Source organism: Cottoperca gobio, chromosome 7, assembly GCF_900634415.1.
Source record: "Cottoperca gobio chromosome 7, fCotGob3.1, whole genome shotgun sequence".
NCBI lineage: Eukaryota > Metazoa > Chordata > Actinopteri > Perciformes > Bovichtidae > Cottoperca > Cottoperca gobio.
Genome location: NC_041361.1, coordinates 21,010,657 through 21,082,745, shown reverse-complemented (window position 1 = coordinate 21,082,745; position 72,089 = coordinate 21,010,657). Strand labels below are relative to the sequence as shown.

At 41.9% G+C, this 72,089-nt stretch overlaps 2 protein-coding genes across 2 annotated transcripts; one reads left to right on the top strand and one right to left on the bottom strand.

Moving 5' to 3' along the window:
• The first annotated feature begins 27,077 nt into the window (after positions 1 to 27,077).
• Positions 27,078 to 54,503, top strand: snphb (syntaphilin b). The gene is made up of 6 exons (XM_029435017.1): positions 27,078 to 27,230; positions 37,695 to 37,809; positions 44,704 to 44,883; positions 45,420 to 45,527; positions 46,363 to 46,512; positions 46,697 to 54,503. Exons 2-6 carry the CDS (start codon positions 37,760 to 37,762, stop codon positions 48,681 to 48,683), a joined length of 2,475 nt encoding a protein of 824 aa, XP_029290877.1. The 5' UTR covers positions 27,078 to 27,230; positions 37,695 to 37,759; the 3' UTR covers positions 48,684 to 54,503.
• Positions 54,504 to 54,509: 6 nt separating this feature from the next.
• On the bottom strand, positions 54,510 to 69,302 carry LOC115010463 (syntenin-1-like). The gene is given in 10 exon segments (XM_029435018.1): positions 54,510 to 56,173; positions 56,595 to 56,686; positions 57,183 to 57,354; positions 58,035 to 58,168; positions 58,170 to 58,211; positions 59,485 to 59,649; positions 60,604 to 60,704; positions 65,163 to 65,259; positions 65,576 to 65,627; positions 69,146 to 69,302. Coding segments are annotated over 9 exon segments (909 nt in total). The 5' UTR covers position 65,627; positions 69,146 to 69,302; the 3' UTR covers positions 54,510 to 56,118.
• Positions 69,303 to 72,089: the final 2,787 nt, after the last annotated feature.

Genomic DNA, 72,089 nt, shown 5'->3' with positions numbered 1-72,089 from the left:
ATGTTGTAGTACGGTTCTTAATTAGTTTGAATAAATGGAAGCCTGATTAATCAATGTTCTAATCAAACACTTAATTAAATCTAAAAACCGTAAAAAGTGGTGCACAGTAACTAGTAGTGCACTTAAGTGCACTACTAGTTACAATATAGTCACAATATTTTTTTTTTATTTCAACATTACAGACAAAGAAAGAAAACAAGCAAACAAGGAGAAAAGAAAAGAAATAACAATAAAAAAATACAGAAAAAACAAAACAAGTGGTAATCTAATACAAAATGGAGTACATTACTTATTTAGGAAAACATTCAGAAACAAAACATGTTCACAAGAGATACACAAGTCAATCTCGGAACTGCATTACCACCGCAACTAGTCGTCCACTTGATCATCAGTTAAATCCAAGTCTTTAACATATGTTTTCAAATATATGCTGCTTAGCCTTTAAAATGTAAGATATCCTCTCTGGCCTGATAACATTTGTCGTAACCACTGAGTAATGCTTGGACTGTGAACGTTTTTCTAAAACAATGCAATACATGTCTTAGCATGAAGCAAACTGAGGCTCGATCATTTTTACTATATTTATGTTTCTCCGGATATAAACCCAACAGAAAAAGCTTGGGGTTTTGAAATAATCTTCTCTATTGTACCTCGTACTTCTTCCCAGAACCTTTCAATCTTTCTGCACTGCCATATACAATGAAACAATGTTCCTCTAGTTTCTATGTACTTTGTGCATATATCTGGAACGTTTTTATGGTCTCTCCTCCCCTCCCTACCCTCTCTTCTTCTCCCTCTCTATCTGTATGCATTTATGTAAATGTATGTTACTAACTCATCATCTGGGGTATCATCCCCGGAGTGTCTGTCTCTCATGTGGCAGATTGCCACTGACAAAGTTTACGTCAGGATCATGAATCATGGCTGCGCCTGCTGCCCTTGTCCTGCTGGACACCGGGAAGCCTTTTTGACATTTTCCTGGATTCATCCATACTTTCTCTTTTTTTTTCCAACACAACATAATTTCTGTCAAATGTTGTATTTGTACTATGTTGTTTATCCTGTACACACGACATCTATTGCACGTCTGTCCGTCCTGGGAGAGGGATCCCTCCTCAGTTGCTCTCCCTGAGGTTTCTTCCATTTTTCCTCCTTTAATTTTGGGGTTTCTTTTAGGAAGTTTTTCCTTGTGCGATGCGAGGGTCTAAGGACAGAGGGTGTCGTAACCTGTACAGTCTGTAAAGCACACTGAGACAAATGTATAATTTGTGATATTGGGCTATACAAATAAATTTGATTTGATTTGATTTAAATCCACCGGAGTCACATATGTCCGCATCAACCACTTATACTGTATTAGTTTTAGTCGTGTATTGATAGACTTTGTATGAGCAGCAGTGCAAGCCGTTTTCCAATCCTCATATGAAATTTCAATTTCAATTTCAATGTAGGTTGTCCTTTTACAGATTACAGTTAATTTAGCTGATGCTTTTGTCCAAAAGCGACGTACAAAAAGTGTAAAAAATCATGGAGAACAGCAAGAATCTTGTAAGTACAATAGCTTCAAATAGGTACAATCGTATAAGTGAACACTGTCTTCAAATAAGCCAGTTTGAAGTGCAACAAAATAAGTGCAACATACAGAAACAATAGAATACAAATGAAACTATTAGCTATGAATAAGCCAAACCAATATAAGTGCAACATACAAAGAACAGTTATTTAGTTTTCTTCATTCGCAGAGGTGCAGTCGAAACAGGTGAGTTTTCAGTCTGCGACGGAAGGTGTGAAGACTGTCTCTGCTGTCCTCACATCAATGGGGAGGTTGTTCCACCATTTTGGAGCCAGGATAGCAAACAGGCGTGTTTTGTTTGAGGGAAATCTGGGTCCCACTCGTAGTGAGGGAGTGGCGAGCCGATTGGTCGACGCAGAGCGAAGTGAACGCGCTGGGGTGTATGGTTCGACCATGGCCTGGATGTAGGAAGGGGCTGATCCATTCACAGCACGATAAGCCAGAGTCTTGAAGCAGATTCGGGCCGCCACTGGTAGCCAGTAAAGGGAGCAGAGAAACGGTGTAGTGTGGGAGAACTTGGGTAGATTGAAGACCAGTCGGGCTGCTACATTCTGGATGAGTTGTAGAGGTCGAATGGCACATGCAGGCAGTCCAGCGAGGAGGGAGTTGCAGTAGTCAAGGCGGGAGATGACAAGAGCCTGAACAAGAACCTGCGTCGCCTTCTGAGTCAGTAGGGGACGTATCCTCTTGATGTTGTACAGAGTTTATCTGCAGGAGCGGGTTGTTGCAGCGATGTTGAGACCGAAGGACAGTTGGTTGTCCAGCGTCACACCCAGATTCCTTGCAGTCAAAGTCGGGGAAACAACAGAGGTGCCGATGTTAATGGTAAGGTCTTGGATGGGAGAGCCCTTACCTGAAAGGAAAAGGAGCTCGGTCTTGTCAAGGTTGAGTTTCAAGTGATGTGCGGCCATCCACCGAGAGATATCAGCCAGACAAGCCGAGATCCGTGCCTCCACCTGGGTTTCAGATCTGGGAAAAGACAGAATCAGTTGAGTGTCATCTGCGTAGCTGTGGTAGGAGAAGCCATGAGAGTGAATGACAGAGCCAATTGAGTTGGTGTACAGTGAGAAGAGGATAGGCCCCAGGACAGAGCCCTGAGGTACCTCGGTGGTGAGTTGACAGGGGTCCGACAGAGCCCCTCTCCAAGTTACCCTGTAGGTGCGATCCTTTAGGTAGGATGCGAGCAGGGAGAGAGCAGAGCCTGAGACTCCCAGTTCTTGGAGAGTGTGGAGGAGGATCTAGTGATTCACTGTGTCAAACGCAGCAGAAAGGTCCAGAAGGATGACAACAGAGGAGAGGGAGGCTGCTCTAGCAGCGTGGAGTTCCTCAGTGACAGCGAGGAGGGCAGTCTCAGTTGAGTGGCCCGCCTTGAAACCAGATTGGTGCGGATCAAGAAGGTTGTTCTGGTGAAGGTAAGACGAGAGTTGATTAAAGACTGCACGCTCAAGTGTTTTGGAAAGAAAAGAAAGAAGAGAGACAGGTCTGTAGTTGTTGACTTCAGAAGGATCGAGTGAGGGTTTCTTTAAGAGAGGGTTCACTCTTGCCTCCTTAAGATTGTTAGGAAAGCAACCAGATGTTAAGGAGGTGTTGATGAGATGGGTGAGAAAAGGAAGGAGGTCAGGAGCAATAGACTGGAGAAGGTGAGAGGGGATAGGGTCCAGAGGGCAGGTGGTAGGACGGGCAGAGGTAATGAGAGATAGAACTTCATTCGAAGAGAGAGTGGAGAAAGAAGTAAGAGTGGGGGGAAGTGAAGTGGATGGTGAATAAAGAGCGCATGTCATCTATCTTTTTTACAAAATAGTTGACAAAGTGGGACGGTAGGAAGGAGGTGTGGGACTGGGAGGGTTGAGGAGGGTAGAGAAGATAGAGAAAAGTCTTTTGGGATCGGAGAAAGAGGATTGAATTTTTTGTTGGAAGAAAGTGCTTTTCGCTTCTGAAATTGAAGAAGAGAAAGAGGAGAGAAGAGTTTGAAAGGTAAGCAGGTCGTGAGGGTGTTTTGATTTCAGCCATTTTCTTTCAGCTCCCCGTAGGATGGTTCTGTTAGCACGCACAGAGTCATCCAACCAGGGAGCTGGAGGGGTCTGGCGAACCTGCTGCAGAGTGAGAGGGACAGAGGGAGTCCTTCAAGGGATTCAACTTATACTGTGAGTTTTCAACTGAGTAAGAGGTAAGCATATTGTAAAACTCTGATATGATACCCTTTCTCAGATTGTCCTTTATCATAATTTTTTCTAAGGTGAGTGTAGGGGTCTTGATAATGCATTATTTTGATTCGCCTTAACAAAGCCTCTAAACTGAAGGTATTTGAAGAAATGTTTTCTATTGAGACTGAGCTTAGACCTCAGCTCCTCAAAGGACGTCATGGTGTTTGAGTCTGTCAAATAAAGGTCCAATATTTTAAATGTTGCATCTGCTCTACCCGGTACAAAAAAAGTGATTACCCCATATTGGACTATATGGTGATAGTGAATGCGGCTCTTTTAAATATTCTTTTACATCATACCATATCTTTATCATATGTTTTACAATTGGATTTTTTTGTTTGTTTACGTAGCTTTCGTACTGTATCTGAATATATGTATAAGGGAAGAGGTCATTTTAAACCATGGGATTCCATTTCAGTCCAATGAGGAGCATCATTCCTTGAAAAATAGAACATAATGGTTCTCAGCTGCACAGCCCAGTAATACCACATTATATTTGGACATTTTAAACCCCCTCGATCAAATGGTAAATACAATAAAGACAAATGAAGTCTTGCCCTCCTATTGTTCCATACAAATCTAACAATTTTCTTCTGAAGTCTTGAGAACAGATCCAATGGGAGTGGCAGAGGAATATTTTGAAATAAATAAAATAATTTTGGTAAAATATTCATTTTAAAAATATTGATTCTCCCAATTATAGATAAAGGTAGTGACATCCATCTATCAATTGACTGTTCCACAGCGTTAAATTTAATTACCTCATCAAGTGGGTTCCTTCTTTCATGTTTGTTAAGCAGTAAAATAGAGGATTTAGTATTATTCACTTTATACCCTGAAATATTTCCAAATGTTGTTATGATCTGTGACAAGGCCGGAATAGATTAATTTAATTTTGACATGAATAAAACTACATCATCAGCATAAAGCGATATTCTATGTTCTGTCGGCCCTACTGTTATTCCACTAAATTGAGGGTGTGAACGAACTGCTATTGCGAGAGGTTCGATTGCTAATGTAAACAAAAGGGGCGAGAGTGGGCAGCCTTGTCTGCAACCTTTGCTGATTCTTATCGGTTTTGAAATATTTCTATTTGTTAAGATTTCCGCTGTAGCATTTTTATATATTATCTGAACCCATCCAATGAAGTTATTTCCACATCCAAATATTTCCAGGACATTGAATAGATAGGGCCATTCGACTCTATCAAAGGCCTTTTTGTCGTCCAATGATAGAAGTCCTGTATCTGATTTTTCTTGATTAGCATCAATAATATTCAATACCCTCCTTACGTTGTGGAAACCTTGCCTTCCCATAATAAATCCGTTTTGATCTTTGTTAATAATATTTGGTAGCAATATTTGTAAACCTTTCGCTAGAAGCTTACATATTATCTTTAGGTCAGAGTTTAACAAACGTATGGGTCTCATGTTCTTGGTAGAGGGTTTACCTGGTTTTGGCAGCAAAAAGCACTGTTCATGGAGGGTGGAAGACTGCCATTCTTAAATGCCACTGAAAACATTTCCACAAGTGGTTCAAGCTATTTGTTTTTGAATTTTGTATATAGATCAATTGGAAGGCCATCTGATCCTGCCCTTTTCCCTGTTTTTATATTATCAATGGCATGCCCAATCTTGTCTTTGTTCATTTCTAGCTTGAGATCTTTTTTACGTTCATTTGGTATAGTTAGTGAGTCTAAGAACCTATTTTAGTTTTGTACATTAGTTTAAAAAATTTTTATCATATAGTTCTTTATAATAGTCCTTAAAGGCATCATTAATTTCTATAGGATCCACAACAACATGTCCGTTGGATAGAATGGTTGTTATTGATGTTCTAGTTTCTAGTTTTTTAATCTGCAATGCCAATAATTTAACTGCTTTATCACATTGTTCATAGAATGTTTGCTTAAGTCTTAAAAGACTAGAGGCAGCTCTAAAAGCAGACAACTTATTATATTCAGCTCTCAAAATTAGTAACTCGCTTTCAAGTTGAGGATTACTTTTCTCAAAAACTTTTTCCTAAAGTTTTTATTTTATATTCCAATTGTAACCTCTCTTCTCATGCCTTTTTTTACTTTGACCCTGTATAACTAATAATATGCTTTAAAAGCGTCCCATTTTGTACATGCAGATGTTTGTGTAGTATTGATTTCAAAGAACTCATCTATCTGTCCTCCTATATATTTGATAAATTCTTCATCTTTTAACCATTTGTGCTGGAAATACCATCTAGGAGGGTCCTTTGCCAGTTTTTTATCCACATAGATTAAACAACAGGGCGTGTATCTGAGACAGCAATATTATCATAATAGAAATTATGGATTTTGGACCGCAATTCTGAGGAAATCAAAAAGTAATCAATTCGTGAATAGGTCTTGAATGTGTTAGAGTAACAAGAATAGCCTTTTGCATGTGGTTTCAATTCTCTCCATATATCCAACAGCCTTAATTCTTTAATAAAACGATATATAACTGTTCTACACTAGTTATGTGACTGATCTAGTCCTGTGGATCTATCTATACTAGGGTTTGGCGTGGAGTTAAAATCCCCTGCTATCATGTGTTGTCCTGCAAGTGTTGAGAGAGTAAGGAACAGATCCTCAAAAAATGTAGGGTCATCTATGTTGGGGCCATACACATTAACTAGATTTAGATTTTCTAATAACAAAGAACCTTGGACTATCAAATATCTTCCTCTTCTATCTCTGATTATATTTTTCACTTGAAATGAGACTGATTTATGAATTAGAATCATAACTCCTCTGGCCTTGGATGAAAATGATGATGTGAATACATTACCCTGCCACTTTCTTCTGATCTTTTTATCGTCCTCATCTAAAAGATGAGTTTCTTGCAGGAATACAATTTTAGAATCTATTTCCTTTATTTTATTTATGACTTGTTTGACTTTTTTAGGCTTCTGCCGGCCTCTGCAGTTCCAAGAAAGAAAATTAAGTTTTACTCCTTGAGGCATTTTCAACCAAGAAGAATAGATTACCTTTCAACACAGAAAAAAAAAACACAGAATCATTTCAAACCTGGATGTTACAACCCACATCCGACAAACTGAACACAAACACCTCCCCTTTTCCTACTTTCGTGGGCCCCCCCACAATAACCTAATGACTCCTGTTATCACTAACGACAGTTCCACACTGTGTGAGGATCTGTCTGTCCACTCTTCAGATTCCGTTAATCAAACAAGCTCAACTGCTTTCTATTTTGTTACAACTATTAAGCTTCATTTGCAACAACATAACAACAATATGACTGTTTTAAGTATTTTGTCCCACATGATAAATGCAACATAAGCACAACTTGTGTTGTTTGTGGTGTGTTATTTTGCCTAAGTATGTCTGTCTGTGAATATAAGTGTGTGTTTAGTAGGCCATATTTGGCTCACATGTGGTTTGCAGTTAGTCTTATCCATCCATCCATCCATCCATCGTCTACCGCTTATCCGGGATCGGGTCGCGGGGGCAGCAGCTCCAGTAAGGAACCCCAATCTTCCCTTCTCCGGGCCACATCCTCCAGCTCCGACTGGGGGATCCCGAGGCGTTCCCAGGCCAGAGAGGAGATATAATCTCTCCACCGAGTCCTGGGTCTTCCCCGGGGTCTCCTCCCAGCTGGACGTGCCTGGAACACCTCCCTAGGGAGGCGCCCAGGTGGCATCCTTACTAGATGCCCGAACCACCTCAACTGGCTCCTTTCAACGTAAAGGAGCAGCGGCTCTACTCCGAGTCTCTCACGGATGGCTGAGCTTCTCACCCTATCTCTAAGGGAGACGCCAGCCACCCGTCTGAGAAAACCCATTTCGGCCGCTTGTACCCGTGATCTCGTTCTTTCGGTCATGACCCAGCCTTCATGACCATAGGTGAGGGTAGGAACGAAGATCGACCGGTAGATTGAGAGCTTTGCCTTCTGGCTCAGCTCTCTTTTCGTCACAACGGTGCGGTAAAGTGACTGTAATACCGCCCCCGCTGCTCCGATTCTCCGGCCAATCTCTCGCTCCATTGTCCCCTCACTCGCAAACAAGACCCCGAGGTACTTAAACTCCTTCACTTGGGGTAATGGCTCATTCCCTACCCGGAGTAGGCAATCCACCGGTTTCCTGCTGAGAGCCATGGCCTCAGATTTGGAGGTGCTGATCCTCATCCCAACCGCTTCACACTCGGCTGCGAACCGATCCAGTGACTGTTGAAGGTCACAGACCGATGATGCCATAAGGACCACATCATCTGCAAAGAGCAGCGATGAGATCCTCAGGTCACCGAACTGCAACCCCTCTCCTCCACGACTACGCCTCGATATCCTATCCATGAAAATCACGAACAGGATTGGTGATAAAGCGCAGCCCTGGCGGAGGCCAACATTCACTGGAAACGAGTCCGACTTACTGCCGAGTATTCGGACACAACTCTCGCTTTGGGCGTACAGGGATTGGATGGCCCTCAAAAGTGACCCCCTCACCCCATACTCCCGCAGCACCTCCCACAGTATCACCCGGGGGACCCGGTCATATGCCTTCTCCAGATCCACAAAACACATGTAGACCGGATGGGCGTACTCCCAGGCCCCCTCCAGGATCCTTGCGAGAGTGAAGAGTTGGTCCGTTGTTCCACGACCAGGACGGAATCCGCATTGTTCCTCTTCAATCAGAGGTTCGACTACCGGCCGAACCCTCCTTTCCAGTACCTTGGAGTAGACTTTACCAGGGAGGCTGAGAAGTGTGATACCCCTGTAGTTGGCACACACTCTCTGGTCCCCCTTTTTAAATAGGGGAACCACCACCCCGGTCTGCCAACCCCTAGGCACTGTCCCAGACTTCCACGCAATGTTGACGAGGCGTGTCAACCAAGACAGCCCCTCAACACCCAAAGCCTTCAGCATTTCTGGACGGATCTCATCAACCCCTGCGGCTTTGCCACTGTGGAGTTGTTTGACTACCTCAGTGACTTCCATCAGGGAAATTGACGATGATCCCCCATCAGCTTCCAGCTCTGCCTCAACCATAGAGGGCGTGTTAGTCGGATTCAGGAGTTCCTCAAAGTGCTCCTTCCACCGGCCGATAACCTTCTCAGTTGAAGTCAGCAGGGTCCCACCCTTGCTGTACACAGCTTGGATGGTTCCTCGCTTCCCCCTCCTGAGGTGCCGGATGGTTTTCCAGAAGCACCTTGGTGCCGACCGAAAGTCCTTCTCCATAGCTTCTCCGAACTTCTCCCACACCCGCTGCTTTGCCTCTGATACGGCAGAAGCTGCCGCCCTTCTAGTCCTTCGATACCCTGCAACTGTTTCCGGAGTCCTCCCGGATAACATAACCCGGAAGGACTCCTTCTTCAGTCGGACGGCTTCCCTGACCACCGGGGTCCACCACGGTGTTCGAGGGTTACCGCCCCTTGAGGCACCTAAGACCTTGAGACCACAGCTCATCACCGCAGCTTCAGCAATAGAGGTTTTGAACATCGCCCACTCAGGTTCAATGCCCCCAACCTCCACAGGGATGGCTGAAAAGCTCCGCCGGAGGTGTGAGTTAAAGATCCCCAGGACAGGGGCTTCCTCCAGACGTTCCCAGTTCACCCGCACTACCCGTTTGGGTTTACCAGGTCTGTCCAGAGTCTTCCCCCACCCCTTGATCCAACTCACCACCAGATGGTGATCAGTCGACAGCTCCGCCCCTCTCTTCACCCGAGTGTCCAAAACATGCGGCCTCAGGTCAGATGATACGATTACGAAATCGATCATTGACCTTTGGCCTAGGGTGCTCTGGTACCACGTGCACTTATGAGCATCCTTATGTTCGAACATGGTGTTTGTTATGGCCATTCCATGGCTAGCACAGAAGTCCAATAACAAACGACCGTTCGGGTTTAGATCAGGGAGGCCCTTCCTCCCAATCACGCCTCTCCAGGTGTCTCCATCGTTTCCCACGTGTGCGTTGAAGTCTCCTAGCAAGACTACGGAGTCCCCTACTGGAGCCCCCTGCAGGGCTCCATTCAGGGTCTCCAAGAAGGCCGAATACTCAGAACTGCGGTTTGGGGCATAGGCACAAACAATAGTCAGAGTTTTCCCCCCCATAACCCGAAGGCGTAGGGAGGCGACCCTCTCGTCCACCGGGATAAACTCCAACATAGCGGTGCTCAGCCGGGGGCTAGTGAGTATCCCCACCCCGGCCCGACGCCTCACACCTTGGGCAACTCCGGAGAAGAATAGAGTCCAACCCCTATCCAGGAGTACGGTTCCAGAGCCAAGACTGTGCGTGGAGGTAAGCCCCACCAGATCTAACTGGTAGCGCTCCACCTCCCGCACTAGTTCCGGCTCCTTCCCCCACAGAGAGGTGACGTTCCACGTCCCCAGAGCCAGCCTCTGCTGCCCGGGTCTGGTCCGTCGAGGTCCCTGACCATCACTGCCACCCATGTGACAGCGCACCCGACCCCAGCGGTTTTTCCCATGAGTGGTGGGCCCACAGGATGGATGGATGGGAGGCACCACGTAGCTTCTTCGGGCTGTACCCGACCGGGCTCCGTGGCAAACCCGGCCACCAGGCGCTCGCTGTCGGGCCCTCCCTCTGGGCCTGGCTCCAGACGGGGGCCCCGGGCTTCCTCCGGGCAGGGTCTCTCCTTTCCTTTTCCTTTCTTTCATGAAGTCGTTTTTGAACCATTCTTAGTCTGGCCCCTCACCTGAGACCAATTTGCCTTGGGAGACCCTACCAGGAGCACTAGGCTCCAGACAACACAGCTCTCAGGTTCATAGGGACACACAAACCTCTCCACCACGATAAGGTGATGGTTCCCAGAGAGGTCTTATGTCTATTTTAATTACTCAATGTGTATAGTAGTCGTGTGTTTCTTCATACGCTTGCAAGTCTGTCCGTCTATGAATGTGTGTGCATGTGAGAGTTTATTCACCACCAGCGTCCTTCTGAATCTTCTTGATAAACTCTTGTACCTCGGCAGGGCTGTTGAAGGTGTAGACTCGCTCCTTATGAGTTACCAACATTCTGGCCGGGTGAGTCACTCCATGTCGGTTGCGTAATTCCTGACGGACCGGGTCGAATTGTTTCCTCAGTTGGTGTATTCCTGTAGCCAAGTCCGAATAAAACCTGGCCTACCTGCTGGTCCTTGTACCGAATGTCTTTTTTAGCCCGTGTAGCAGCTATGACCGCCTGCTTGTCCTTGTAGTTGAGAAACTTCATTATTAGAGTCCTTGGAGGCGCCTTGATGTCCCTCATCGGTCCGATACGGTGCGTCCTTTCAATCACCACAGAGGCCTGTCGAGTTGTGTCATTCAGCACCTCCGGAATCCATTTTTCCAAAAAAGCACACGGCCCCCTCCGGCAGATTTACCAGTCTCAGGTTGTTTAGTCGAGATCTGGTTTCTAAGTCCAGAAGTTTATCCTCCAGAGTTTTACTTTTTGACTCCAGCGTGTGTACTTTAACACGATAAACAGAAGAGCTCAAATCCAGAAATCAGCACATTTCACAATACATGTCTAATGTTTTCGTGATGAAGACATTTCATTGCCTACTGATCTCTGTACTCTTGCCAGCTATAGCTCAAAATGCTGTTTTATTGTTCTGTGCAGATCAGAGTGCATCTGATTCTCTAAGTCATTTCACAAAATAAATAACTGAATGGTATTCTGACGGCATTTCATCAAACAATAAAGCTGGAAAATGTGCGAAAATGTTTGAAAGAAGTGAAACTAGACATTCCAGTTGTTTTGTTGCTTTCATGCTGCCACAGATCAATTCCCCAAGGGAGCCCTTAAGGCCCCTTCAGATAACCTAAGGATGTACAATGAGGAAGTTAATAGACACTCGGAGAACCTTTGTCTATCTTTTGTAAGGGCTTCGCTGTTTCCAATATGCCTTTGATAGCCCCCATTTACCGAGGTACGATCATAGAATTGTTGTTGGGTCTATTATCTAACACACATCAGCCATGAAATTGAATCCTGCCAATACATGGGGGGATGCATCTAAAAGGTTTGCAGCGATGAAAAGACAACTTTGGTGTTGTTGTCAGATGCTCCAGCTTGAATGTGCACGCCCTCACATTGATGCACAGATATCTTATCTTAACCCTAAACCAGGGGTGGCCAACCAGTCAGAGGTTAAGCGCCAAAAATGTTACTATGTTACTGCAAAGAGCCACATCATACACACAGTCACAGATGTGCACCCCCACCCCCCCTCTCATTCTTTCTTTTGTTCTCAGCCTTTCTCTGTGCTCCCTCACTCTCTTCCTCCCCTCTCTCTCACACAGATAAAAATTAAAATCTAAAACTTTACATACGCACACACACACACACACACACACACACACACACACACACACACACACACACACACACTCAAAGACTCTCCCTCCCAAAGACACACACACCCTCACACAGACAGACACACATAGCTCTGCTCAGACAGATTTATTGTAAATGTCACACTCCATAATATTGACAGAAATTGAATTAAACCTCTCCTACCAGTATTCAGAGGCCAGTTATTATCAACAACATCAAACATTGTGTGCACTCTCAAAAACAAACTCTCAGTAAAAAAAATTGAAAAAGTGTTTTATCTTCCTATGCATGTTGCTTCTTTGAATTAGTGGGACTTCTGACATTCCTTGCCTTGAACAATCCTCCTCAAATCTGTCTTGTATTCCGTTGTGGTCACTCGAAGCAATTCTTTCACATGTGTGTCAGTCAGAACAGACTTTGATTTCACATGTTTCAGGGTAGAAAACACCGACTCCGGATCATATTACTCCTGTATTAGCTGCTCTGCACTGGCTCCCGGTAAAATACAGAATAGAATTCAAAATCCTTCTCCTGACTTACAAAGCAATTAATGGTCAGGCTCCAGCATATCTTAAAGATCTCATAGTACCTTATAAACCAACTAGAGCATTACGCTCCCAGACTGCAGGGTTACTTGTGGTTCCTAGAGTCTCTAAGAGTACAATGGGAGCCAGAGCCTTCAACTATCAAGCTCCTCTCCAGTGGAACCAGCTTCCAGTTTGTGTTCGGGAGGCAGACACACTCTCCACATTTAAGAGTAGGCTAAAGACTTTCCTTCTTGATAAAGCTTATAGTTAGGGCTGGCTCAGGTTTGCCCTGGATCAGCCCCTCCCTGCTCTCTTCCTTCTCTTCCTCTCTCCTCCCCTCCCTCCCCTCTCTTCTTCTCCCTCTCTATCTGTATGCATTTATGTAAATGTATGTTACTAACTCATCATCCGGGGTATCATCCCCGGAGTGTCTGTCTCTCATGTGGCAGGTTGCCACTGATAAAGTTTACGTCAGGATCAGGAATTGTGGCTGCGCCTGCTGCCCTGGTCCTGCTGGACACCGGGAAGCCTTTTTGACATTTTCCTGGATTCATCCATACTTTCTCTTTTTTTTTCCAACACAACATAATTTCTGTCAAATGTTGTATTTGTACTATGTTGTTTATCCTGTACACACGACATCTATTGCACGTCTGTCCGTCCTGGGAGAGGGATCCCTCCTCAGTTGCTCTCCCTGAGGTTTCTTCCATTTTTCCCTCTTTAATTTTGGGGTTTCTTTTAGGAAGTTTTTCCTTGTGAGATGCGAGGGTCTAAGGACAGAGGGTGTCGTAACCTGTACAGTCTGTAAAGCACACTGAGACAAATGTATAATTTGTGATATTGGGCCACATCAAAATTAGATGCGCTGTCATGCTCTCATACTGACACCACACATGCACACACGTAGCCTACACACAAATAAAATTCGATATGAACTGAAGAGCCGCATGAAACTGGGCAAAGAGCCACACGAGGCTTGAGAGCCGCGGGTTGGCCACCCCTGCCCTAAACGGACTCAACGAGAAGGGAGAGGGTGCTGTAAATTAAATGTGTCGTAGTGAAGGATACTATTAATTTCCTCTTGTCCAACTAAATTCCTGTATGATTTAATATCATCTCAACTAATTCATACTCTAGACTACCACCAGACATACTCTCGGTTCTCTAGTGGACCCAAGCACAGAACACGGCTTAAAAGTTGTGTCATCTGACGCCATGTGTAAAGCCTCCGTTAACCCCTGTCCTCTACCTCCTGCAGTCCATTGCAATACATTTCGTGATGGAGTTGTTAATATGTCTCAGGTAGACCAACAGCGGCAGTGCTAGCTAGCTCCGAGCTAGCTGCTAAATGCTTTGCGTTGAGGTGATATTTCAGCTTGAAGTTCTCCGATGGTTCGAACATTCTTTGCTGCAGGAATCACACAGAACGGGACATCCGGGAGTTTAGTAAAAGTAAATTTTCCATTCACCGGGCCAAGTAACGTTTTCTCATCCGCTTCATCTGTGTCGGTGACGCAAAGGGTCAAAGGGCATCTAAGAGCGCGATTAATCTGCGTACATTTTTTTGTTGCGTACGAAGATGGTGTAAGAAGATGACATGATTAATAGACACCGGTCGGACCTCAAACGAGGAAAAACAATGTAGAAAACTCAATGTAAATATGACATTTATGTTTGTTTTTATGTATACACGTGATCAGTGAAGAGTGATGAGATGTTTCATCTCTTCAGCAGAAACTTCAGAAGAGTTAGTACAAGCATGCATTTCATCCTGCTCAACCAACAAAAGAGGAATGCAAGAAGTTGATCAACGTCCCTCCCCCCAACAAACATGTGATCTTACAAAGATTGATGTTTTTCGAAAGCATTTCGAAATTATAATTCTTACTATAATGAGCTTCATTGGTGAAATGTGTGCTCCCCTTTCTGTCTCAGCAATCCCTTTGGAACAGGCTCGTACATTTAATCCTCAAGCTCCACTCGACCTACACATTCCCACTGCACTACTGAAGTCTCCGGCTCCTGCACCACGGAATGTGTCTTTTGCTGGTCACAACCTTGTGACATCACCACAAATGAGAGAGAACGACGTGTAATGGGAAAAAACCTTGCAATGGAGAGCCGTCTCTCTCTCCTCTGCTTTAACTAGTCGCCTCCCACAAGGCACTGATTAGGTGTTCTGTTCCACACAGGTGAACAAAATGCAAGGGAAGTGTTTGGGGAGGGAATTTTGGGTTGGTTTTGTTTGGAGAGGATAGACGGAGGAGTAACAGACGGAGGAGTAACAGAGGAGCCTGGCAGCTTGCCAGGGATTGAAACAACGCATTTAGTGTATTTAGTCCAACAGAAGGATTAGGAAAACCAGTGTGAGTATTTTGTACCTGCTCTACTTGCAGTGAGTGTGATTCCTTTTTGGATGTTTTTCCTTTTTTGTAATGCATTGCTTTTTCCTCAATTGTTTTGTGTAATTTAATTTGTCTAATTGTCTTCTGATGCATGTCCTTTCCTTACACCTCTCTGCAAGACAAGGCTAACCAACCTTACAGGAAACAATGGTGAGTATCATAGTTATATCCAGTGATAAATCTGAGGGCAGAGTGATAGAGAGAGTCAAGCAGCATCAATTACTATATTATTATATACTCTGTCAATTACATCACCATAGGCCAGAACTGATTAGAAAATTGCTTCAACCATCCCCTTCCTACTAATCATAGGAAATATGCTTCTGTTTCTGTGCAATAACCCAATTTGCTGTCGTAATTTGCTCAAAGGAACAGTTATGTAAATACACACATTTCTCATCAAGACAGAAGCCAAGATATTTATACTCTGTAAAGCGTGTATTTTGCTTTCATTAAGTATCAATTTAAGTTGAATAAGTTCATCTTGTAGAGCAATAAACGACTTGTTGCAGGTTTTCAATGGCTAGTCAGCAATACAATATACAGTGTATAATGTGTCGGCCCCAAAAAGATGGGTTTGACAGACGATCATTAATGTAAATGGTAAAAGGACAAGACCCAACATTGAACCATGCAGAACACCTTTTGTTATCAGCAATAACCCTGACTTCACTCACTGTAGTAGTAAGTAATCATTCTGGAAACCATTATGATTATTATTATTATTATTATGAATACTGTTATTATTACTATTTCTACTAATGATTAACACTATTGCTGTTTTTTTATTTATTTTTTTCATCCTGAGTTTATTTATTTAATATTTGTTTCCCCACCCTCTCACCATCCACATGATAAATGTGGAGATCTCCCATGGATGTGCTCTCATGCCCAATGTCCACCTGGAACATCACCCCAATCTCAGCATCCACAGCCTCCGTGACCACGTCCACCTCCGTAAGGACATTGTGAGTGTCTTTTTCTAAGACGCTTAAGGATGAAGCTTCAGGACGAAGTCAGAGTGGAACCTCCGTGAGGGGCAGACGAGCCAGCCACCATGTGACCGGGACACCCCTCTCACCACTGGCGAGAGAGCATTGCAGCTTTCTACCTGGACCTTACCATCCTCCACCATCAGCACCTCAACAACAGAGCCACCAACCCAGAACCAGAGCAACACCAGCAAGACCTTCCCAACAAATACCAGGCCCGGCCCAGGATTATCAACCCTGCTTCAGAGTCACAAGGCATTATAATTTGTAACAAATCAGAACTATCAAAATATATAATACAATCTGAGCCTTCCCACATTTGAATCAAAATATGAAATACATCCCATATACAGAAAGAGATTTGTTTTTATGTGCAATATATACAGTATGTTCCTCCCGGTGACTCCCTGCTCTGAAATCTTCCCAATCTTCGACCCACCTTCTGCTCACCTCTTGGTGCCAGTACAGTAGATTACATGATAGCAGATTTAGACCCTTTCTCTCTCAGTTCATTTATATTCAAACCACTTACACCTCTGTCTGATCACAGCCAATTTACTGTGTTGATTAAAAGGACAGAAACTTCACAATCAGAGCCCAGCGACGTGTTTAACATCAGGAGAACATAGAGATGGGCTCCACACAGTGCACAAAGAGTTCCAGGAAGCAATTGGAAATCAACTAATTAAAACACTCAACTCTCTGGACACCACATATAATCACAGTAAGGAAGGTTTAGACCTGGCAGTTAGAAAAATTAACCCAACTGAAAAAATCAACAGCAACAAACCCCCAAAACAAAAAGAGATCAATTGGTTTGATAAAAGAATGCCAACAAAAAATGATTTGATGAAAAAATGATTACTGAGCAAGAACTGGGAGAAAAAAAGTGAATTAACTTAAAGCCAAAAAACAAGTGGGCTGGACAGCATCCTAAACAAGATGCTAAAACACACAAGTAAAAAAATCTGATTGGCTATGCTCCAATTTAATCTTGAATGTAAGTTACTTCCCTGACATCTGCAATCGTGGAACGTCAAAACAGAAATAAATCTGACCTTGATCATTACAGAGGCATTTGTGTGATTATAAATTCCCAGCTTATAGACTTCCTTATGAAACACAATGTCCTGAGCAAACGTGAAATTGGATTCGTACCAACTCACCGCATTAGACCACATTTACACCCTACACACCCCAGTGGACAAATATGTAAATCAAAATCAAAACTTCAAACTAAGCATTTGATTAAATTTGGCACATCGGTTTATTTTACAAACTACTTCAAGGTGGTGTAGGGGGTAAAACCTTTGACTTCATTCATCCTTCATCAACAACACTCAAGAACGTGGGGTGATACAAGGCTGCTGTTTATCAACTTCCCTGTTCAACATCTATATTAATGAATTGGCCACCATCTTGGAAGAAAAAAAAGTCAATTGTGAAATGTTCACTGTGCATTGCAACCTTGAAGCTGTGGAACGACTTTGTGATTCATATAAACGGTTTCATACTCACCAAGATGTACAGTACGTAGATGGAAATGTAGGTGCACTCTGGAGAACCCTGTATGCAGGCTGCATTCGATTTACAACAGTACACATAAGTACATAAGGCGTCCCGGAGCTCTTGCATTGACGACTTTGTCTTTGCTCAGGTTCTCAGTTTTACTCACAGAATACATAAAAGTACATTTAGCAAAGCAGCGCAAGACAATGGATACAGTCTGCAGGACTGGAAGCGCTTGACTCCGATGTGTCGTACTAGCAACATACTGCTCAAGACGAGAATCTGTATCTCTCATATGAAAAATGGCATGTATCTAAACACTCACTTTTCAAAGAGACCCTCTCATGAGCTCCATGGGATCTACAATGAATGGTGATGTCGTTTTCCAAGAGAATTGATGCATTGATCTGTTTCCGCCAACATAACCTGCTCTGGAGCGAACCTTCCCTGTGTTTGGGCATGATATTACCTGTCCTGCCTGGGGGAGACTCTCTAAAAGAGACGGGGGAGGCTGGTGAATGAATGTTTATTTACGGGGATCCTGTAATCCAGAGGTCACGAGCCGTGCATGCACTGGGGAGCACAAAGACTACAGAGCGGAGTCCTACAGACACGCATTCTTCACAAAAGTGATCCATAAAACCAGAGGAGAAGACAAGAGGAAAAAGTGAAAGCTTACACCACCTCATTGTCTTCATTGAACATGAAAACACTTCTGCTTCTGAGTTGTTATTGAATCGTTTTTTTAATGTATTTCGCCAATTACGGGATTTTCAGGAGACGTGTTTATGTTTGAAATAGATGCCTAAGTGACTTTCCAGGCAGAAAATGATTTACCATAAAAAATACATTTTAAAATGAGGTGTAAAACAGTGTTGATAAATGCCACATGACAGTGATAATATGGCAATCATGAAACCAATATAATCCCATAATTGTTTCATATTGCTGTTTTGCTTCAGATATAAAAAGCTGGTTCACTATAATGCATTTTAAAGCTGCCTTCACACCGCGCGCTCTCCTTAGGAAACACCAGCACGACCAGCGCAGAGCTGTTTTACGGCTGGTCAGGTGAAAGCAGCTTAAGAACTTGAATTTGTTTGTTTGCATACTTTTTAACATCATGTTGCAGAAATTGAATATATTTCAAGAATGCAAAATGTAACATGAAGCCTATGTGACCACTTCCTGAACGATCACTGAAGGATGAACAATTACAATATAAATGACAGTTTGTTAGTTGGGAACATTATGTTTTTGGCTTCACCTCAGTGTTAAAATCAATACAAACAGCATCAACACACATGATTTAAAATATTGTAAATAAGATGGGAGACGAGCTAGATTAAAATAGGCATCCTAATTACTGTAAATCTGTCAAGAAATACTTGCTGTACAAATTATTGATGGCTCTTGTCTACAGCTCAGTGCAGAGAAGTGAGGGAAGGATCTGGAAAGATTTACTCTTTATATTTAATTCTTCTCACTCGGTTGAATCTGGAGCTTCCCTATAATTTCACTAGCTATATTTGATTACCATACCAGATTTCCACCATATGATAATATTAAAGAATAAAATACTTTCCACCATTTTCAGAGTTTGTAGACCACAATTAGAAAGATTTAACTTCCAAGGCACAATTATAACAATGTGTTCAGTATTTGTGAAGCTATGGTGACTACTGACACTGAGTGTCAAAGGTTCACAGTTACTTTGTCAGGAATTTAGTCTGTTGCGAGACAAATAACAAAATATTAAAATTAGAACGCTTGTGGTGCTTCTGCGTTTAGAGTATCTCTGACAGCTGAACGTTTACATTCACTTGTTGTGGTTTATTGGAGAGAAAATCTATAATCCACAAAGCATCCTGCTTAATATGTAACATTAGTACCTCCTAGATGTTTTTTATGTGCAAAGCAGTTCTCAAATATTTTAAACTCTCTCCATATATTTGCAAAGCATAGATGGCTATTAACATTTAAATTGTTTAACTGGTTAGCTCTTTAAAAACAAAGTATATTTTATGAACTATGATTTGTCACTGATTTAAAAAACGTCACCACGTTGATAAAGTGGACATGATGTAAAGAAAGTAATGAGTTAGGGACCTCTGCTGGTGAAGAGTCAGCATTACACTCAACAGTATTGAATAATTAAGTGAACATATATTTGAACTACAGTACATCTCCACACTATACAGCAGATTATAGCGAAGCCTCAATCCAACCCATGTCTTTGGATGCAGCATCTCACAGACAAAGACATACAACACCATGTCTAACTCATCACAACCACTACGTTTTCAGAATAACATTAATATATCTATTTATTGCTGTTATTAATACATGTATTACTTATTTACACATATTTCACCACACATACTGCAGTAGACAGAATGTAATATTTCCAATAGAGAGCGGCATCAGGAAGAAACAAGACATCCAGGCATAAATCTACTATTCAGAAACATGTAGTTTATGACCTTCCTTAAAGACGTGTTTCACGTGAAAACATTTGTATTGAATTTTAATTGTATTCAAGATCTGGAATGCATCGCATGTCTGGTCATTTATACACAAATACTGCTGCACTACGTGAAGTGTCGGAACTTATCCTGAAAAATGCAACGATTCAGACCATGTGCAGAATGGCAAAAATCGGGATTTGAAGTCTTAAACTTTGTATTATTAAAAATTACAACCGCATACCACCTCCCCTGCTCAGCAAATCAGATTACCCATTACACTAAGAGTTGAATATATGTTTTGTAACGTTTTACACATATTTGCCATGGGAGATCGGGAATTGAGTTTGGAAATTGAAAAAGTTACAACAGGATATGGCATGTCAACATTTAACAAACGCATTTTAATCAATCAAGTAATTTATACAGTATATATCAAAATATTACTTCTACAGAATTTCTCAAAGGTTATACAACAACAGTGGTGTCTCCGGAAGGCACAAAGCATCATCAAGGACTACAGCCACCCAGCACGCAGACGGTTCTCCTTGTTACTGTCAGGCAGACGATACAGGAGCCTGGCTGCACCAACAGACTCAGGGACAGTTTTTACCACCAAGTCATCAGGCTTCTCAACCACAGACACACTCACTCACTTGCTGTCTGGACTTATTCAATTTAAATATATTTTACTTCTTATATTTTTTTCTCTTCATATATGTACATACGTTTTTTATTTTGTAATTTTGTATTTTCTTTGTAATTTTGTAACTTTTGTAATTACTGTTTAGTTCAATTGTATATAGTACTTATTTTAAAATATTTCATATATTTATAATTTAATTTAGCTGATTTTGCTGAGCTGACATGCTGTCTCTCTCGCACACATTTCATTGTACTGTTGACCCTGTGTTAACTTGCATATGACAAATAAAACTTGAAACTTGAACTTGAAACTAAAGCTGACTGATTTAGATCTTTGAGTGGATACATGACACATTTGCCATGCCTCTAGTTTACCCTTATTATCACGATCTGGTTGTACTTTGGTTTCCTGTTTTATTTTGAAATGTTCACTTGCCCTTATGTACTTCCTGTTTGTGTGTTTTCCCCCCCTTCTGATTCTTTCTTGTTTGATGTCTGTGTGTACAGGACTGTCTCAGAAAATTAGAATATTGTGATAAAGTTCTTTATTTTCTGTAATGCAATTAAAAAAACAAAAATGTCATACATTCTGGATTCATTACAAATCAACTGAAATATTGCAAGCCTTTTATTATTTTAATATTGCTGATTATGGCATACAGCTTAAGAAAACTCAAATATCCTATCTCTAAATATTAGAATATCATGAAAAAGTATACTAGTAGGGTGTTCAACGAATCACTTGAATCGTCTAATTAACTCGAAACACCTGCAAGGGTTTCCTGAGCCTTGAAAAACACTCAGCTTGGTTCAGTAAACTAAATCACAAGTATGGGGAAGACTGCTGATCTGACTGCTGTCCAGAGGACCATCATTGACACCCTCCATCAGGAGGGTAAGACACAAAAAGAAATGTCTCAAAGAGCAAGCTGTTCACAGAGTGCAGTTTCAAAGCACATCCACAAAAAGTCTGTTGGAAGGGGGAAATGTGGCAGGAAACGCTGCACAACCAAGAGAGATGACCGCAGCCTTAACAGCATTGTGAAGAAGAGTCGCTTCCAGAATTTGGGGGAGCTTCAAAGACAGTGGACTGAAGCTGGAGTCCAGGTATCAAAAGCCACTGTTCACAGACGTGTCCGGGAAATGGGCTACAATAGCCGTATTCCCATGGTCAAGCCACTTCTGAACTCAAGACAACGGAAGAAGCGTCTGACTTGGGCTATGGAAAAGAAGCACTGGACAGTTGCAGAGTGGTCCAAAGTCCTCTTTTCAGACGAAAGCAAGTTTTGTATTTCATTTGGAAGTCAAGGCGCCAGAGTCTGGAGAAAGGCTGGAGAGGAGCAAAATCCAAGTTGCTTGAAATCCAGTGTGAAGTTCCCACAGTCAGCGATGGTTTGGGGAGCCATGTCAGCTGCTGGTGTTGGTCCACTGTGTTTCATCAAGCCCAGAGTAAATGCAGCTGTGTACCAAGAGATTTTAGAGCACTACATGCTTCCGTCTGCTGAAAAGCTCTATGGAGATGAGGAATTCATTTTCCAGCATGATCTGGCACCTGCCCACAGTGCCAAAACCACCAGTAACTGGTGTACTGACCATGGCATTACTGTCCTCGATTGGCCTGCCAATTCCCCTGACCTGAACCCCATAGAGAATATGTGGGGTATTGTGAAGAAGAAGCTGAAAGACACCAGACCCAACAATGCTAATGAGCTAAAGGCCGCTATTGAAGCATCCTGGGCATCCATAACACCTCAGCAATGCCACAGGCTGATTGCCTCCATGCCACGCCGCATTGATGCAGTAATCCGTGCAAAAGGATTCCCAACCAAGTACTGAGTGCATTAATGGACATTTTCAAATGTTTGATTTTGTTTTGCTGTTATAAATCTTTTTTTTTTACTTGGTCTGAGGAACTATTCTAATTTTTTGAGATAGGATTTTTGAGTTTTCTTAAGCTGTAAGCCATAATCAGCAATATTAAAATAATAAAAGGCTTGCAATATTTCAGTTGATTTGTAATGAATCCAGAATGCATGACATTTTTGTTTTTTTAATTGCATTACAGAAAATAAAGAACTTTATCACAATATTCTAATTTTCTGAGACAGTCCTGTATATATCCCTGTCAGTGTGCTTTGTCGGATCGTCTTTCATGTTTCCCCCCATGTTGGCGCGTGGTGCCGTGTGTTCCTGGTTTGTGTTTTTCAGTTATACGTGGAGTACATTAGGAGTCGACCGTCACGCCGGAGTGATCAGATCACATGATCACACGCCGCATAAAATCAACAGTCCGGCCAACATTGCAGACTGATTATGTTGAAAGTACAGGCTTGAAACTCTCTGCCAGTCTTTGTTTTATGCAAATCGACCCAGTAAAAACGGAGATACGATGATATAAAGTTGATGCAAAAATATATATTTTTTGCATGCTCAAAAGTATGAGAAATGCAATGTGGTGGCCGTTAAGTATTTTAAATCTTCGCCGTATTTTGTCATTTTACGAAGCGGAAAATAACGCTGGAGACTGTAGATCCTGCTCAACAGGTAGCATTTACCAGGGAGGGGGTGGGGTAATCGAGTAAACGGAGTGATGCAAAGCAAAACGAGGCGAGACAGAAAGAGACGGAAAGAGACGAAGGGAGGCGGCGATTGAAGGAAAGTGACAGACAAACAATTGAGAATTGAGAGATAGATAGATAGATCTTGTGTTGGTCCGAATACAAGATAAAATGCACATGTTAGAGTGGCGTTTTATTGTGACAGCCTAAGGATAAGGATATATATGATGCAGTAATCATGCTGTCTACTCAGCATCTTGATGTGCCACACCTGTGAGGTGGATGGATTATCTCAGCAAAGGAGAAGTGCTCACTAACACAGATTTCTTTTGTGTACATAGAAAAAGTATTAGATCTTTGATTTCAGCTCATGAAAAATGGGAGCAAAAACAAAAGAACTTGAGGGAATGAGGGGAAACGCCTCTGGATACACCTGCTATTTGTTCATAAAATGTGTACTTAGGTTCATTAAATCTGTTTTTACGTTTTTTTTCGTGTGGTTTTGGGTCCAATATGTTCATATAGTACGTCAAAATGAAAAAGTAACTATCAGGTTATATAGATGAGGTTGTGCTGGGGGAAAAAAAGCATTGCCATGCTAAACATTTCTTAATGGGGCTTAGTAAGGCAGAATCAAATGTATGCGAAAACGGCCAAATTAGCCCCGGACTCCAGAGGGTTAATTAACTAGTTTTCTGCATTTGGGTCCTTTCCTGTCCTGAATTGTGACACTTATGTTTTGTTGCATTCCCTTGAGAGATCGGTAACCCTAACCGTCCAAGGAGCTACTCAACAGCACAAGATCATCCGCATAGGCCTTCGCAGTAGGTCCCTGGAAGGAAAAGCCCTGACCCTCGTGTTCAAGAGGAGTGAGGGGACATGGAGTCACACTCTGTTTCTCTCCTACTTTCATGGCGATAGCACCAGAATCCTCATTGTCATACGAGTTTCTGATGTACTGGTCTGACCCCTTCTGTTCAAAAGCACTCATGTGGTGCTCATGTGTCACATCGAAAGCCCAGGTCATCCTGACTGTCAGGATCCACGAAAAAAGACAAAAAAATGTCTTGATGTCCTAGTTATTTTTAAGACGGCCAGATTGAACAAGCACCACTGAAACATACATCTGGTAAACAATGTATAGGAGCGTAGGGCCCTGCGCCACCCGGCTGCAGGGGGGGGGGGGTGCTTTCCTCTCCCTGCCCAGTGAATAGTTGTGTGTGTGTGTGTGTGTGTGTGTGTGTGTGTGTGTGTGTGTGTGTGTGTGTGTGTGTGTGTGTATGGTGGACAAACTTTGTCCACGTCAGATACCTTCAAGCGTTCAAAGATAATTTATTGTCATTTTCAACACAGGGTTGCACAACGGGTGAATGACCTTTGACTTTTAATATCCATGTGGAGTTCAATAATAAGATTTAATACTGTATTCATCTCATTATTAGAATCGATTGGGTTCAGTCAGAATGTACATGAACCCACTCACTGTTTTACCACACCATCTGGTATATTGTATTAACATTGAATATTTTACAGTCTGTCCAAACAATCCTCTTTTATTGGACCGTTTTTTTTAATAACTTAGTAAGTACTGTTATAACCCCAAGGTTTCATTTCAGCACTGTAGGCAGACTGACAGAGAGCCATAGCTACATGAGTTTCTTTAATGACCTATAACAATTATTAGAGACAAAATGAATCACCTCCTGCACTTAACCAGTACCGACTTATCTTCAACCACCGGAACCTTAAGAACAGCTGTAACACCTGATTTATATTTAGACTTCTTTTCTCCCATCGATCTCTGAGACCCAATTAAGCTGTTTAAATAAGTTTTAGCCTTAATTAACACTTGACCGTAAGGAATCTCAGCCTTATCTTTGATCAGGATCTGTCCTTTAACTCCCACATAAAACTCATTTCAAGGACTGCCTTCTTTCATCTACGTAACATTACATAAATTAGGCACATCCTGTCTCAAAATGATGCAGAATAACTAGTCCTTTTGTCCTGTGTGGGAAATCTTCAACTGGGCCAGATGGGTTAAGATTCTCAGCCACGCTTTTTCAAAAGCTATAATAAACAAGTTTAACTCAAAAACATTTGAAAAGTTTCCCCTGGTGTTAGTGTTCCTGGTTCTTGTTCCTGCATCTGCCTTCTTGTCTGTTTTGATTGCCTGCCTGATTGACATCCTGTGTATCAAAGTAAAGACTGTTCTTGATCTAAACTCTTGCCTCTGAGTTGTTGCTATTGAGTCCTCTGCCCGTGTTCCCACCAGTTGTTACAAATTATCTCGATTACCGGGTGTTAAATCCTGGACAGAGTACTAGGGGCTTCACGAGACATGAGCTTAAATAGTTTTTATAGATTATACATTATAATAAATACTTGCACCACCGTCGACATTACCATTTTGGGCCAGGGAGGTCACAAATGTTTCCTGTGCAAAGCTATGATGGTATTTGGTTTTTATAAGCGTGCCCTCACAATGTTCAGACTTTTTAATGCATCAACGGATTCATATTGAATCATTCAGTATTATGTAGGTTTATATGTTAAAATACTAAATTGTATGCTTATTTACAGTATATTTATATGATGACAGGTCAAATTTGGTTCAGTCGATTTTAATTAATTGTGACGCGCCGTGTAATCTCACCTCAGTATTAAACCTTACAATTCATACACACACATTCAAGGCTCGAGTCAGTTGTTAGTGCAAAAGAAAAGTAATTAAAACAGCGAAATCTTGACGGTTGCATGATCAGAACCATGGACAGCACTACACATCAAACAAGTCCAGTGTGCAGCTCAGGGGACTTTATTCTACTCTTTCATATATACAGCTCGATATTGGAAAACATACAATGAAAAATACCCAATATTTGTAACCACCTAAAAGCTTCAAAAAAACAACTTACACGTCAAACCAAGTCAAAACCGCCATAACTACATACAATAATGCAAACCTGTAATACAGTGCTGCCTCACAGGGGTTGAAATGTAATTGTTTCTTTGTTATACTTTTATACTCCCGACAATAATTCTGTATTGTGCTTTTCAAAAATGTAAAAACCTGTTGTCCAGCTTGTCTTTATATCACCTGTTACTTGCTATGCACATTACAATATAAAATAATATTATGTATATCTGTAAGTGACCCAACTCTTATTCGTTTTTCTTTACTGTTGGTATTACATTTGAGTCACATTACATAAAAGCTGAATTTTCTAATAAAAAAAATATCTATATAAAATAGAAAAAGCACTTAAATCTCATATGAAGAGGAGTGTCGTAGTGATGCATTTAGAATTTGAGTCACTGGGTCACATTAAAATAAATAACGTACACATTAGTAATAAAAATAAGTGTGCTACATGAGACCAATTTTGTATATTTTTTAATAATAGCTGCTTACTAGTATTGGCAAGTTATTAAAAAACATTGTGAAGATTGTGGAACTTGTGAAGTCATCAAGTATAAAGTGTGGAGCTGCTCCACAGACGATGCATGAGAGACCCACAGAATGTTTGTTTTCTTTTTTATATTATATATAAAAAGGTACCCTACACTCAGAACATTCCCCTGGCTGCTCTGTCATATATAGCATATTTATTGTATATGGACATTTTATACTTAATGACATCAGAAATTAGAATTTTAGAACTCTTTTTTTTCATTTTGTGAGAGAGTTGTTCATGTCCACTAATACTTCTGGACTGTCTTAGACCATAGAATAACATGTTTGAATTTTGAAAATGGGCGTAGTTCCCCTTTAAAAAAGCATACCGACGTAACGTGACGCAGACAACTCCATCCATATGAACCACTCTTGTGCCCATCCTCACGCGGCAGCCATCCAGCGGACCTCCTGCATCCCCCTGGTCCAGCCCCCCTCTCCTCTCCTCCTCTCCTCCCCTTCTCCCTCGGGTGTGTGAGCCAGGATCACCGCTACATCCAGCGGAGCTCTTGGCAAAGAACCGCAGGGAAACAATGAAAACCGAGGCGATGGAAGCGCGACAGGACTAACCGCGCTAGGGGAAAGGGGGCACAGGTAAGCGAGGCCTGGACTTGTCATTGAAATCACCAGTGCTGCCGGCCGCGGCAGAGCTGTCATTTTGCAGAGGAGCGGACAGAGTGTGGTGGAAGTCGAGGAAATAGAATAGAATAGCGTGAATGTAGTTACCGTGCAGGAAATGTGTATAGCCTAGTGTTTATCTGAAGCCGTGTGTATTCCACAAGGCTCGAGCTATTCTCTGGTGTTTATTTTTGGTGCAGCTGATGGAGGGATGCTGCGCAGTGCGCTCCAGCAGATGTTTACGCGTCTTGTCATCCTGTGCGCCCATGTTTGAGCGTAACTCCCCAGGGAGGGCCTTTGGGCGTCAAATCCATGTTGTCCACCGGTGTCAGCGTCATCACAACATGTTAGACATTTAATCCTACTTTTTCTTGGTGAATAGATGCGTCCCTGACTGCCTCCCCTGGCTCTGCATGGAGAAACAGATGACTGTATCTTAAACCCAAAGTAAGTGACATCCATGTTTGCAGGCAGGGAAGTCGTGACAGGTTGTCTGGTGCTGCAGTTTGACCTTGCAGCATTTCCGTTTTTCAGGAACGCAGGTCCCACTTGACAGATAACAGAGGCACAGCTCTTTTGTGTATGGCTTTCAAATGTTGCCACTGAATTACTGCAATAACATCAGCGCTTTATCTAAGGAGCAGGAGGCTCTGTGGGGTTAGCTCAGTGCTCCTTGAATTTACTACCATTCCTCATCCACATCTTGAATATAGAAACCTATTCCTTAAGGTAAAAACACAGAAATGAATAGAGATAGTATAGGGTAGAGTGGTGGGCTTTATTATGACAGCTAATACTGACGATGGTCTTATAATATTCTTCTCCTGTACCCAAAAATGATCAAATATTGTCAGATTTAAAGCATTTTGATACAGAAAAGTGCACCACATCTAAGCAGGCACTCTTAAATGGACAGACGTTGACAGACAACAACAGACAGTTGCAGTTGATTTGAGTCTCTTTGTAATAATTCTGTGTGTCTTTGTTGTGGTTTTGAGTCACTTTGTGTTTGTTTTAACCTCTTTTGCACTGAGCCTCTCCAGTAATCCTTCTATAGCATATGAACCTTTCCTGTTTAATGAGCCCACATACAGTCCGTACAGTGTCTGAAACACAACATGCTCTGAATGCAGAGACAAAGCTCTGTTGTTTAATATCCTCGGGTTCAGGTCACTTTTGTCCTTTGCAGCATGGCCATCTTGTCACCAGCAGGCTCGTGAGCGTTCTCAGCCAATGGCAGCTCTCCTCCTGCTCACGTTCCACACAAGTGGCCGAATGAACGTCGCCATGGTGACTTGGCAATCGTTTTCGCAGCATGCTGTTTGCTCAATCTCAAATTCTGCCTTTTTTTCCCTCGTGCAATAACTCTTAACCACAAACAGAATATTTGATTGTGAGGACTGTAACGCCACAGCAGTCCTCTCACAGGACTATATGCAACAGTTTTAGTTCTTTACTTATGCTAAATGTCTCCAAGCAAGCATCCATCCGCTTCCTCTGTCTGAGCCATTGGTTGTAATGCTAATCACACCATTTAACTCTCTGGCTGCTCTTGCTGCAGGGGAGGAAGACAGGATTTCCATCTCAGTGTTTCTTACCGGCCTTTCTATGTGGAGTGTGAATGTTCTCCCCATGCCTGCTTGTGTTTCCTCTGGATGCTCCGGTATCCTCCCGCAGTCCAAAGACATTCAAGTTAATTATTGCATAGGTGTGAGTGTAAATGGCTGTCTGTCTGCCTGTGATTGACTGACAACCTGTTCAGGTTGCTCTGTTTTGGTCTCCGCCATCTCGTGAGAAACATCTGGCTCTTTAGCTTCTGTGTTGATCAGAATCAGTAGGTTTGTACATACGAGGAATTTGTCTTGATGGGCAAAAGGGCATAAGTCAAGAAATATAATATAAATTAGAAAATGTTTACAATAGAAAATATAAGAAAAATATATAAAATACATAAAAATATGTTTGTTTTTTAAAGTAGAAGGGGCTGTATAGTTTTGTGCAGGAATGTGCAAAGCATTGACAGGGAGATGTGCAAAAGTTCACAACGTACAGGTACAAAATGTGGGGAGATAGTGAAGACACAGAGCTGTGCTCCCCAGCTCGTGTCTCCATGTGTGTGTCTGTTTGGTGTGGAGCAGGTTTAGTGTACAGTCGCCTGCGGCTGCTGTAAAAGTTTACAGGGCTGAGAGGAACTGCAGTCGGGGGATGATTCTATGTGGGTTCATCTCTACCGGCAAATCCTTTCACATTCAAGTAGACATGCGATCCATAGTTAATGTAAAAATACTCTTATGTTACAGCAGCTTTAAGCTTTTCTCACATTTATCAATTTGTTTGTCCTATCATAAGAAGGATATAGTAGTACTTTTAGCAAGAGAAAAAGATTTTAAAAGATTTAGTGATTTCTTAGTCTGTCATTGCATCTTCATGCTGAATGGAGAGTGAAAGAGTTGAATGTGTGTAGTAGTCTTCAGTCCGCTCCCACATGGCATTACCGTGATTGTAAATATTGATTTCCTCTGTTTATCAATGATATTTGCTTTTGAGAAAAATAGTTCACACAGACTATTAGCATGATCACTTAAGCTGCAGCGCTCTGGCATGCTTTTAAGGCTCACTAATGACAAACCTATAGTGTAAGATATTTTGAGCGTTTGACCTGATTAAGCGCAAGAAGAAGAAGTTAAACTAACACCATGTATGCAGCCAAATGAGGGCTAAATCCTGTTCAAACCTTATGAGACTATGGTGTAAGAAATATAATCTGTGAAAGAAACCCTTTGCTAGGCTTAATGTCAAACAAATAAACAAAAACAAAAAAGACAAAAACCCTGATTAAAGTAAAGTTACATTTTTAGTCAAATGTGCTAAATCACATTCTCCTCTCCCATTTTGCATTCCCCCTCTGAGTTGGATGTTGTGTTGATCGATGGTCCAGTAAGAGCTGTGCTGTGGTTTTATTGCTGTGCTCTGTTGGATCTTAGCTAAGCTGGTCTGCATCCGCTGCAGCAGCAGGGTGACTCTGCAGGATCGGCTTCATCTGTCCACACTTTGACAACCAAAAGTCACTGTTTGTGCTCTTTACTGAACGTTATTTCCATCCTGCGTTTACTGAGCAGAGATATAATTGCGTGAGTATAAGCTTGACTCTTCTCCAGATTTGCCTTCTTATGACACTAATGCACTAGCAGCTTGAAGGCAAGATGCGTATTGTCTTGCTCTTGTGGTTTATGTTTTCCATTAGAAGTGTAGCCACTTTGCTTGCTTTAACAATTGCGCTGAAGGCTGTCTGAATGTCAGTGTCTACATATACCAGCATGCATTGCACATGCCTTTCGCAAAGAATCAGAGTGGCCCGGCGTGGGGAACGAGTGTGTTTATGTGCTTCAGTATTAGTTCTTTATGATGCTTACTGAAAGCCAGTTTTACTTTTTGAAACGTTGCGACTGAGTGGAAAACTATAGCTTTAATACAGTCGGCTCAAGCTGGCAGCTGTAACTGTCATCCTGGCATTTGGACAGTGCTTGAAAGCACCATGCAGGAAGTCCAATTCTCCACATTATGATGGCCTGTAACAATTTTGTAAGACTGGGCTCTACTTTCCTTTTGGCTGAACCAATTTGATGGTGAAACGTAACATAAAACATGTGCGTCGTGTTTGTGTTCTAAGTCTTCTCCTTGAGTTGTGGTCAGAATGGCTCAAGTGTGAACAACCGCATGTAACGCTACGATCTGAACACAGGAAGTAGGACACAATTGCACAAACCAGAGGCAGCTCGTGATATAGGTAAAAGTCTTTACTAGAAGCAAAAACAGGCACGGTACATGGATAGACAGTCAGCGTGGCAAACAAATCCGACAGGGAATAGGCAAGAGGAGAATCAGGTCACAGAAGCAGGGTCAGGTATTACCCGGAAGTCGACAAAGGGAAACCGGTAGTGATGGCAGTGGGATACTGAAGCTTCAATACGTGCTTCAAACCCTGAACTACAATTCCATAGAACCACTGCTTCGAAGCTTGCTTCAAATCACTTGACATATGGCGTGCGAAGCAGTAACTGCTTCATTGCCTGAATGAATCACCGGACTGGTTTGCGGTCCAATCAGGTGATTCGCTGGCACTGCCTCGTCTCGATTCTGACAGGTTGAGACAGTTTTTAATTTTAGCACCTCAACACTTTATAACCACGCATGTGTGGGTTGTTGTCGTAGTATGCGTTGTTGCTGTTGAGTTGTTTGTATTGCGTTTGTATTGGATCATTATGGAGCCAGCCAACTAGCGAAACAATTTGTATGCACGCCAGCATCATCTGTTCCTTGTGAGCAAGTAAGAAAAACAAATCTACATCCCAAATTTTCATTCCCTGCCCCAGTGGCTGCAGCTCGTAGAGCAGGCATCTCTCATTCAAAGGCTTCCCGCAGCGGCCCGGTGTTCGAATCGGACCCGTGGCCATTTGCTGCTTGTGATTCCCCTTCTCTCTATCCAATCTTAAACTTAAGGCATAAAAAGGCCCAAAAAGAATTCCCAGCACTCTCTTCTCAATAACTCATCAATCTTTATTTTTAAATAGAACATGATATTCAGTCGTAGATGTGTGCATCAAAGAATTTTCAAGGCAAAGATACTTTAAATCCACTGCAGCCTTGCACTTCGCCAGGAGAGGTCACTGTACCTGAAGCTTTGAGTAATGAACCCATTTCCAAAACAATTGGCTGAAGTAGTTCAGTGCTTCACAAAAGCTTCATTTGGGCGGGGTAACGAGACACAGGTGGAGACACTAATGAACAGATTGGGAACACCTGGAGCAGGAAGTAGACAAAACTGGAACAGGTAATTAACTAAATAAAACAGGATGTACAAACAAAACTTAAACATTTAACAGACAGCAGGTACCCTTACACCGCAGATGGATACAATCAAACTGGCACCCCCTGGCATTTTATTTTATTTAAGATCATTACAAATATGCTATGTTTTAGAGGGAGCAAGTAGTCACAGTGAGAAAAACTAAATCACGCATAGAAATTGAAAGTTTGATCAAGATGCACAGATAAATATTTTATTATTGCATTGAATTGTGAGTGACTAAAACCATTATGTGAGGGAAAAGGAGGCATCTGATGAAACACTTCAGAGTTGGTAAAAGATCCTTGATCATATACAAGAGCTGAGTCTGTGGTCACTACCTCAAACACTAAGAAGCCTGTGAGTCACTTTATACTGTCATGGCTTAATTTAACGCTTAAATAGAGCCGTTGTTCATGTGATCGGTAACACCTGTGCTGTATGTTTGTTATCTCCGCCAAAGGAGAGGTTGTGGTTTTGGCTCGGTTATCAAGCTTATCTGTCAGCAGAATTACGGGGAAATTACTGACCCGATGTACGTGAAATTTGATGGAAGGGTGAAGAATGGGTCAAGGAATAACCCATTCAATTTTGGAGAGGATCCGAATCACGAAGCGGAAAAACAAATTATGTTTCACTTTCTTTAACATTGCGAGATTGGCATTTGCGCTGCATTCAAGTGGTGTCGAAATAATCTGAAAAATGTTTTATAGAATGTACATGAATGCCCCATTAAATCAGAACAAGAACTTGGTTGATATCAACGTGTTGTTTATACGTTCTGAGCAATAAAATACGACACATTGTCCATGTTGTTTCCGCATTACGACTTGCTCATGAACACACCGCCGAAGTCGGAGGAATCAATTTACCAACTCGGGAAATGTCGAAACGTTCCAAATATTCAAGGTACACCCGAAAGCATTGTTGGTTTTGGCAGAGGTCTGCGCTCTCAGAGGGCCATTATAGTTTCATCTTAAAAATCATCAGCTGATGATTATTTCTTACCCCAAGAGAGGAAGACATTGAGAGGAAATTAAGATATATGACACATAAGTGGTTTGATGTGTTTTATAATTTTTCTTAAAAACAACAAGCATTTTTCAACCACAGAGCATCAAATACAGTAGATGCAGCTTCTATCTGTAATTTACTGAGCTCTGTGTTCATTATGAAACACAGGAGTCCCACGTGGCTTACTGTGGACTCCAGGGACCGAACCGGGCAACATCTAACAAACAAACACCGGCTCCAAAGCTTTTTCCATTTGTTTTCATGATTTGCTTTCATGATTGGTTTTCATAATTTCATCTAAACTGCTCACACACCAAATATTATTTTATCAAAGTAAACAAGATCTTTTATGACAGAAAATGTCAGTTTTACAATTAAACTTTTCACCTCATGCACAACTGTAAGCATTTATAACACAGCAGTACCATGTACCATGAAGCATGCTACTAGAAGCTGCTGCAGCATATCTAGAGAACGAGTCATTATCAACATCATGTAGTCAGATAGAGACCCTTTGCCTTGGAGAGATGCAGCGCTGCATTCAGCCCACAGATGTATTATTTAAATCATATGAAAGCTTCTCATGTGACTCATTTGAGAAACATGTAGAAAAAGAGAAATATACTTTCATCAAAACTTTCCGAAGAAAGCTGACTGGAGAATTATAGCTGAAATACAATGCACTTTGTTAAACTAAAACAAGTTTACCTTAATATAACATATTACCTCACAGCTGATTAGGTTTGACATGTAAAAGTATAACTTTAGAGCGACATGTGAGAAATGTCTCCTGGCATTTCTGTCACGTGAAATGTAAACAATGAATGGTGACATAAATGGTCAGCAAGTTACACAATGACAAGTCGCCATGACTCAGCACAATTTGAACCTTTGCATGAATCAGCATGAACACAAACAGAGGCAGAGATAATATACACGGTCAAATTCACAAAGAATGGATTGCCATCTCAAGGTCTGATAAGGTAATGCACTAATAATATTACAGCGCAATCACACGTACAAAGGTCACCCTTTGCAGGTTCTTTGAGCATAGTTTCTGTTCTGTCATATTTGTGCAGGTTTAGCTGCTGCAAAAGCTACACAATCAGGTAAAGTGTTGGGAATGACTTTGGGCTTTGAATGAGCAGCTCTCAGAACACAAACACACACATTTATACACACTCTCCTGGATTAACAGCAGTGACTCAGTGTAGCAGACCCCGGGGCTGCTTAACAGTCTCTGAACCTCTGTTTACCAGCTTTTTGCCTGTTTGTCAGACAGGAATGCAATATCAAGGAGGCTCTTGAGCATATCTGGTGTGAGTCACACTTTCCCACACATAGAAACCCACCCCCTCCCTTCTCCACCCTGCCCAACATATGGGGTGCACGTCGTGAGTTGCATTACCTCTGCAGTCTGCTCTGTGAGGATGAGGAGGGAAGCTGTGTGTCTCTGCAATAAACTCTCTCCTCACGCAAGTTATAGCCGGTATTTGTGCTCTCCAGTCAACTCTAACTCAGTACATGTTATATGGACCTTAGTGCAAAAACACACACGTGCACTCCAACTGTGCAGAACAGTTTTAGATTTACAGAGATTAGTCAAGGTCACATCATTATAGATAGCAATGACACTCTGTCTTTCATAAGAGAAACCACAAACTGCAGACTCAGTGTATGTGTGTGTGTGTGTGTGTGTGTGTGTGTGTGTGTGTGTGTGTGTGTGTGTGTGTGTGTGTGTGTGTAAAATCCTGTGTGTGTCCAGATTAAATGGTGCTGTCCATCCTCTATCTAACATCCCTTCATCTACTCCTCCTGCCTCTCTCCTCTCTCTCCGCTTCACAAGGTCCCTGACACGTGCCGCATCCTCCTTTCATCTCATTGGCTTTCCCCTCACCTCTCCTTCTCTTCCCCACCTTCTCCCTCAAACCCTCTTTCTCCCTCCTCTCACCCCTATCTCTCTTTTCTCTACCTCTGTGTGTCCTTCTCGTCAGCACAGAGGCCGCTCGCGTGTCTGCCTCTCTCAGGCTGTGTGTGGTTGGGGATGGTGTTACATAACAGGCCTAACTTAATAAATCCTGTATGATGTGCTGTGATGTGGTTTCATCTGTGGGGACAGCAGCCAGAGCTGGAGGACACACTGCCTTCCCAGGCCAACGTCACACTGTATACAATTGTATAATCACAATTCATGAGAGAAAATCCAATATTTATTTTTCTTACAAAATGTTTATTCATACTAATTTCAATTTATACACAGTCAGGACTATTCACGGTTCAGCAAATACACATAAAACAAATATGAGTCATGGCATCATGTGCATCCCATATAAAAGAAAAATAAAGAATACCGTAAAAGAAACATGCTAGTTTTGGCCAAATTGGCCAAAAAGTAATTACAGGCGTTAATGGCAAGTATGTCTGTATGAATCCCTTCCCAGTAAATACTAAATCCAATATTATGATAACAATGTTACACATTAGACAATAAATATATTTTCCAATGGCATTTGTACATTTAATCTAGTATAGACATGACCGTGATTTTATTCTATCTTTGTTTGCATGTGCACACATTACTACAGTATACTGCAAGAAGGGTATTTGTTTCTTAATCGTTCAGTGTGAACTGTTGAAGCCTTCAACATGGATTATTTCTAATGCATTTTCATCACAAGTATGCATTAATATGATACTTCGGCACAAAAGCGTCAAATACATAGAGAGTCAATAAATGAATCAGGGCCTTGTGGATGACAGTGCAGAACTTTGATCATCTCTCTGTATAGCAGCGATCCAATACAAATAGTTTGCCTCTTGACTAAACTTTAATGCAAAGTAAAAAAAGTTTATCGTTTAGTTTCGCAGGGACAACGCACAATTAAAAGTAATTGCGCCAGAGTTAGCTAGAAGCTGCATCCTTGGAAGATAGACAAAAACAACCAGATAACAACAAATACACTAAATAAAGCAGCATAGTGTGCATTACATCTATAACAATGTAAATACATGGCTCATTTTAATCTGAATAAATACGACCTGCACCTGCCCTCAGGTGAGGACAGGCCCAGGCTGTTAGGGAAACACTCTGAAACTGTTTGACCAAAACATATTTGCACTTTCATTCAGCACAGAACCTTTATAACATTCTTATTAAGTACTAAAACAAACAATTTCATACGTTACATTTATTCTTAAACTAAATAAAATAATAAACAAACAAAACATAGACCTGTGTTTGTACTGCTCCTGGAAAACGTTTAGACAGAGACTGATGTGGACTGCAATAATAGTAAGGCAGCAGTTAACAATCATATACAGCGTGTCTTAATAATTTTACTGATGTATCTAAATGTTACAAATATGCGCATATAGAGTATCTCACTCAACATTAGATGCTGTTATGTTCATAACCTCAATGAGTGACAGAAATACGTAAAAACTCTTCTCAGAAAGAAAGAGAATAAGCCCATTTCTTTAAATGTTGAACTAATAACTATATTTACAGAAGCTTTTTTACATTTCTATCACACTAAATATCCTTTTTCGATTCTGAAAAACCCACATTTTATTAGGCACCCTCTCAATTTCCCTGGGACCCCCTCAAATGAACTCTGGGACTCAACAACAATATACAACTTTTTCCATGAGCATATAGTGGACCTGTAAACACACACACACACACACACACACACACAGTTCCTATCTGGGAACAGTGAGTTCTTTAGAAACCAATCAAAGCATTCAGGCTGTAAAAAACATGAAACGATACAACAGAGACATTAAAGTAGAGCTCAGAGATGGATGAAGTAGCAGGTAGCTTTATAGTATTAGAAGGATTTGAATGAATCGTTATTTAAGCAGAGAGATTAGAATATTAGGCTTTTTTTCCATTAATCCACCTGTCCTCATTCACTGACTGAAGTGGGGAGTTGTATTGAGTCAGTCATGGCTGGCACTGAGACAACACAGCATGTGGAGGTTTATAGCAGGAAGGTGACTTTGCATCTACACTCTACACAAACCTGCCACTCAAGAGCCCCGCTAAGTTGTGTGTGATATATTATTGATGTCAATAATCACTCTTCTCTTCCCCTCCATGTGCTTTTCCCTTCTATCTCATTCTCTCAACGTGCCTCTCTATCTCACATTCTGGCAGAATTTCACTCCCTGCATCCACACAGCCACCTGTGTGTCTGAGTACTCACAGAGGCAAATGGGAGCTTTCACATAAATGTCACAGACATAGACGAACTAAGCACAGCGATATCTGTCCTCACACACACAGATGAAAATGTAAGTTCCCTTTGCTCACTCTCCCACATGGAGGTGATTGGCTGCTGAACTGTCTTTGCCAGATAAGTGTCAGTTGGAGTCAGCATCGCCACGCTGGATGCTGAGCCATCCGGAGTGGAACGCAGAGGGAGTCAGCATAACTTATGTGTGTGTGTGTGTGTGTGTGTGTGTGTGTGTGTGTGTGTGTGTGTGTGTGTGTGTGTGTGTGTGTGTGTGTGTGTGTGAGTGTGAGTGTGTGTGTGTGTGTGTGGTCACTCACTGCTCATGTCTGTGTTTCCCGCCAGGCTGAAAAACAGAGAGACAAAGTGAGGACAGAAGAAGCTAAAGGTTTCTCAAGAGTCCTGGCCCCATGTCTGCCCCTGCTCCAGCCAATCGGAGGTCTGCGTTGGGCTCTCGCCGGTAGGTAGCCAATGTGAACATGTTACCTGATTTCTTTTATGTCAGTGTTTGGGTGTTAAGTAACACAAAGAAGTATCCCTAGGGAGGGAAAGTTGAACCTCCATCATGACATATTGCAGTGTGAGCGGCCGATGTCCTGCGATTATCAAGTGTCGCAAAGAAAATCAGCAACGTTTCCTTCCTCCATTAATCCGGTTTACTACAGCGGTATGAACCAAAAATAAACAGGTTTTGCTATGATTATATAACAATAAACGGATCAAAAGGATGCTCAGATAAATACACCCATATGTCGATTTGTTAAGAGTCTGAATTCATGCTTTGTCAGTTTCATCCGCAAGACGACAAGCAAACAACTTTTCAGATTGGAATTTGGCTTGATGTGGGCTATGCTCTGCTAACATTCATCACTCAGAATAACGTCATCAAAATTAGGCAGGAATACGGCAGTGACTTTATTGTTTCTACGCATACATTTATACAGATAGATTTGTGTCCAGTCTCTGTACAAATATGAGGTATTAGCGTAGAGCTCTGGGTGTCAGTGACATCAGGAGAATTGTCTTTGCATTGACTTTGTATGTAATCAGGACGCGCAAAAAATGTGCTCGCATTCGCCGTGAACACACCATTATGCACTTTGGTCCTACTTTTGGGACAAAAGTAAAACCATTTTATCAAGTTTTTTTACTTCGGAAATGACTCCTATCTGTGCTGATATATGGTGTCACCGTTTTGTGACAAATACAGTTTTGGCAAAGAAATATATAACTTTTGTGACTGACCTTGTGCAGGATGCAAAAGTGAACACATTTTCTCCGCATTTAAAGGGTTCTTCCAAAATGTAATGAAAATGAAAATGTAGTTTTGCGCAGTGATGATTTGGGTCTTTAACAACCAAGAAAACAGCTTTAATGAATCAAAACTTTGACAGATTCATTCTATTTCCACTATTTTACTTCAGCTTTGGAGATCAGCTATTAGTCTTTTATAAGAATACACATTGAGTTACCAGGTTGTGAGAAATCTCTGCCCTCTTTTTACCTTTTTAGTTCATCTGGTAGACTGCTCCAATGGATAGTCTGACCTCTGACCTTCCTGAAAAGTTCTGCAGGGCAACAACAACAAGTTAAATAGCATTACTAACTGTTATTTAGTAAACAATAAACAGTTTAATAACAATATTAAACAACTTACTTCGTCCTTCTGATTAAAGCATTATTATTGTTTTACATTAACACAATAATAATTTACAAACTTCTGTAAAAAGTGGCATATTAGAAAGTGTTACCCTCAACAACAAGCTCTCTCTTTCTCCCTCTCTATTGCTGTCACGTATTTGTCACGCAGCAATTTGTTTCTTGACTTTTTTTCATTTAGTTCTAATGATCCTGAGGAGCTGTGGTATTACTGACGAGGGGATGGATTTAGATGCAGGCAGCCACCTCCTACACACTGACCAGTGAACAGCTGGTTCTGAGTTCAGTTTATTGATTATATTGATGTATTTTCTCCTACAGCTACTGTTTTTATGGGGCCTGTGTACTGAACACAGGTTAAAGGATAAGGCTGTGTTATTGAGGTTTCATTGGGGAGCAGTGATGACTTTATGCACATCTATTAAGCCTCAGACTAAATGTTCCCTCTTTGCAGTGTAAATGCTGCAATAATGTTGTATGCAGATCGTATGTTTTATACCTAATGTATACACATATGATCTTTACCGCATTGTTTCAGCTTCAATAATATGGAGAGTCTATTTGGCATTGATATTAGCTGGTCATCTGAAGAATCACCATAAGTATAGATCAATACTGCATATTGCCAAAAATCCACTTATACTAATTGTGTGCCAATTGATTTGAGAGTGTTTTAGTCAGAAGTCTCATCCAGATGTTGCGAGCCATATATTTGTGTGTGGGTCACAGACCTCCTAAACTGAAGCCAAGAAGTCTGGTCAGTGCCTGCTGTGGTTTTATTGGTGTGGTAAAATACAGAGGCTTAAATCTGTAGGTGTGGTGTCCTCCTCTCTCTCGTCTCTTTTCCTCAGATTCAACCCTCTGAAGGTATTGCAGCCCAAACGCCGCTTGCAGCAAATACTGGCGTCCTCGCCCGTCCCGGTGCCCAAGCCGGCGTCAGGGTTGGGGACAGCTGCACAAGCGGCAACGGCGCCGGTGGCTATTCCTGTGCCCGCGCTCCCTGCGTGAGACTCACTTCAGTTACAGTCTCAGAGAGCATGCTCCGTAGTTGTAGCACTGGCATGCATTGTAGCCCCTAAAACAAGACCAAGCACACAGGCAACATTTCGCTACCTGTCTCACTTTGACACGGTGACACTGAGATCCCAACTGGAGCTCTCAGTGTTCATATTCAGCTTTGAAGTTGAGTTGGCAAACAGCACAGACTTGTATGCGTAGTTGTTCACCTCCGACAAGGCAAACCAGACATCTTTTCTGCCTTTACTTTCTTTATTACCAACCCCATTAGCACTGGCTATTCTAATTTCTAGGTAAATTTGAACACTATAATTGGAGAATTTCTCACACCATTTGGTCAATTTTCAAGTAATTTGTTGTACATGAAGTTGTGTTTAGAGGCTACATGCACGATAGAGTTAGCGCCACCATTGTGCTGTGGTAGCAAACTGTGATCAAAAGTGATCACTGGTTCACCATAGACACTCAATCAACAGCACCATGTTTACTACGAACACTAACCAGTACGGCAGCAGAGAGTTGGTGAAACACTTGCCTTAAATGAGGAATTTAGGAATAAACCACAGCGTAAAGGAATATTTCTGGATTCCACCCACCCTCACTAACCAACACCTAACTCCTGGGCAACACTTGGATCCCACAGCCTCACCACAACTATCTCCACCAGACTGTCACCCACCACCCACAATCCAGACACTGGTTTCCATCCCAGCAGATGGATAAGATAGACTGTCAGACCTGAAACACTGTTGTACTGTGTATTCAGCACTGCTTCAGCTGCTTCCTTCTGCCTGTTTCTGTTTCTGTTCTGTCTTGGCTTTTGTCATATATTGATCTTCAAAGAACTACCGAGTCAATATCTGGCCCCCTCCCTTATTGTATCACACAGGACACGTTTACTCAGCACAACTCTTGCTAGAAGCTTGGGGTAGCCCAAAGAAATGTACATGTTTTCACAAAGAAGTGAAAATTACAAACCATTGTGTTAGTGTGCAGCCAATGTTGTGTTATATTGAACAGCTGCAGTGAATTATTAAACAGGCCTGGTTTGCCCATTTGATTATGCTTCCAGAAGGTTGTTGTTGCTGTAACATCCTCATACGACCTCCGACATGAAGTGACTCTGGGAACTGCCAGTTGTTAAAAAAAACGTCCCATTAGACCTAAAGCCCAATTGTCCCGACAGAAAACAACTGCCCATTGCCTGCAACAAACAGAAGGACAGGGCTAATTATTATGCACAATGACACAATGACCTGCCCTACTCTGCCTTTGATTGGCCAGGACTCGCTGCCTTTGTTGGTTTGGTTGGGTTGGGTAGGTTTAGGCATGAGGAGTGAGATTGGTTAGGGTGAGGCTAAGAATATCAGGGTAAGCCAATCAGAGGCAGAGTATAGCGGGTCATTCCTTCACCATCATTCTGCATAATGAATAGCCATGTGCTTCTGTTTGTTGCAGGGAGAGTTTGTAATTTCGGAGCAACAGGTCTTTTAGAACAATGGCATTTATTTTAGGGGTAATGGACTGTCGGACAAATGGGCTTTCGTTCCAATGGGAAATATTTTGAGATTATTGGGTTTCGGCGTTATGGGCTGTTGGAACAATGGCATGGCATGGAACTTTGCTGAACCGTGGCTAAATGCTAAAACAAAATGTAAAAGTGCCGCATGTAGAGAAAAGTTATGAGGTCAAAAAATCTCACTACTGTCCTTTTTACAGCAATATCTAGCTAAAGTTTGGTAGCATCATACACTACTGGTCATACCGGACCATGTGAGGCTGTAGCAGCAATAACCCTAAAAGTATTGAATTGAGCAACAGTACACTTATTGCTTGTAATTATAACCATTTGTAAGAGGACCATTACATTATTTTGTCTTTCAAAAGGTGCATAGTCTCAGTTGAAGTTAAAGAATTCAGAACATTTTGTTGAGTGGTGAAGATTTTCCAGCAGGTCGCAGTTACAGACATTGAGTTGGGTGCAACACTGTGTCTATGTTTTAGATTTCAGTGCGGTGGTGTGGAGTTATCGGGTCCTGTGTGAAAATCCCTAATGGCTGCTCCATATGGTCCCGCTTGTCCCTTCCTGCCTCTGTGGAGGCCAGTGATTGGGCAACAATCATGTTCTTTAAAGTAACAGGTCATCACAACATTTGCTATGTGTCATACAATATCACTGATTATAACACATTTACAAGTATTGTTATAAGCAAGGAATGTCTTGACAGAAGTTGCCCATCACAGACCCTTCCTTTTCCTGGCTACCACTGATGTAACTGTAATGTGATTCTGAACAACTTTATTTTCTTTAGCAGGAAGAACAACGGTTAAATTGGAAAATGTGTGTTTTTCAACATTATTATTTAGATGATATATGTGGTTTTTACATTATCTCGAAGGTGATTTTACCATCATATTCCCCAGCAACTTTTTGTTTGTCTGTATCTGTCCGCGGTGACGTCCTGGATTCTCCAGAAGGCAACCTTACTTTGGAGTGACTGAGGCTAGCCGTTGCCCCCTGTTCCCAGTGGCTTAATCTGACACCATTTTGTCAATTGTCAATCCAGATATTAACAAGCAAATATAACTTGTCCTGTCATGCTCCGGCAATCTTTTGGGTTGTATTAGATGTGTAAAATATTGAATTTGAGTTTGATTATGTCTTTGATGTCTACCCAAGGTTCAAAGCAGATCTGCTGAGTGTGGAAAAGTGTGTGGGAAAGCTTATTTGGAGTGAAATGTTTTGGAATCAATATGTTATTTAAAAAAAAGGAATAGTATACTATTCCTTTAACATTTAATTACAAATGTCATAGTACAGTATGCCATAAGAATGTCATAAATTAATTATAAAGAAATCACAAAAAAGTCATAAAATAGTAGTATGGAATTGCATTAAAAAAGTAATAAAAACATCAAAGTATAATATGCCATTAAAATGCAATAATAATGTCTTTAAAAAATGTCATAATATAGTATGTTATTAAAATGTCCATTAAAAGAATCACAAAAAATCCATAAGAAAGTCTGAGCATAATACACTATATGAACATAAGTATTGGGCCACCTACACATTACACCTACAGGAGCTTTTTATCCCATTCCAAATTCATAGGCATTAATATGAAGTTGGTCCCCCCTTTGCAGCTATAACAGCTTACACTCTTCTGGGAAAGCTTTCTACAAGATTGTGGAGCGTGTCTGTCGGAATGTTTGCCCATTCATCTAGAAGAGCATTAGTGAGGTCAGACACTGACAATGGACGAGAGGGCCTGGCTCGCAATCTCTGTTGTAGTTCATCCCAAAGGTTTTCAATGGGGTTGAGGTCAGAGCTCTGTGCAGGCCAGTCAAGTTCTTCCGCACCAAACTCATCACACCATGCCTTTATGGACCTTGCTTTGTGCACTGGGGCACAGTCATGCTGGAACAGAGAAGGTTCTTCCCCAAACTGTTTCCACAAACTTGCAAGCATTTCTCCAAAATGACTTGGTAAGATGAAGCATTAAGATTTCCCTTCACTGGAACTAAGGGGCCTAGGCCAACCCCAGAAAAACAACCCCATAGCATTATCCCTCCTCCACCAAACTTTACAGTTGGCACAATGCAGTCAGGCAGGTAACGTTCTCCTGGTATTCACCAAACCCAGACTGGTCCTTCAGACTGCCAGATAGAGAAGCGTGATTCATCACTCCACAGAACACGTTTCCACTGCTCCAGAGTCCAGTGGCGCCGTGCTTTACACCATGATGTAAGGCTTGCATGCAGCTGCTCGGCCATGGAAACCCATGCGATGTTTGTAAAAGCAGACTGCATGGCTAGGTGCTTGATTTTATACACCTATGGCATTGGGACTGAATGAAACACCTGAATTCAATGATGATTAAGAGTGGCCCAATACTTTTGTCCATATAGTGTATGTCATTAAAAAATGTATGCTTTAAAAACGTAAAAATTTAGTCATACAAGATGTAATTGTATAGTTGTCACGATCTTGTTGTACTTCCTGTTTTATTTTGAAATGTTCACTCCCCCTTGTGTCATGTCCTGTTTTACTTCATGTCCTTGTGTTTTTCCCTCCCTCTGTGATTGTGTCCATTCACCCTGCCCTTGTCTCTTTGCCTTTCTCCTCCAGCTGTGTTTTGTTTCTTTGATTAGTGTCTGTGTGTATATATCCCTGTCTGTCCCAGTGTTCCTTGTCGGTTCGTCATCCAAACAATGTTATTGTACAGTAAGCAATAAAAAAGTAATGGTACAGATTGCTATAAAAGGTCATGAGGCTCTTATGAATAAATGCTAATGCTGTTGCTGCTGCTTTGCTGCTTCTCTAGTCATTAGAATCTCAGAACATTTCATCTCTTGTAAATAGTTTCAGAATCTAGAGTTTGTGTTCTTTGCCAGGCCTTTCATAGCTTTACATAGATGTTATACGGAAGCCAAAGAGAGCAGCCTAAACGATTAAAGCAGAACTATCTGTCTTTCCTTTTGCAAAGCTTTTAGAGTGCTACCTCTTGGGCCCTGTCAGTGTTTGAGTGCTTGTTGATATTTAGCATCTGCGTTAGTATCTCAGGCTCTGAATTAATTAGGTGAATCCTAATTTGTTGCATGCACATTGTGTCAGTCTTATGTGGTCCTCTGCTGTGCGCTTTGATTTAACACCCTGCTGTCTTTGCCTGGTCAGGTTTGACTACTGCAGGTTCATAGAGCTAGACTACGTCCCTATGGAGACAGACTATATGGTCTCAATGCGCCCCACAAAAGGCTATGCATCGACTAAGTCGCCGACTAAAGGATACGCTTCCACCAAGTCTCCAGATCGCCACAGCCGTTCAACAAACTCTCCCGCGACCCCTCGCTCTCGGTCTGTTCTGAATCCCTCTTCTCTACTTACCATCAGTGTTGACTTCTGAAGCATGGGAATTATGAGATGCTACACTGCTGTGAATGCTTCTCTTTGTTTGTTCTCTTTTCTTTTGTTCATATTCTTTAGTGAAAGCTATCCTCACTTTATTTATTTTGAGGAATGCTTCTTGCTGTTATATCATTTAGTGTCTAATTTCTTTGGAATTTTGTTTTTCATTTTTGCAGAGCACATCCCCTTTTTAAAGAAACTGCTGCATCACTGTTAGTGCCCAAATGAGTGTGTGTCCTTGTTTCTATGGCAGAATTGTTGTCTGCAGTGACTTTGGTCTCTAAATGTGTAATGTGTCTGTGTATATTTGTGCATTTTGGTGTTGTTTTGGCATGTTAGTGGACCTGGATTGAAGTTTGTGACATTTGTGTCTTTTTATATTTGTGGTTTGGTACGATGGTTTTGCTCAACAGCACACATAATTCACATCGTTGTTTAAAATGTGGTTTCATGGTGTTAACATGTTTCTTCTTTCATTGGAGCAGGCGGACACTGGCGGCGCCCAGTAATAGAGATCCCCATGGCAACATCTCCCTCAGCAGCAGCAGCAACTCAGGCTCTTGTAAAGGCAGCGACTGCAGCCCCACCAAAGGGTAAGACATCAAAAAGTGCATGGCCTGTTCAGTAATGCTCTTGTCTAATGTACTGCCTAGAACGATTGGTTGCACTCATATTAAACCAAAGTTACAAATAGAAACTGAAAACTTTGCGCAACATACTCACCTCCGTGAAAATATTGATATTCTTGCAACATGTATTTCTATTTCCCTGCTGTTTTATTTGCATGATAATCCGACTGAACTACCAATTAATGTTCACTTCATTCTCTAAACTAGTGTAGTGCCTGTTCAAGATGTGCTCTTGCCGCTGCTTCTTGGGTTTCAAAGTGAGTCAGTGCACGCGCTTACGGTAGCAACGCTACAGCCAACAGATCATGAGTGCAAAAGCTCCCGTGATGGTCCCTTGATGTCCTCGATAAAGTAAAAGCCTCATCAAATGAGTTTGCCCCAGGTTTGATGAAGGCTTTGGAGGAAAGTCAAAGTTCAGACTGGCCGACACACAGAGACGTCTTCATTTAAAGTACCGCAATGCTATGGATAAATGTGTAACTCGTTTAACACATTTCTATCACCTTTAACAAAATGTCGGACAGGTGCTCTATTTTGTGAAAGAAAAAATACATAGCGTTACATGGACGTGGCCGCATTGTTGTGTGGATTTTGAAGCGCTTCTATGTGCACTTTTACGGCTTAGCGCAGGCGCTAACCAAAGTCCAGCCAGCCACACAGTTGACCTCTATTCCAAACTGTGGCCACCAAAGGGTGGGAAAACCGACAGGGTCCTATAGAGCTAGTGGTCGCAGCTAATAAATCAAACATGTGACTGAAGGGAACTCAGAAATGCACCTTTCTTATGCTTGTGTTCTAGTCGTCATCAGAAGTACATGTTATGTACGGACAACCATGGTATCCGGCCCCCTCCACCAGAGCAGTACCTCACACCGCTGCAGCAGAAAGAGGTGTGTATCCGACACCTGCGGTCCAGGCTAAAAGAAACCATCAACACTCTACAAGACAGGTGAGATACTGAGAAAGAGATTTTCAATATTGCCCAGAAAGTCAGTTCTTATATTGTCTGACTTGTTCTTAGGATTTTCCTTATTTACCAGGTTCTAACTCTAACCCTCAGCCTAATATTTGTATCTTCATTATTATCTTGTTATTTTTTCTCCCTTTTCTCTTCTCGATTTTCACCCTCATAGGGATACAGAGATAGATGAGCTGAGGGGCCAGCTTTACAGGATGCAGGAGGACTGGGTTGAAGAGGAATGTCACCGTGTGGAGGCTCAGCTGGCCCTGAAGGATGCGCGTCAGGAGATCCAGCAGCTCAAACAGGCCGTGGACACTGTTCGCGACAGGCTCAGTGATGCTGGGGGGCTCAGCGGGGACATAGGGGTCCAGAAGTACTTTCAGGACATCAACACTCAGAACCACAAGCTTGAGAACCTTTTGCTCAGCATGGAGCTGGCCCAGGCTGGATTAGCCAAGGAGGGGGAAGCCATACCAGGCTGTCGGACCCGTGTTGGAGGTTCGGCACCAGCATCGGTATCAGGGGAAAGTCCAGGGGGAATACCCAAACCGGCAGTAGGAGGAAGGGGGTCTTGCTCCTGCGACTGTTCCCCAGCCCATTCTCTGACCCGGAGCTCCACCTACACTAAACTGAGTGATCAGGCGCTTGCAGACCGGATCGGCAATGGCCCGGACTTTCCTCTATCAGGTGATGGCACACAGGACAACGGCTTTGTGTGCTGTGTGGAGAGCAGCATCCCCAGCCGGGCAGACCTGCTGCTGGAAGCCGCATTCCTCTCTGAAGAAACAGCATCTTTACTCAACTCCTACGCACAGACCTTTTCCCAATCTCTTCCCCATTCTCTGCCCAACTCCCTTCCCAGCTCCCTGCCCAGCTCTCTGCCTCACACTTTCTCTCATACCTTACCTCGCTCTTTCCCTCACAATTTGTCCCACTCTGTGCCCCACACTATGCCACACTCCTCTACCTGTGAGAAGCTGTGCACAGGTGAGCGTCTTGCACCCCTTCGTTGTGGCCTGGGTGGAGTGGGCTGTAGGAACCATCCCTGCCTATCCCACCACCACCTCTACCTGCACTCCCTGCGGGAGACAGGCATTCAGACTGAAAGCTGCCCCATCCCTACAATGGCAGGTTACCCCTCTGATCTGGATACCATAGCGGAGCAACGCACTTTCCGCTCCCAGGCCTGTAGCCCCACCTCCACCTGGATGTCTGATGAAGGGGATGAGGAGCTGGACTCCATCACCACCACAACTTCAGTAACCACAGCAACGCTCATGAGTACGGCCACAGAGCCAATCCCGGTCACCAAAACACCGCTGGTCCCTTCCTTACCACGGTCTGCTACTGTCGCGTGTTCCATGGAAAGTCCTCTGTCTACAAAGGAAGAGGGAGTGGAGGAAGAGGAAAAGCAGGAGAAAGAGAACAGAGAGAATGAAGCTGTCACAATGGGGCAGCAGGAGGAAACAACAGTGATCAGATTGGCACAAAAAATCGGCTTAGTGAGAGGGAATGAGGTCATAGTTCAAGGTGCAGTGGACGAGGCAGCACCAGGAAAACTGTGCAATTTAAAAGCAGGAATGCAGGGGGAGCTTGAGTTTCAAGGATGCTGTGAAGAAAGCCTGTCAGGAGGGGCAACACTGGAAAACCTCAGAATGGAAGACAGGCAACAAGAGGTTGGTCTATCAGTAGGGTCAATGCAGGTAGAGACAGCAGAGCTGAGTCCAAGTTGCCAAGGATTATCACCAGACGTAGAACAGCCTCACACCTCACAGCCAAGGAAATCAACTTCCCATGAGGAGATTGCTGGTGTCACTGTAGTGGAGTTGAATGATAAAGATGATGTTGAAGATGAAACTAAAGAACAAGGCGCCACAGGGGGCACCACAGCGGATGAGGGAGATTCATCGGACTCTGGGACAATTGAGAAAAGCTACTGGAGTCGTCACTTCCTAGTTGATCTGCTGGCAGTGGCCATTCCTGTAGTGCCAACAGTGGCATGGCTCTGCCGTGGCCCAGTCCGTGGTGAACAGCCCATGTATCATATAGGGTCGCTGCTGCGAGGCTGTTGCACTGTGGCACTGCACTCGCTGCGCAGGGGAGGTGGGTTGAGGCACTACCCTGCAGGCGGGGGAGACATGGGCGGATCACAGATATAAGAGGAGAATCTGCTCACAACCTCTGTGGTCCTTAACTACGACCTCTCCCATGTAGGTCTGGGTCCTTAGCTTGTTGGAAGATACCTGTGAGGAGAGGAAGAGAAATATCTTCCTGTCCTGCACTGCATTCCTCATCAAGGTTAATAGCTGAGGGGAACATCAGGGACAGGAAATGTGCATTTATGACTAAGATCTCTGACTGATAAAGTCTGTTGTGTTTGGTCCTGCTCCTTATTGTCTCTCACCCACTGGTCCTTGCTGTTGCTACCAAGATGTCTGCTAACACTACTGACTTGTGCAAAACTGAATGAGCTGATTGAAATGAATGATCTATGCTTGATTGTTTAACGCTGATTGTTTTCTTTTTAAATGCAGGGAAATGTTACAAGTCTTTCAAACTACCAGGCTGTCTCAATTCTGACCTGTTCTAATGATACTGTATATGTATAAGAGTGTGTCTATGTGTAAACCAACGGTCTCGTTGTCGGCAGTGGATGAGCATCCTAATTCAAACTTGACACGTGACCTTTGACTGCAGACAGTTTTCCTTGAGTCCTTGACATCTTCAAATATGAAAACATGGAGTTATCTAGTATCAAGAAACAACAATATAGACACAGAACTAAGGTTGGTTTTAAGGGTAGAACACACCGAAACACAGCAAGTCTACTTGTTGTTTCAGACACAGGTGAGACATGAAATACGATCCAGGAAATCCGGTTTGAGTAACAGATCCATGAGTTTGTGTTTTCTTGCGGTTTGAGCACCAAGACAGTGAAAAGGTGCTTGTCCCATAACTATTAATTTAGATCATTTTTTACATGTTGTGGTCTTGACTGAGACGGTGCTGTGATAGAAATAAAACTGAACTTTGCTGCAGATCAGACAGGATAAAAACTGATTGACTTCAATCACAGTGGATATAGAATAATTGCCTTAGCAGTCAGTAGATAAAAAACTCCTACATTAACATCTATTTCTCCTTTCTTTGAAGTTGCCTTTGAAATAGAAGCTGCTCTTTCATTTCCCTCAACCCCAGCACTGCCCATTTTCACAATTCTAAACAAAACAGTCAAAATCTCATTACAAAGGTCAGGTCTTGTGAGGGATTTGTCGCCAGGTGGCTGTGTTCGGTGTGTTTCTACCCTGAGAGTACAGAAATCCAAAAAAGCTGATTCAGATTCAAAAGCTCAAAACTCAATGAATCCACAAACTTAGTCCCCAGGTAATTATTCTGCAAATCTACAGATTTATTGAGCTGAGCAGAAAATGCCACTTATTTCATGACTGTAAGCAAATCTCATAATGTGTTTCCTTTTCATCTTATGCATGCACAGCATCCCTCTGGGTTTGACTGTGCAGCTACATCTTTTCTGCTCCTTCTCTGTTTCTCTCAATCATTAAATGTTCAATGTGTAAGATATGCCAGAATTTAAACTTAAAACATTAAAACAATGAACTAACATTATCAAAAGAATGTGTAGAGGTAAGAGTGCGGACGAAGATGTCTATGTATTGTGTTGCAGAGATATCTACTGATAGTTCCGGCCCTTAATGTCTAAGCTGAATAGTGAGCCACTACAGCGCTAGTCTGCCTCAGTACAGAGGGAGAAGAAGTACAGCTGTCTAACTCAGGGCTTGATCTTACATCCATGATCCCTGCACGTTTTGATTGTTTGAACTAAATCCAAAGTGTCAGAAATGAGAAAAGTACTCGCATCCTCGCCTCGTCCCCACCACTGCTAGGAGGCATGTGGTGACAAACATGTGACAAACTACTATAACTGAAATATAAACAGGTTAACATATTCTAGTGGTGGTTTTGATTATTGATGAATTTAGATTTAATGGTCCCAGTAGTAGAGGTGAAATACTGCCCCCTGTTGCTTTGGAGCAGGTGGCTCGGAACTACACGTTGCACCTTTAAAGGAATAGTGCAAAATTGGAAAAGTGAAAAATGCTTATTTGCTTTCTTGCTGCGGGTTAGATGAGGAGTTCAATGCCACTCTCATGTTTGTGTGCTAAAGGTGAAGCTACAACGCGCATGTGGTTAGATAAGCTTAGCATAAAGATTTGAAGCAGAGGGAAACAGCTCGCATAGCTCTGTCCTATCTACCTAGCAGCATCTCTAAAGCTCACTTATTGAAATAAATCGCGTTTATTTAATCCGAAACCAAACCAAAATGTAAACTTCAAGTTGTGGTTTTATAGGGAGTTACGTGCTGGAGCGCCTCACAGCCATGTTGTTTGTGTTGTTTTCCTTTTGCATATCTTCATATGAGAGAGAGAGAGAGAGAGAGAGAGAGAGAGAGAGAGAGAGAGAGAGAGAGAGAGAGAGAGAGAGAGAGAGTAGGAACATGGAAATTATGTTTTAACGTGGATTTATTTGCTGTCCTCAGTCGTTGGTTCTCAGCTGAACTAATAACTTACTGAAAATAATTCACTTGAATTTTGCTTTAATTTCACATAACACACAAAGGAATTCTATTCAATTCATCAAATCTAATAGACAAGTCATATAATGATTGGACACTTGTTTGTAGATACTCACTGTCTCAGTTTGACACTTTGTAGATCTGAATGAAGTGAGTTGTGCTTTGTCTGTGCTCTGTGCTGTATATTTCTGCTAACTTGATGCTCTCGTGGTGTAGTTTAACTGTCACTCTCGTAAGTGTGTATTTCAAGTCCGCTGTACAAGAGTTAGTCAGTCACTGCAAATTTTTCAACTTTGTTTAATAGATTATTCTGCAAAGCATTTCTAGACATGGAGTTCATGTTAGACAATACTCAAAATGTCATTTTAAAAGATATGGGGGTTGTAATCGCATTTAGGATCAGGGTGTTTCCTTTGTGTGTTTTTCGAGACATTGGTGGAACTTTCTTCTGTTTGCTGATCTTGTGCAGACGTTTAACTTCATGTGTAATAAGAGCAAATAAGCAGCCTGCAACTGTAAAATCAAAATGTGTCTGTTTGTCAAAGACTCACCCTGATACAACCAGCAAAAATAGCCTGACACCAACTGAATTGCTTAGTTCTTCTGTGAGAAAATAAGCAGCATGAATCTTTTCTTCTTTATTTTTTACTATTTGGTTGACATATTTTGCACTATTGTTCACTTTATGAATTTTAAGCAATTACTTGAAGTTTGAGATTGTATGTGTATCCAAAGTGTTGTATGTCCACTGAGTTCTAACTGATTGTTCTGTTGGTCTGCAGTTTTAGTTTAACATATGATAATGTTTAAGGCAAAAATAACACAGGTGAAGTGTAGCTAAGATAATGCAGACATTTCATGTCGTTAAATAATAATATTACAATACATGCCATTATTTCTGTGAATACTAGAAAGCAGTTGCGATTTGATCTCAGCTTTCGACCACAATATGTGTCTACAGGCCGTACGAAATAATGCTGTTGTAAAAACACACTGGTAAAGAACGAGCAGTGTTTATCTGACCTGGTCAAATGATGTAATTAACAGACGTCAGTGACAATCATGACAACCCTTGTCTGTGTTTGGTTTTCACTTCATTGATTGGAAGGATTCACAAAAGCAGCGGCCATCATCAATGCATTGAGATCCATGAAAAGATCGGAGGAATGCCTCAGAGACACAAAGGACTGCCTCGTCTGCACTTTGCCACATTTGCTTGTCCATAACCTCAAGATCACTCTCATTATTATGAGTTTTTTTTTTGTTCCTATCTCCTGACTGTATGAGCCTCTTGGCTAAAGTGGATAAGGAGTCTACAACTATTTCATGTTTTGCAAAAAGCCATATAATCCTGTGAGAGAACAGTTAGCACTTTGAGTTTTGTTTACGCAAATGAAAAGTGCGCTTATAAATAAAATGTATTATTATTATTATAGTTGAGAGAATGTGGGAGGCGGCCTCCTCCTCTCCATATTGATGTTTTGTGAAACAAAATCTCTAATGATGAAAGTCATGTGAATGATAACTATTGTATATCAGCATTGATAATTTGGTAATTTTGCTGTATCAAAAGGTTCAGTTTCAGGAATTCAGGCTTGTCGTTGGGTGCAGAAATCATCTCAACCCCCTTAAATTACCTCTATGCACAACGGTCTACACTTTAGCTGCTTATGTGGTAATATGTGTGTCTGATGAGTTTTTTAAACTGTAGTGCATTGTTATTATTGTATTACGGAGCCCTCAAAGAGGATTTTAATTTAATTTATTTTAAAATCTTGTGTGCTGTGGATCTTGTGCACACGACACATTTACCTGAGGTGTTAAAGCGTAAAAATACAGCATGTTACCATGACCAAACTCTACGTGTTAAAACACATTTTAATGTCGTCTAAACGCAAAATCTCTAAGACGTTATTTGCTCAACGGACCTTCCTTTTCAGTTTACCCAGAGCCTGAGTGGTCGTGTCAAACTTGCTTCGTAGAACACCCCTCTGGTCCACACGAGTTATGAACCTTATGTATCGCATACATACAAAATACACAAGTTATTATTCAATACTTTGTGCACACAAGTAACTGTCTCGTCAAATTAGGTCTTTTCTCGTTCCCACAAGACATATACCTGGTGCACACAGGTTATTGTCTTGTCTGCAGAAGATATTATGTTTTGTTATTAAGATAATACCTTTTGCACCCAAGTGATAAATTGTGCATGCAAGAAAACAATGAAAATATTAATATATGTACTTTTGTTGTGCACACAAGATTTAAAATATATATATATTTTCCAGGGCCTCTGTATTCAACAGTGTTTTGTCATTTGCTTTAATACTTTTAACGTATGCTGGTGTTTTCTGTATTACACCTTTATGTCTGCATGTACTTGTCCTAATAGGATCTGGTGAACATAATTACATAATTACATCCTTGGAGCCTGTGTGTCCCCTACATTTACCTATTCCATGGGTAACAAACATTACAGCCTGCAGTGTCCTTGTTCGGGATTCTAACCCTCGTTATAAATGCTTCAGTTACAGAAGAGGCGTGAGATTCTTCAGGGTCTGATTGATTTATTAATTAAAGGTTTAATCTGACTTTCCTCTGATCAATCTTTACCATGCAGCACTTTATCATTAACCCATTCTAAGATTATTGCAATGCCAAGGAGGCTATTAACCCAAGTGTTCGACGCCGTCTCTGCAAGAATGCTGTTGTTCCTGTTTTCTATTTCTGTCCCATAATACACCTGAACTGCCTCCTGTAGTGTTGGTTGTGCCAGTGTACAGTATGAGTGGAGCGGGGTGACTGAGTGATTATATACTACGTATATCCTTAAACACATAAGATGCTGAATATTTCTTGGGGGAGACAGGAGGTGGGGTGTGTTTGGCTTTTGTTTGGTCAATATTTGAAGGTGTATTGTCATTTTATGCTTCATTCCTTGTCTGATTGTCTGAGTATGTGTTCCATAGCCTATGTAATGATATTTAATGTATGCAGAGGTTATACCAAGTCCTTTAACATACTACCATTGAAGGCATTCAATGCCTTGTATAGGAATTTAGCTGACATCATTGATATTTACAGATAACGTAATGTAAATTAACTATTTTAATGGCAATAGTAGTGTGTACAGCTAAATACATCAATGGGCGACTCATCCATTCACACTCCCACCACACTGTATACAGAAAGAACTAAAGCCCGAATATTAAACAGCATGGAGGAAACTTTTCTGTTGTCTTCATCTGTGTGTTTGTCTCAATCTCGTTTCTCTGAATGTTTTTCTTCATTATTATTGTGAGCTGGAATTATCTGCTGAACTTTCCCCAACCTCACTGATTCTAAAGAAGTTAGTGTGAAAATAAATGCAGGACAAACACCACCGAGCTAATGTGAACAGAAAGACTGTTTATTTGTTTTACAATATTATCTTGGTTACATTCGTATATAAACTTTTAGATTTTCTCTAGCATTTTCTTACAGAATGACAGTGATGTTTTATCAGATTGCATACCTAGAAAATTAAAGCAACACATGCATCCAAACATGAAACAGCATTAAAAGGAGCAAAGTTATATCACAAGTAGAAATTCATGACCGTGAGCTCTGCTCAGTCTCATTGTGCTCATCAGTCAGGGAAGGGATATTACAGAGGGACGTCCTCGAACAACACGTAGCAGAGGAGAGCAGGTTCATTGGATAAACTTGTGATGTGGAATTTAAATGCTTTCAAATTTGAGCGGTTGATTTTCAGCACTTTCCTATAGTTAACATACAAGTTTTATGAGTTCTCTCATTAACATGAGGCACGACAAACACAATTTAAAAAAAAAGCACAGCTGTTGAAATGAATACAGGAAAGACAACCTTTTAAAAGGTAGTGGAAAGTGCACTTAGTGGGTCTGCCCAGCACAGACCCTGTCCAGACCAACACCAACAATTACCTCGAAACTTATAGCTTGACACGCAAGACGGTTATCCAGCCAACCCCTTCCAGCTGACCTCCAGCTCGCTCATCACATCGCTGCAGGGGGATCTTGCTTACTTGTGCCTTTCACCGTCTCATAGCTCTAATAGTGTTTGTGGACAGGGCTACGTCCCAGTTGCATTAGGCAACAAACATCTACTGCTGCTCCTTTCTCTACACTTTTTCTCCGAAATGTGCAGTGTTCCCAGTACCTACTGATTCAACACATCAGAGCCTCATCGTGACATGTTCCTGCAGAGACAGGAAATGTGGTACAATGATACCTTGTCATCTCTTGGATAAGCGGGAACCTGCTGAGTCTTAACTTTAATTTATATGTTTGAATTATTATTTATTTATTTTTTACCAATATATGGTATGAACTAAAAACAACATCTTTCAAAAAACCTTTTTGTTTCACTGGCCAAGTAAATATTCAACTGGAATCTAGAAGTCTGGAACGTTTTCCACATGAGGCCCCAGGTGTTAATCCAGCTCAGATTAATAACGTACACACATTGGGGGCTAAGTGCAGGGACTGGGAGCACAGCAGTAATCTACATGGCAGGGCTCTGATGACTGAACATTGGTCTTTACAGCATTTTGACAAGATGAAACGTCACGCGCCAATGATTCATTTCCACAATGAGGAGGAAGCTCTGGGCTCATGATAGTGTGAATGGCTTAAAAAATATATATATACTTTTTGTACTGTCCTTGATCTCAAATACAAAACAAGAACATAAACATGTAATACTTAGACTACAAGGTTAACATATAAAAAGTACTAGACATGTCAACAGAAGTGAGGGAAATGTAGCAGGGCAAAGACTAGAAGAACTGAAGAATATAAAAAAAAAAAGGCATTTTTAAGATTATGTTAAAAGATAAGAAATGGCGACGATGATGATTGTGATGCAGGAGGTGGTTTGGTATGAAGAAGAGAGAAAGAGAAAGATATGAGTGAGGAAAAGAGAGAGCGATATCTCTGTATTGAATACATCCTGACAGTTTGCAGTCCTCCTGGTCTTCACACCTCTGGGACAGAGTGATCCATGGCTGACCGCAGGAGACCGCTCGACATCCTGGAAAATAAAGTGAATAGCATCAGGCAAAATCCATCCTCACGCTGGGTTTATTTAAGGGGGCTTCACAGCTGTTGTTTGGTTTAGTCTGGATCAAAGAATAAAAGATACATTGTTGTCTTTTGGCTCTGGTCCACCTCGTGTTCACACTGACTTACAGTGGAACCAATAGGAGACACGAAGGCGGCGAAGATTACACAAATAGAGATTTATTCTCCTCGTGTCGTGCCCGACTTTAGTGGATCGTAACATGGAATTAAACTGCAGATGCTCCGGATCAAAATGAGAGCAAACTTTTCTATGGATGTCAGTTTTTGAGCCTCTCCCGGCCGCAACCACGGGCATTAGCATACACTGACACACACACACACACACACACACACACACACACACACACACACACACACACACACACACTCACCTCTTGATCATGTGTTCGTAGATGAACTTGGGCATGATGGTGATGGTCATGGCGGCCGGAGAGGTGCAGAGAATGTCCTTGATCTGAGAATCCTGGAATGTTCACACAGCAACAGGGACGTGTGAGGAACCTCGTGTGATTAATGAATTACCGTCACATTATAGGTTTTGTAAACATTAAGGCCAAGAACACATTCAAAGCCTTCATCACAGGGCAAAGTAAAACTAAAACGCCTACCAGACAAAACATTGCACTAAAAGCAAACTGAATACATGACTGATACAAACTAAACACCTTCTCACTTCACATTCATACAGACTTCAAGCTGGTGAATGCTGCACTTACATAAAACCGCTGCACATTCCCTCGTTACGCTATGTTCTGCAGGAAGCAGCCATCCCAATGCAAAATTCAAATTAGGCTGCAAACACTTTTTTAGTCCATCACAGTGCCAGATCAATAAAGCTCATCTTGTCTTACGGCATACACATTACTTCATCATATAAAGAGCACTGAGTGAACAGTTTATAATTACCAAAGACCAGACTATTTGATGAAAAGATTCAGATACAGAAACAAGTGTCTGACCTTGAGTCCAATAATGTTTTGTCCATTGATTTCGCAGATGAAATGCTCGGTCAGCAGGCCGTTGCGGGCAGCCGAGCCATCCTTGACCAGGGAGGTGATTTTACCAGACTTATAGATGAAGCCCACGTGGCCGGAGCTGTCTTTGTGCATGGTGATGGTGCGCTGGAATGGCCTGGAGACACACAGAGAGAGGAAGGATTAGGACGGCTTCGCTAGTTAGAGCCTTTTATTAAAAAATTACTAAGTACTGTATATCGGTACATTTAAAGAAAACATGAAAAACTCATAAACAGATGGGAACATGCAAGATAACAAGAAACGCTATTTCATAATGTTTGTGAAAACAAAACTAAAAAAGGAGAGCAGAGCCTCAAAGTGCAAGTGACGGAGCAGCCAGCAGAGGGAGCCAAACCTCAGCTTCCAATGAGATACATGAAACTGCAGCAGCAGGCTCACTGACTGCATGCTGAACCATTACAGGCTCGGAGCGTACAGGGTTTCATTTAAAATATTAAATATTTTTGGTGTACATGAGTGATTGTAGAAGTATAAGAACACCAGATTAAATGGAAATCAAGCATTTTTCAAGGACTATATTCAAATTCAAGCATATTCCTATCCTTGAAATAACGGTTAAAATTAATTGTTTTCCAAACTTTGCACAAATGCTTTGGTATTAACGGGTAAATCTTTGCCTTAACATGGCGATAGATGAGAACAACACTTGTAACCATGGTAGCTGTACACATCAAAAGATGTTACAGCTGTTACATCACAATGCTTAGAACATATAAAAAAACGAGACTAAATGAAAGAGGTTTAGGACACACTTATCATCTTGAGTCTCCTCACCTGTCCCTGACCACAAGCTCAATGCGGGTCTCGGCCGCAGCCTTCAGGGCCTTGTGGGCCTTGTCTACGCTCCAGCCAGCACAGTTCTGCCCGTTGATCTGAAGGACCTGGTCCCCAAAACGCAGCCCGGCCAAGGGCCGCGGGGGAGTTAGCCTGCACCAGCTGGACAAACACTCCCTAAGAGAGGACAGAGGACACCGATAAAACATTCAAAATGAGTCCAGGAATAGAAGACAGACGGAGATAGTGGAAAGAAAACAAAAGGAGCAACTAAAGAGGAAGGAGGCAAAGGACACCTGGAGATGAAACGTTCACAAAGAGAGAAAGGATAATGAAAGCAAACAGAACCAACAGGAAGGTGCGTGTCTGAACCATTCTTTCAAAAATAATTAGTTACACTCGATGTTTTACTCGATGTTCATGCAATATAATGAAAGTATTTGATTGGAACGATGTCCTTCATTTTGAGGATTGAGCTCCGTGTGAAGTGCGGTGTTATCTCAGCAGCACATCGATCAATACACTGAATCTTCTCTTTTTGCCAACTCATTCCAGTCATTTCAAAGGCTGCCAACTGTATTAGTGCAACTCAACACAAAATTAATAATTAATTCCTTCAAGAGCCTGTTACCACTCAATACTGGCCAAGTGTCAAAATCCACTCAACACATTCAGTCTGCATTGCTCTTAGCACTGACAATAAGCATCACCCAGTCCCTGCTTTAGTTGCTAACTTTAATCCTGTTAAGGCTCATGCATATGTCCCGGGAATATGACATGGTAATAAACACAGGTCTGTTACATGTCTTGGATCAGTTTAAGGAGCACTTAAATTGTAACATCATCAGAAACAGGTGTGTTCAAATGTGTTGGACAGTGATTTACAGTAGCTACTGTATAAACTACTAATGCCTGTGTTGCTATAGTTTCTGCTACATGCATTATGGCATGGTACCATGGGTACAGTAACAAAAAGTGAATGTTGTACTCAAAAGAATGAAACACAGGAAGGTCCCTCTTTGAAATGACTTACATACTACTTTTTGTAAGTATGTTCAGTATCTGTTTACAAGACTAGTAATCCGATATGAGAATCTCTGACTAAACAACTCGGACATGATGCTTCCTCCTTAGCGTTCTTGCATTAAGATAGATTTAAATAAATATCCCTATAGATAACACCACAGCCCAAATATTTGTTGGGGAGGGATTACTTTTTCCGCAAAGCCTTGCGACTAGCATTAAATCGCTAAATTAGTATTGGTAAAACCCTGAGTGATCCACAAGACGGATCAGTTTGAACATTGAAGGGAAGCAGAGTTTGCCCCAGATCTTATGAGGAAGAGTGGAAGAAGTATGTTGTCTAAGGGTTGTTAATGACAGTCAGTATGTTGCTGAATAATTTATGCGAGAACAGGTGCATGTCAAAGAGTGTGTGATGCTGACTCACGTTGTCGATGGCTCTGAGCCGGAGTCCCACCTTCCTGTCCTGGTCCTTACAGAGGATGATCTCCCGCAGCCCTGGGCGGATCTCTGCCCTCCTGATACCGACGTCCGCCCCCGTCACAGGCCGCACCATCCCCCCGAAGCCTGAGCTGAAGGGCACTGCCACTTGCTGTGGGAGGGGGGGGCGGGGGGGTTTAGAGAGAACAAGAGGGAAATTGAGTGGGGGTGAGACGGGGGAGAGGAAGAAAGGATTTAAGAGGCATGTTACATTAAAATTCAACTGGAGATAAAAAGGAATGCTGAAACAAACAAGAGGCATGTGGGGGGATTCAGTTTCATCTCCTCCTCCAGTGGATGAGATCAAGAATGATTTAGGCAGCGCTTCTTAAAACTTTATCATAAAATGCTCTACACTAACAACAAAGAAATTAAAAAAACATTAGTAAGATAATGACAGCAAGTGTAGATATCAGCAAATAGCAGAGAACACAGATGGTTCAATGCCAGCTGACCACACACACACACACACACACACACACACACACACACACACACACACACACACACACACACACACACACACACACACACACACACACACACACACACACACACACACACACACACACACACACACACACACACACACACACACACACACACACACACACAGCTCCAGGCCTGCAGTGAGTCACTCAGTAATGTGAATCTCCAGGAACAGCACTGTTGTGATCCGATAGACCTACAGCTCATGGATCCTTTCATCTACTAAAAACAGTTTTTTATCACAGAGGGCTGGTGAGGCTTTAATGTGATCTGGAATCTAAGAAGTCATCTTTTAGAACATGGGTCTTATTTTTTCACCCAAATTACAAAAACAATACTTTTTGGATGGAATGAAGTTATCGGTGGGGAACTCCACTGAATGTACACATCAAAGTGTGTTTGCAGGTGGAACTGCACGTGTAAAAAAAGAAAAGTTGTAAGAGGCCTTTTGTGGGTCCAGAGGGAGCTGTGTGAAATCTGATAAACTGTGTTGGTTGGGGTTGAAGAATCTTTCTGTGATCTTTCAAATGTTTGCAATGCATCGACACACATCCCCGGGACTTACACAACTACTTACATTGTCAGCCACAGGCAACAAGGCCAGGTTCCTCTGGACTTCATCACTGTTGAGGGCCAGACCCATGTAGTCTCCCAGCTCCTCGAGGTTCGGGTACAAGCCTGGGAGAACGTAGAGAGGGGTGGAAGGAGGAGGAGGAGCGTGGTTGAAAAGCGAGAGCCGAAGAAAGATGGAAGGAGGCCAAGCAAGTGGGAGAGGTGGAGAGTGAGAGAAAGAAATTAGCAAATGTTACATAATGAAAACATTATTATACATTATGGTAATACATATGTATGCCCTGCTTAAACCTCTACTTCCTACCCAGGATTTCTATTTGCATTTCCTTTCAATAACAGCACTGAAGCCATTTTGTCTCGACCTGATTGTAGATTTTATAACATTCTAAGTTCACAGGTGTACAAACATTGCTATATTAGCCGCACCTAAAGCGTCTATTAGTTGATCTCATGTTTTCCATCACAGCAGGGTCAGGCCTGAGCTACACGGAGAAGATTGGAAGAATGCGGATAACGAGCACTCTGGGTTGCAGTGTGGTCAACATTTCCTGGCATCTGTATTCATTTCTTTGTTATGACAAAAAGCCACTATAATCTCTGAGTGTCGGCTGTGTGTGTCCATTCATCTTTAAATATTACAATGATATATAAACATACACACAAAGTGTTTATGCAAATTATAAATGCCTTGTAGCCTTTGAGTCATGCGGCCCTCATCTTGTCAGATAGCTGCCTCTTGTTCTTAGTCTTCCAGTTGTATTGTCCCTCTCCTCTGTCCTCTCTCGTCTACTTCCCTGTCTGTCCCTATGCCTGCACGACTGCATGACTTTTCTGGCAACAAGAGCCTGCCGTTGCCCTTGCAGCAGAGTAATGATAAATAAAAGGGGCATGTAAGGCGGGTAGTCAGAGGTAGGAAAATAGGTGTAAGCTAAAATGGCATACATGAATATGTGCATGTTAGCCAGTTCTTTAGAATTAACTACCCATTTACAGTGTTTTATGTGCTGGGAAAGTACTTAGGCGCCTTTATGTGCAGTATATGGAGTCCTGTGAATGGGGCTAGGGTGCCTTTTCTAACATATGCAACAAGGAAGCGCTGGATTTCTATATTTTCTCTACCCCGGACATGGGAATGTGTCACATTGGGATGGTTGACTTTTCCTTTAGGGCTTGTGATCACCTTGCATCCGCATTTTAGCAAATATTTGACTCATTTTACGATAGCATGTATAGCCGCAAGGACTGCCATAACTGGAAGAAAAATTAAAGACTTTCATCAGGCAGTCTGACAAACCCAGCACTGGAATCAGCTAGTCGAGTTATTACAGTTATAGTTTACCTCTTGTTAATTTGTCCAGTACTTTGGTTTATGACCGAATATCTACAAAAATAATGATTTCCATCAGACTCAGATGTACTTTGAGTTTAGTGCTAAGAAGCCAATGTTAGTATACTGACGTTAGCATTTATCTCAAAGCACCGCTGTTCACTACAGCCTCCCAGAGCTGCTAGCATGGTTGTTGACTCTTAGTCTTGTAGAAGACATTTACAATGTTACATAACAGTAGTTGTCCGACTGTGGCAATTCAATCGCGTCTTCATAGACAGAGTGTAAAGTTTAATGGAGTGACATGATCACACTGCACAGGACTTTCATGTGGATTTCTTTAACCTTATTAAGGATCAGAAAGTTTTTTGTGATCGAACCAAACCTGTTCCACATCTTGTTTACATCCCATCAGATGTCTGCATGTGTAGATTTAACATGTATTATTATAGGGATGATTAAGAATGCAAATAATATTAATTATTCAAAAGTCAAACACATCAACTAACAACATCTAGATTCAGAACCAGCTCAAGTGATTCTAAGTCCATACTCAATATCCAGTATTTATTTTTCGTTTCAACAACAATGACTGATTGCACCAGGAGGGGTCAAGACTAAAGTCAACATGGTTTGAGTTTACTTCAACCACATACACACTCCACCCACAGAGACAGAGAGAGATACACACTCCACCCACAGAGAGAGAGAGAGAGAGAGAGAGAGAGAGAGAGAGAGAGAGAGAGAGAGAGAGAGAGAGAGAGAGAGAGAGAGCGAGAGCGAGAGCGAGAGAGAGAGAGAGACTGTTGCCATATGATTATAATTCTGTACTCTTCCACTAGGCCATAATAATAAAAACACTGACTGTTTTTCATTATTTCAGAAAAGGTTTTGCTTTATTTATGTTTTTGTGCTCTGCTGTATTATCACCGTCTCTTTCATTCACTTCTCCCACACATGCCTGATCCACATCTACCAATTAAGGCCAATCAATGATCTTGACATCAATGAACGGGAGATAGATGGAGACGCAGTTGTACCTGCCAAACAAGTTCAAACTTTAAGTACCTGGCCAAATGGGAGGAGATCTTCCCTTATTTAATAAAAAGCAGAGTCGGGCAAACTCATGCTTTTTGTAAAGTGTGCCATTCAGATTTTTAGCTTTGCACACAGCGGAAAAAGCGTCCAAGCACAAGCACGCCCAAGAGGCACAAAACATACACTGTCAATGACTTCATGTGTGACAAGAACTGTGTCGGAGGCAAACCAAGTGACCAAAGCTGAGGGAAAGATGTCGATGCTTTGCGCCAAAAATAATGTAGCCTTCAGCTAGCCTTGAGGCAGGCAAAGTCTGCAACCTATGTTTACAACAAGTCCCTTGCAGATGCTAGGGACTCCCACACTGAATAAAATGTATATATGCAATTAAAATACTTACATCTTATAAACATGTCTGTACAAGTAATACATACTTTAAATAAACATGTATTTCCTGAACCTGTCCCTTATGTGTTTACATTTACATTATCTGGGTTGGGGCTGGCTCAGAGCTGTTAAAGTATGGACGGAGTCCTCCAGAAAATTTCCCTTATTTTGACATTCCAATGTTGACAGGTATGCTCTCACCTGATCCCTTTCTTCTCAGAGGTCTGTCTTGAGCTACAGTATTTGGGAAACAGCCCCTGACCTCAAACCTTTACTTCCAGATTAGTAAATGAGGATTCGTGGATTCGTGTCTCCTGAGAAATGACACTGGGAGATTATGACTCCTGCTTTACAAGCAAATGTGTCTTATTGATGCTTTAAAGTAGCAATAGACAAGTGTTTCTGCTTGAACTTATCATTATGAAGTAAATGTTGACAGCACATGTAATGGCTGTAGAATTATGACACCATCAGCGTTGAGATTGGTTCCCTATAAGCCTCGCCGCTGCCATTGTGCAATTCTGTCTGCCACCGGGGGCGATCTCCAGGGAAAATGAAGACTCAGAGAAAGTGCGTCAACCATTGTGCAACCAAAACAGGAAGAGGATAGCGCTTTTGAAGGAAGCTATCCCCGGTTACCAAAAAGTATCAAAGAGCAGCATTGGGAATGGATTACAATAGAATATATTTTCATAGAATTCTCGCTTACTAAAGTCGCTAAATTTGTCGCTAGTAGTCTCTGAGGAAAACAGAGAGAGATCTGGTTGTCTTTGCAACAGCGGCGCCTAGAATAATACGAAAATTCAATTATTTTGTAGCTTTGAAACGCAGGTAAAGGTTGTGTATGAATTTTCCTGTTCACTTGGTGTTCTTCTTATACGGATGATAAAAGAAAACATTGTCAGGAAAAAGAAAAGATTTTAAAAAAGGCAGCAGACACAAGTTACAGCTTTAGCGGATCCGTCTAGGCTGTGGTCCAGTGTTGATGTCAATCAGTCCCCCTTCGATCAAACTCCTCCCATCTCACTATACCCCTGTGTCTCTCCCTCCTCCCTCCTCTTCAAATCAACTCCTACTCCTCTCGCTTTCTCCCATCATGCCCTGTCCCAGCACAACTGCCAGAGCCAGTCTCCATGGTGACTCAGAGCTAGCTCTGCTGAGGTAAAAACAAAAGACCAAAAGCCCACAGGATTTTGCATCCAAACAGAGCAGAGAGAAACTGAAAGAGTAGGAGAATGGGAAAAGGGGGAGAAGTGAGTGAAAATAAGGAGAAGAATTGAGTTCTGTAATCTCTAAAAAGGCCCCTCTTTTAGCCACTTTTAATCTTTTGTGGATGATTCCTCCTTTCCCTCTCTTTTCCATGTCAGCCTGGCTTACTGCAAAGTTCATGTCTACTTTCAATACAAACTCAGAAAAACATTTCCCCCCGAGCAGAATACAATGAGAGAGAAAGAAATAAAGAGTCACAAACACAGAGGGAGAGAGAGAGAGAGAAATCATAATGTGGGGGGCCCATAACTCCTCCTCCTATCCCAGTCCTCTCACTCCACTTGTCTTCATCCATCCCTAATACTACAAGGCTATTCTTCTCCCAAGAACAGCACAGGCTCAGAACCACAGACCCCCCCACATACAGACATTAACAAATACCTTATTATAGAAACAAGGGAAAAGAGACGGAACGACAAGGAAAAAAGAAAAGCAGATACAGGTGAAGGAGTTACTCTTATGACTTAGAGAAACTTAGTAACAAAGCGATTTAGAGCGATAAAAACTCTCAAAACATTTTCACCGCTATGTGTGTGACTCACTTGATTCTGGCATCCCAGCAGTGGCAGGCTGAGGCTGGTAGGTTCCCTCAGTGATGGCTGGCATGGGGGTGGCAGTCTGAGCAAACTGGGCCTGTGCCTAGAACGTAATTAGACACACCGGTCAACTGGATGTGCATTTGGACTTAAAATGGTAAATATTTAATGAAAGGCAATGCAACACAAATGAGAAAAAGGGAAGATTGACGAAGGGTTGTTAAACCTTAATACTCATTAAAGCAAAAACAATGGTCAAAAACAATTTGCTACATTTCTCAGCTTTACAGGCTGGAATCATATTTGTACATAGGATCAGGAAGCATAACCTCTTTTCATAATCATGCCAAAATGGCAAGTATATTTATCTTAGACTATTACCGAGCTAATTATTTCACGAGTCATCCCAACACACTTACCTTGATAACCTTGTCGACCTTGAGGTCCTCGAGGGATGGATACAGGGACATCCTAAGGAAGACACACAAACGGCTGTTAGTGGAGGGCCGTAGACAATAACAAACCAGTCAGATAAACCTACCCAGACTATTGACAGGAATAATCTCATATTACCTTAATGTCATCCATTACCTTTACACTGCATTAAGATATATTCTATATTAACATTGAATCCAATGACTCAAAACCAACTTTGCGTCTGTAGGTGTGCACAGCTTTCAGTAACATCCTGTCTTTCTTTTGGTTTTCTGGAACAACAAACCTATAAAAAATAAGCTGCTTACCTGCCTGTCATGACATGGCACAGAGATAACATGACTGACTGACAGATGAAGAAAATGAAACCTTCAGCAAATCAAAGCGAGCCGATATTCTGCTCAGGATGTGGCAGCACAAACCACACCTACAACACCTGAGAATGCTCGACATGCATCTTTATTTATTTAATTGCACTTCCGTACGCTTTTCATGATAAAGCATTCTGTTGAAGGTCAAACAATGGCATTACACTGAAAAGCAGAAGGGTCTGTATACATAAAGGCGACTTGTGTAAAGCCCAGGCGGCCACAAAGCATAATAGATGAGTAAACAAGGGTGGAGGGAAAAAACACATGAGAGCATAAAAGCAAAGACTATTGTTAATCGCCCTCAGGGGGCCTTGATAATGTAACAAACTAGACTTAGAAGTACTCAGAAGTACTCAATACCACAGCACGTAAACAAGAACAGCAGCCTGAAGTGGCAAGAGGAAGTTAGAATTAGCAGTCAGTCAGCTGACTGAGATTATGCACACAGTATAGCAGAACAGGCTGAGACATGCGGGGCTGCGATGTCGGGTAATAAACACAAGTGTGTTTGAGTCTGACATCCATTTGTGTAAATCCAATTCAACCATTCATTTGCCTTGATATACACTCATTCTTACACGTCTCCCTGTGCCCCAGTGTCTATAGTGTTAAGAGAAATTTGCCACATAACATATGGACTTCTAATCAGTGTTGATGGTAAATGTAGTCGACTGTCACCTAACACTATTGTAAGCTATGTTGTTGTTTACTGTCAAATAAAGTCTCTCTCCTGGTTAGGGTTTCTACTATTTAGTAACTATTGCTTCAATTGTTTGTTCTATAAAAAGTGTAAAAAGAAAAAGTTCAAAGAGTCTCAAATGACATCTTCAAATGTCCTGTGTTGTCAAAATATTCAGTTTATTGCATAGGTGATCTGGTTGGGCTATGGTCAAATTTGCCAACGGGACACTGTCAGCGATTGCTGATATATTTCTGCAAGGTTGTGTGTGTCACATTTTTGCTTGAAAAATTACTTTCTGCTTAATGAGTAATCGATTATCAGCTAATTGTTGCAGCTCTACTCCCGATACAGAATACCTCAACCGAGGGTATATTCTAATACTTAGTACCGATCTAATACAACAGCTATCCTTTTCCCTTATAAAAAAATAACTTTTATTCTACTAAATGTCACCTGGATGTTCTTTTTTTATTCTAACAACAATATTCCCGTCTCCCTTGCTTGATAACCCCACCTCTATTTCAATGTAAGGTGACATAAGGTCAAACCGAGTTAACTGATAAAAGCAAAAACACTTAATTTAAAAATGACAATGACATAGAAAGTGTATTCAATGTCTCATGGCCAATACAGATCCGCTTTATAGGCAGGTCAGTAATGGGTCAGATACCAATGTATGATTCCCTAAAATAAAAAGGCAAAAAAGCCACAGAAAAAAGATCTGAAAAGCAAACTGAATAAAAAGCACTTCACAGCATTACTGATTTCTTATCCATTTCCTCCACCACACTCTGGCAACTGTGTGTCACAGTCACAAGACATGTGAGCACATCTTTTACTCAATAAGAAACAGGAAAACAGTGAAGAGAATAATAGTATCATTTCAAATAAAGACAACAGTAGGCGAACAATGCACCCGATGAGTCCCTAAAGCAAACCATTCTGACCACATTCACATTACTGCCACTCTCCCAGCTACTCCAGCCACTACTTGACTCTGTTATTCTCCATCCACACAGACAAGGGCATCATTGTGCCAGTGGACAGAAGAGCATTTTAATACCTACTAGCAGTAAAGTAAACACTTTACAGCTGTGTTTGTTTGCTCCCTTTATATTCCTCCCTCAATTGGACTAGCCGATTTAAGAATAAATGAATAAGACTGGAAAAAATGAGAGGTCGGGCAGCTTTTGCAATGACATAACCTAATCCTTCAGTCACTTGTGCCACTGCGGTACAAATGAAGTGACATTCTTTGAAATGTAAAAAGGAAATTTCCCTACATTTGTATACAAACAGGCAAAGAGGAACAACGGTAAAACGCTTTTTAAGTAGCTTATAAATGCAATTAGGTGCTCCTTTTAATATAGCTTCTATTGTGTATTGTTTTTTTAATGTAAATGTGTTTTAATATATGCTGTCTGGATGTGATATGACGTGTTTCAATGTACCCTTTCTAATATCCGATTTCGCACATGCAAACCAAAGGTAAAAAGTAGACATTAAAGTATTTTCTGTTATATTCCATTTATATGGATATATATATTTATATGGATATATATATTTATATTATATATTATATTATATATTATATATATATATATATATATATATATATATATTGCTTTACTTTACTTCCCCGCACTGTGCTCATTGCCACTCAGCCTGAAAGTACGCATGTAGCAAAACAAAAGCTTTGGTGGAAACTGGAAAGGACCGAGAGGGCTAACTTCAGTAAGCGTGAACGAATTGGTTAGATACAAGAATGTGGTCTTCTTGGCAGCTTATTCCGGTCTATTGATATGGCTGGGAAAAGACAGAGAGTGTGAGGGAGGAGGAGGACGGACAACGGTAAAAACGGAACATAGGTCCACTGCTCTGAACTGACCCACACCCTCTCTACAGTACCTATTACATGGGCCACATTGAAGTGTATGAGTCCAGACGTCAAATACCGTTCTTTATAAACAGGCACCATGAGCTAACGAACTGTATTAACGCTATAACAACACAGGCTCAGAGACAATACATAGGGCTTAACTAACGTTAGTTTAATTATAATAAACAAGGAGTTTCCTTCATGTTCTAAGATTAAGACATACATTTATATATACACTTTTTAGAGAGGAACTAGCTGTGTGTCTCCATCACGGCTAGCTAAGTAACAGCATGAAATGTTGTAAATCAACGTTAGCTAACGTTATGGTGCCTCACGGCACAGTCTTTAAAGATTAACCAACCGCAGTTAGCGGTTTTAGGAAGACGAATATATTAGCCATTTAGTTGAAATTACAAACATTGAGATATATATGAATGAAGAACAAACTAGTACCTTTTAGATAAGTCGCTAAGCAGAGCGTCTTTGTTCCGACTTAAACAGCAGTGAAGTAAGCAAAGAGCTAGCCGTTTCGTTAGCTTGTTGGGTAAACGAAACCTGAACGTAACACTTACCGCTAGAGAGGGTTTCGCACAACGGTTTGGTAAAATAGAGACAGTCTCACCTTAAATGTCTTGGTTGTAAAATCAGATGAAACACTTCGGGATCTCAGACAGCAGCAAACTCCTTTATTTTTCTGTTTTTCTCTCTCTTCGTCGCTCTTACTGTTCTTCGTGCTGAAGGGGAATTCTGGAAAATGATGTCACTGCTGGCTTCCTGGTCGTGCACACCACGTCAATCAATGTTGACGTTGTAAGCCACGCCTCGTATCGGTCACATTAACTTTGACTCACGATGACCAATGTGTACCTATACAACAGACCTTATGATAATCATCATGATACTGCTTAAGCTTGAGGGCATATTTAGCCTGTATCTTGTGCTTTTTTTTGCTTCCCTGTGTGTTCTGTTGTTGCACTCTCTCAGGGGTCAGGTAAGAGGCCATGTGACAAGACCTCTGTCCTCTGCTCAGCATCTTCCATATGAAAAGGGTGACTGTAAGCTCATACACTATATTTACAATACCCTTAAACTATAACCACCAACCTTTGCCTCAGGTACAGTTATTAACTGTGTGTTTCAGAATGGCTGACCAACACTGGGACTGTTTTGCTAAATGTATGGCCCCTAATCAACTCCTTCATCTACTGATTTAATGGTTTACCCCAAAATCAAAAATACATATGTTTCCTCTTACCTGTAGTTGAACATCCAAGATGAAGACAGGAGTTTAATTTCATTCATCTTAGAGCCCCATTTTAAGATATAGAAGGTCACTTAGAGTACCATTTGTATAACTGATGACACCAGATCTCAACAGTACATCATGTTCAGTAAGAACTTTCCACTGTGGCTTTATTTTGACTTTTTAAACCCCTTTAATCCTGTTATTCCTTTAAACTGAAATCTCCAGATTTAGAGTTACTTTTTAAAAAATACAAATGATTATTGAGTATTAATTTTAAAGGGGAACTTCAGTGATTACATATTGCAAAGTTGAAGGAGTCGCAAAAGACACATTTTTCCAAAAGTATATAAGGTCAAGTGCCAAAAAATACTAGATACTGCATTTCCCATAATACATCCAATGGTTGACATCATCTGTGTTATTTTCTCAGACTTGACAAAGCTCCCCCAGAGCACAGAAAACGTTAATGAACTGTTTTTACACAGTAGTACTTCTCATGACTTCTCACCTCAATGTGTCAAATGGGTGCCCCTTCATGCAACAGGCTTCCATTTATGTTGAAAGGAAACAGTAAAGATTTAAGTTTTTTTTTTACGACTCAAATATTTGTATTTAACTATGAAGATAGTCGTTTCCAAGGACATACGGTTATACAGTTGTGGTGCAAATGCAAGGAGCAGGGCTTCGAATCCTGCTTTCTGGAGCCAAAATCTGGCTTTCAACTTTAATATTGAAAGAAACAAATGAATGTGATTGCTGCATCTGCTTCTGGTGATTGATGTGTACAATAATCAAAAATCTGTAAATTGTCAAAACATGTATTGCTTTTTCACAGTAAGTACAGGTGACATAAGTACAACTTTGCTGAATTTGGTTGCCATGGAATATCAAAGATACAGAAATAATTAGTAGTATGGTGGTTTTACTAATGGCCACAAGGTGGGGCTATTGGTGCCATGCAAACATCCATCCATCCATCCATCCATCGCCTACCGCTTATCCGGGGTCGGGTCGCGGGGGCAGCAGCTCCAGTAAGGAACCCCAATCTTCCCTTCTCCGGGCCACATCCTCCAGCTCCAACTGGGGGATCCCGAGGCGTTCCCAGGCCAGTGAGGAGATATAATCTCTCCACCGAGTCCTGGGTTTTCCCCGGGGTCTCCTCCCAGCTGGACGTGCCTGGAACACCTCCCTAGGGAGGCGCCCAGGTGGAATCCTTACAAGATGCCCGAACCACCTCAACTGGCTCCTTTTAACGTAAGGGCTCATTCTCTACCCGGAGTAGGCAATCCCCAGTTTCCTGTTGAGAGTCATGGCCTCATATTTTGAGATGCTGATCCTCATCCCAACCGCTTCACACTCGGCTGCGAACCGATCCAGTGACTGTTCACTGGATCACAGACCAATGATGCCATAAGGACCACATCATCTGCAAAGAGCAGCGATGAGATCCTCAGGCCACCGAACTGCAACCCCTCTCCTCCATGACTACGCCTCAATATCCTGTCCATGAAAATCACGAACAGGATTGGTGATAAAGCACAGCCCTGGCGGAGGCCGACATTCACTGGGAACGAGTCCGACTTACTGCCGAGTATCCGGACACAACTCTCGCTTTGGGCGTACAGGGATTGGATGGCCCTCAGAAGTGACCCCCTCACCCCATACTCCCGCAGCACCTCCCACAGTATCACCCGGGGGACCCGGTCATACGCCTTCTCCAGATCCACAAAGCACATGTAGACCGGATGGGCGTACTCCCAGGCCCCCTCCAGGATCCTTGCGAGAGTGAAGAGTTGGTCCGTTGTTCCACGACCAGGACGGAATCCGCATTGTTCCTCTTCAATCAGAGGTTCGACTACCGGTCGAACCCTCCTTTCCAGTACCTTGGAGTAGACTTTACCAGGGAGTGTGATACCCCTGTAGTTGGCACACACTCTTGAACCACCACCCCAGTCTGCCACCCCCTAGGCAGCTTCCAACTCTGCCTCTACCATAGAGGGCGTGTTAGTCAGATTCAGGAGTTCCACAAAGTGCTCCTTCCACCGCCCGATAACCTTCTCAGTTGAAGTCAGCAGGGTCCCACCCTTGCTGTACACAGCTTGGATGGTTCCCCGCTTCCCCCTCCTGAGGTGCCGGATAGTTTCCAAAAGCACCTTGGTGCAGACCGAAAGTATTTCTCCATAGCTTCTCCGAACTTCTAAGACCTTGAGACCACAGCTCATCACTGCAGCTCCAGCAATAGAGGTTTTGAACATCACCCACTCAGGTTTAATGCCCCCAACATCCACAGGGATGTCTGAAAAGCTCCGCCGGAGGTGTG

What these genes read in the sequence shown, in the direction of transcription:
- snphb (XM_029435017.1), top strand. Translation starts at nt 37,760, where the DNA reads ATGTCTGCCCCTGCTCCAGCCAATCGGAGGTCTGCGTTGGGCTCTCGC. An exon ending in TCTGCGTTGGGCTCTCGCCG is followed by an intron (nt 37,810 to 44,703) that starts GTAGGTAGCCAA and finishes TTGCCTGGTCAG; the next exon opens with GTTTGACTACTGCAGGTTCA. An exon ending in ATCAACACTCTACAAGACAG is followed by an intron (nt 46,513 to 46,696) that starts GTGAGATACTGA and finishes TCACCCTCATAG; the next exon opens with GGATACAGAGATAGATGAGC.